Below are 68,884 nucleotides of genomic sequence, written 5' to 3'. Positions count from 1 at the left end.
TGTGTGGGCTTGTGTGAATCTTTTAGTCCTTGATCCTGTGTGGGTCTCTGTGCCTGTGTGGGTCTCTGTGAGCTGTTTGAGGCTGTGTTGTTAGCCTGTGAGCTTGTATGAGCTTGTGTGAGTCTGTGAGCCTATGTGAGCCTGTGTGAGCCTGTGTGAACCTTTGTGCCTGTATGAGTCTGTGTGAATCTGTGTGTGTGTTTGAGCTTGTGTGAGTCTGTGTTAGTCCTTGACACTGTGTGAGCCTCTCTGCCTGTGTGAATCTCTGTGAGTCTGCGAGTCTCTGTAAGTCTGTGTGAGACTGTGTGAGCCTGTGTGAGCCTGTGTCAGACTGTGTGTCTGTGTGAGCTTGTGTGAGTCTGTGAGCCTGTGTCAGACTGTGTGTCTGTGTGAGCCTGTGTGAGTCTGTATGAGTCTGTGTGAGTCTGTGTGAATCAGGTGCCTTTGAAAGCCTGTGAGCCTGTTGAAGTCAGTGCGCTTGTGAGTCTGTGAGTCTCTGTGCCTGTGTGAACCTGTGTGAGTCTGTGAGCCTATGTGAGCCTGTGTCAGACTGTGAGCCTGTGTGAGTCTTGTTAGTCCTTGATCCTGTGTGGGTCCCTGTGCCTGTGTGGGTCTCTGTGAGACTGTTTGAGGCTGTGTTGTTAGCCTGTGAGCTTGTATGAGCTTGTGTGAGTCTGTGAGCCTATGTGAGCCTGTGTGAGCCTGTGTGAACCTTTGTGCCTGTATGAGTCTGTGTGAATCTGTGTGTGTGTTTGAGCTTGTGTGAGTCTGTGTTAGTCCTTGAGACTGTGTGAGTCTCTGCCTGTGTGAATCTCTGTGAGCTTGTGAGTCTCTGTAGGTCTGTGGGAGTCTGTGGGAGTCTGTGATTCTGTGTGAACCTGTGAGCCTGTGTAATTCTCTGTGAGCTTTTGTGAGCCTGTGTGTCCATGTTCCTGTGTGAGTGTGTGTGTGCCTGTGTGTAAGTTGTGAGTCTGTGTGAGTCCGTGTTCCTGTGTCAGTCTGTGGGCCTGTGTGGGCCTGTGTGGGCCTGTATGAGTCTGTGTGAGTCCGTGTTCCTGTGTCAGTCTGTGGGCCTGTGTGGGCCTTCTGACTCGAGGGGCTGAGCCTGTTCTTCCAGCCCTTTGATTCTCTGAAACCTCTGTGTGTGTGAGGTTGTGTGAGTGCATATGTCTATGTGACTCTGAGTGTGACCCTCTGAGAGTGTGCCAGTGGTTGGCAGGGTGCCTTTGTGTGTGTGTCTGTGTGTCAGGGTGTCTGTGTGTTCATGTGAACGCATGTTTACCTGAGAGGCCCCATGTGCCTGTGTGTGTTTGTGCCCATGGGGTCTGTGGGTGTATCTCTGTGTCAACACCTCTGTGTGTACCCTGTAGTTTGTCTGAGTTTCTGAGTGTGTTTACGTTTCTGTGTGTCTCTGTGCCTGCCTGTGTCTGTCTCTCTACGTGTCTCTCTGTACCTCTGTGTCTCTGTGGGTCTCTGTTTGTCCCTGTGTCTCTGTGTGTGTCACTGTGTGTCTCTGTGCATTCTGTGTCCCTGTGTGTGTCCATTTGTGTGTCTGTGTGTCTGTGTGAGTCTGCATGGCCATGTTTGTTGGAGACTGTGTGTGTAAGGAGGGGCCGCCCGGTGACCCCGTCACTCAGGCCACACCCTGGGGGCCTGGGCCTGGCTGGGGAGGTGGGTGCAGGCACAGGCCTGGGCCCTGGCAGATGTGGGCACCCCCAGGTGCTCCTAGCCATGGTCACCACACGCTCGCTGGCCCTCTGGGGGTCTCAGTCTGCAGGACGATGGGACCAGAGGCCTCTTGTGTGTGGGGTCTCATGGGGCTTCCATGAGGCAGAGTGTGCAGGTTGACCGTGGAGTGGGCAGCCCCTGTTCTGGGCACAGCAGGGACAAAGGTTTGGTGGCAGGATGGGCCATGAGGGGCCGTGAGGCCGGAGCTGTGGGCTGGGTGGGACCAGGTCCTGGGCCAGGGGCTTCGTCCCTGGCTGGCCTGCAAAGCCTACTTCCCCAGGTGCTGGGCCTGTGGGGCTGTGCCTGGTCCCTCCTGTCCATGGGGCCCCCTCCACCAGGCAGGCCTCTGGGAAGCGGCCTGGGTGCCTGGTCACTCTGGCCCGGCCATGGCACAGGCTTGGCCACCTGGGGGGAGGGGTGCCCAGGACGTGGCGGGAGGATGGTCAGGAACCCTCCCCACCAGCTGGCCCAGCTGGGCCCCCTCCCCGCCATCCACGATGCAAATGCCCTGGGGCCCTGGCTCTGCTGTTTCAGTCTCAGGGCAGTGGGGCTTTCCACCCTGGGCCCCACCTGCTCTGTGGCCTGTCCTTGGCCCGTTTTTAGAAACATTTGCAAGTGTGTTTGTGCTGTGTGTGGGGCGGGGGTGGGGCACAGCCAGCACCCTTGGGGCTTGTTTCTCAGACTGGGCTGGGGGAGGGGAGCCCACATCCAGCCTCCCCAGGGGGGCAGTGAGGGTCCCGGCAGGACCCCAGGCAGTGTGTGGAGCCCAGGCATGGGTCAAGGCCTTGGTGGGGAAGCCTCTGTGGCTGGTATTCCCACCTGGGTGTGGCCCACGGCTCTGCCAGAGGGAACCTTCCAGAACCACAGTCTCCCTGGGCCAAGGGGACAGATAGAAAGTGAAGCTCAGTGACAACAGGCCCCGGCTGCACACTCACATCCCACGCGTGTGCACCCACACACACCAACACACATGTGCGCACACACCTGCTGTGGCCCCAGCACTGACTGCCCAGGGGTCCTCACCTGGGCTCCGGGTGGCAGTGCAGTCCCCTCACCACGGCCTCATGCCTCTGACCTTGGTGCTGACCAGGGAGGCTGGAGAGGCCAAGGTGCCCGCTCGGCCAGCTTTCTCTGACCCCAAGTGCAAACCTCAGGGCCCACAATCCACTTGTGTGCGTGTGAGTGTAAACATGTTGGTGAGCACGCAAGTGTGTGAAGGCGCATGGCGTGAGCATGACCTGCAAGTGTCGTGTGTAGGTGTGTGTAGGTCTGTGTAGTATGTAGGTGTGCACAGGCGTGTGGGTGTGCAAGGCGTGTGTAGATGGGTGTGGGTGTGCACAGGCGTGTGTAGATGGGTGTAGCTGTGCACAGGTGTGCAGTGGAGGCTCCTGGCCAGCTCCCCTCACCTTCCAGGCCTGGCTCATTGTCACCCCCAGGACAAGACCTCTGGCTCTCCTCCGGGTCCCTGCGCGCCCCTCAGCCCCCTGGGGGCAGTGACAGGGCTGGGTCGGGGGCCAGGCAGGGTGTGGCCTGTGCCACAGAGGAGACTTGCATTTACGATGTGAGCACCGTGCTGAACAATGGTTGGGGTGTCCTGGGGCAGGTGTGGCGCACAGCCCTGTGCTAGGGCCTGTGTGTCTGTGCACATGTGTGTCAGAAGGCTGGGGCTTGTGGGATTGCCCAGCTCCAAGCTGGCCTGGGCAGAGCCCCCAGACTCCCGGCCCCCAACAGAGGCTCCCACCCGAGGAGGGAGGGGTGGCGATTGGGGAGCCAAGGAGACCCTCGGGGTCAGGGCCTGGCTGGGACTGGGTGGGGGCCCCATGACTCGGCCTTGGGGGGAAGTGGGGGCCTCAGGGCAGGTGGCCTGTGAATACACGCTCACCCCATTCACATACACACAGAGAAGCACACTGAGAGACACACACACTGAACACAACACCCACACCCACTACACACCCACAAACAAAATACACACAACACCCAAGCTCTCCCTCCCCCTCTCCCCACACACCCAGAGCACACGGACAGACTCACACACACAGGATGAACATATAGACACCCACACACTCACACCCACACACCTACACCCACACTCACACATTCACACCCACACACACTCACACCCACATTCACACACTCACACCCACACTCACACACTCACACCCACACACTCACACCCACACACCTACACCCACACTCACACATTCACACCCACACTCACACATTCACACCCACACACACTCACACCCACATTCACACACTCACACCCACACTCACACACTCACACCCACACACTCACACCCACACACCCACACCCACATTCACACACTCACACCCACACTCACACTAACACACTCACACTCCTCCCTCCAGGCCCTTGGGGCTCAGGGAGCCCCACTGAGGCTCTCTCAGGCCCGGCCACTTCCTTTGGGGCCGAGAACCTGCCCAGGTGTCTGCATCCACCAGCCCCACCGCTCACCCGCCATGTGCGCCCGTCCTGCCTCGGGGGTCCCATCTGGGAGGTGGGCACGTGCCCTCCGCTTGGGGAAGGCCCCCACACACACGGTGCAGGAGCCCAGGGGCACAGGTCAGCTGGCAGCTGGGAACGGCCGAGTGAGCCCTGGGTCAGAGCCGGGGGCCTGAGTGCAGGTGGGGGCAGAGCGGCTCGGGGACCCACCTGCGCCTCCGGGGTCTGACCCCCGAGGTCTCTGGGATCCCCTCGGCCCTCCGCCCTGTGTGCTGGCGCCGTGATTGCCAGGGCAGGCCTCCAGGCCTCGGCGAGAAACCCGCAGGCCTGTCTGGGCCCTGAGCACGGGGCTGGCAGAAGGGCCAGCGCCCAGGGGAGCCGGGAGGTGCTGGGACTCTGGGGCACTGGGACCCCAGCCCCGGGGCTCAGGCCTGGGGCTGGTGCAGGGTCCCCCTTGAGGGGCTGACAGCCAGGGGCTCTGGGCCGGCTGCCCTTGGAGCCGGTGCTCAGAAGCCAGCAGAGCACGGCAGCCAGCACAGCTCAGCCTGAGGACAACGGTGGTGCTGCGAGGCCAACAGGACGGGGGCTGGGGGCAACTTCCAGGTGGCGGGGGTGCCCTGGAGGGGCCTGTGCAGGGCCGGTGTCCGTGGGAGGCTCTGGCTGAGGCTCATCCTGCCCTGGCCCGGGAGCAGCCGGGCGGGATGGGGAATGAGGGCAGAGGAGCAGTGAGGTGGGGGCGACAGGGCCGGGTGGGGGGCTGGGGGGTGATGGTTTGCTCTGACTGAACCCAGCTGCAGGGTGTGACCTGCTGGGACCCTGTCCCTCTGGCTGCATGGAGAAGGGACCCAGGTCCAGGCGGAGGCAGGGACATGGGATGGGGTCCTCATTTCACTGAGAGCTCAAGGAGGTCTCCCCCTTCTCCAACCCGTCATGTGTCAGCTGGGAACCCTCTGGAAGGAGCGGCGCCCTCAGCTGCTGTCTGGCTGTTGCAGAGCTGGGAGCCCTCTGGAAGGAGCGGCGCCCTCAGCTGCTGTCTGGCTGTTGCAGAGCATAAGGCGCCCTTGAGTTATTCACTGGTTTTCAGAGCAGCCAGTCAGTCCCTGGAGCCAGAGGTCCCGTGTGGAGCCTGCACTGCGGCCCGTGTGCCCACATGAGCGCGGCCTCCAGCTTCTCCCCCAGCCACGCGGCCTCCTCGGCCACCACCCAAGATGCCAGCCAGGCCGCCAAGGCCAGGAGGCCCCTTGCTCCCGCCACCCTTGCCAAGGCAGCAGGCACCCAGGCCTCCACAGGCACCTCCCTCCAGTGGGCCAGTGACACCGTGGCCACCCAGGCACGGGCCCTGGTCGCTGTCCTTCAAACACCAGTGGTGGGGTCTGTGCTTCCTCCCACCATCCTGGGCCCCTGGGTGCTGCGTCCTAGCTGGCCAAGGGCACAAGGGGCCGAGCAGGACTCTGAGCCTCACATTTTCCTCTGGGGAGGGACCTGCCTGGGGGGCTGCTGGGGGCTTCCGTGGGGGCCCAGCCTGTGCACTCAGCGCTGTGCTGGCAGGGCTGTTGGCGGCCTGGGGGCTGCCTCGTCAGGGTCTCTGGGCCCCGAGGCCAGGCCATGACCTGGGCCTGCTTCCCCACCCCCCACCCCCTCGCTCCCCACAGGCAGGTGCGAGGCCTGCTCAGTTTCTCCCCAGGTTACTCATTTGGGGCAAACTTGGCCCCGGAGGGCACATGCAAATGGCTGTTTGCTCCACACCGAAAAACAAGTCTCTCAGCCTCTGAGGATGTTTCCCGAAATAGCTTGTGCCGACCACCCACCTGCAGCTCCCCGGGTGTGGCGGGTTGGCCTAGGCCTCGGGGATCGGGGGGCCGAGCCGCCGGGCCCACCTGGGCCAGTGGCCGCCCTGCGCACGGCGATCGAGTGAAATACAATTGCTCTCAGCTTGCCTACACCTCTGTGACCCGGTCCCCCACGGGGCGACCCTCAGGCCCCAGCACTGGGGGCGGGAGCGTGCAGAGGAGAGCGGCCCTGTGGCCCAGACTCTGGCCACCCCCCTGGCCGGGCAGCCCCCCCCGAGAGCCCGTGGGACCCCAGGGTGGCCACAGCCGCCGAGCCCCATCGACCTGCCCCTCCCGTGACCCTGCCCTGCCCCGTCCTCATCCTACTGTCCACACGCGTCTCCCCTGCAGCCTCTGTGTCCACCGCTCTCAGACTCGCCCCCGTCCCCTTTTCCTGACACCCAGGTCTCTCCCTGTCTCTGTCTCTCTCTGGTTCTCTCTCTGTTCCTCTGTGTTTCTCTTTGTTTCTGTCTCTCTCTTTCTCTCAGTGTGTCTCTCTGTCTCTGTCTCTCTCTGTTTTTATGTCCTATGTCTATTTATTTCTCTCTGTCTGTCTCTCTGTGTCTGTCTGTCTATCTCTACCTCTCTGTCTCTGTCTCTCTCTGTGTATCTCTTTGTCTCTGTTTCTGTCTCTTGTTTTCTCTCTGTCTCTCTGTATCTTTCTGTCTCTGTGTCTCTCTGTCTCTGTGTGTGTGTCTCTCTCTCCCACTGCCTCTCTCTGTGTGTCTGTTTCTGTGTCTCTTTGTCTCTCTCTCTCTATGTCTTTATGTCTGTCTCTCTCCCCCTCTGTTCATCTCTGTCTCTCCCTCTCTGTCTCTCTCTCTGTGTCTCTCTATCTCTCTGTGTCTCTGTCTTTCTGTATCTCTATCTCTTTCTCTCCTGTCTCTTGTTCTCTCTCTATCTCTATGTTTCTGTGTCTCTCTGTCCCTCTCCGCCTGTGTCTCTGTCTGTCTATCTCTCTGTCTCTCTGTGTCTCTATGTCTCTTTCTCTCTCTGTTTCTGTCTCTTGTCCCCTATCTCTCCATCTCTGTGTCCCCTATCCCTCTGTCTCTGTCTCTCCCCCTCTGTCCATCTCTTTCTCCCCGTCTGCGTTTCTCCCTGTCTTGAGCTGGTGCATAAGGGGAGGACGTGAGAACCTGCACCCACTCCTCAGTGATCTGTGCTCCACGATCTTCAGGCAGTAGATGAGGGAGCTTCTCCTTTTGGAAGGTTCCAGCTGACCCATGAAGAAGGGAAAGAAGGGGTGGGAGCCCCCACCTGTGATCCCTAATGAGACACAGTCCTGAGGCCAGTGGCGGACAGGGCTACCCTCTGGAGTTTGCGGCTCTGGTGGGTGAGGCTGGGGCCGGGCTGGGCAGGGACGGTCACGGTCCTGACGCCCACACCCGTGGCTCCAGAGCGTCCCCCAGAGGGCCCGAGGGTCCGAGGAGCTGGAGTGGCCCTGACACCCGGAGCCACAGGGCAGTGGCAAGGGTCCGAGTGGGACCACCAAGGATGCAGGACTCAGCGTGGGAGATTTTGAGTGGCCGGGGTGACACTGAGTAGTTAGGAGCCGCCAGAACCTCCGGGCCTTGGAGACTCGGGTTGAGGTTTACAGGTGAGACGTGGGGTGTCAGGGCCTGCGTTCAGGTGGAAAAGCCTAACGCACCGCGACCCAGGCCCCTCGCCTTCTTCAGCAAGGGTTTTCAGATGGACCCTGGAAAGTGCTGAGCGACACGGGGCGCGGGCGGAGGGACACAGGCACGTGTGCGATGTTGACACACGTGCAATGGGAGGCCTGCCGAGACAGCTCTCCCGGCTGCCGTGTGTGTTTGAAATACCTCTAGTCAGCAGGGTGGAAGTGCTCCTCTCTGCCAACAAACTCCCTCCCAGCCCTGCCACCCCTCACCCCAGGGCTCCCGCCTCCACCTGGACCCTCATCTGGACCCCCACCCCGAGCCCCTGAGGCTCCCACCTGGACACGCAGCCTTCACCCTGGTGTCCCTGCCCCGACTCAGACCCCAGGTCTGTTCCCCACGCAGCAGCCACCCTGCAGCTGGGTTCAGTCAGAGCAAACCATCACCCCCCAGCCCCCCACCCGGCCCTGTCGCCCCCACCTCACTGCTCCTCTGCCCTCATTCCCCATCCCGCCCGGCTGCTCCCGGGCCAGGGCAGGATGAGCCTCAGCCAGAGCCTCCCACGGACACCGGCCCTGCACAGGCCCCTCCAGGGCACCCCCGCCACCTGGAAGTTGCCCCCAGCCCCCGTCCTGTTGGCCTCGCAGCACCACCGTTGTCCTCAGGCTGAGCTGTGCTGGCTGCCGTGCTCTGCTGGCTTCTGAGCACCGGCTCCAAGGGCAGCCGGCCCAGAGCCCCTGGCTGTCAGCCCCTCAAGGGGGACCCTGCACCAGCCCCAGGCCTGAGCCCCGGGGCTGGGGTCCCAGTGCCCCAGAGTCCCAGCACCTCCCGGCTCCCCTGGGCGCTGGCCCTTCTGCCAGCCCCGTGCTCAGGGCCCAGACAGGCCTGCGGGTTTCTCGCCGAGGCCTGGAGGCCTGCCCTGGCAATCACGGCGCCAGCACACAGGGCGGAGGGCCGAGGGGATCCCAGAGACCTCGGGGGTCAGACCCCGGAGGCGCAGGTGGGTCCCCGAGCCGCTCTGCCCCCACCTGCACTCAGGCCCCCGGCTCTGACCCAGGGCTCACTCGGCCGTTCCCAGCTGCCAGCTGACCTGTGCCCCTGGGCTCCTGCACCGTGTGTGTGGGGGCCTTCCCCGAGCAGAGGGCACGTGCCCACCTCCCAGATGGGACCCCCGAGGCAGGACGGGGGCACATGGCGGGTGAGCGGTGGGGCTGGTGGATGCAGACACCTGGGCAGGTTCTCGGCCCCAAAGGAAGTGGCCGGGCCTGAGAGAGCCTCAGTGGGGCTCCCTGAGCCCCAAGGGCCTGGAGGGAGGAGTGTGGGTGTGTGAGTGTGAGTGTGGGTGTGAGTGTGTGAATGTGGGTGTGAGTGTGTGGGTGTGAGTGTGTGAGTGTGAGTGTAGGTGTGTGGGTGTGAGGGTAGGAGTGTGGGTGTGAGTGTGTGAGAGTGGGTGTGAGTGTGTGTAGGTGTGTGGGTGTGAGTGTGGGTGTGAGTGCGAGTGTGAGTGTGGATGTGACTGTGAGTGTGGGTGTGAGTGTGGGTGTAGGTGTGTGGGTGTGAGTGTGAGTGTGAGTATGGGGTGAGGAGGTCTGTGTGGTCAGGGGCTCTCCTGTATACGTGTCTCTGTCGGGAGCAGGGTGTGAGTGTGTGAGGGGCTTGCACAGATGCCTGTGCCCAGCTCACGGCCCTTTCTTTCTCTCTGCATCACTTTATCTCCTTGATCTGTCCTCTCTGCACCTCTGTGTCTCCCTGTCCAGGTCTCATGTCTCCCCTTGTCTCTCCCTGCCCCATCTCTCCCTGTCTCTGTCTCTCCCAACCCTGTCCCTGTCGCTGACCCTGGTGCTGTCTCCCCTTGCTAATCCCTCCGTGTCCCTGTGTGTGGGACGTGGGTCCAGCCGTGAGACCTGTAGGCTGTTCCTGTCCTGGCCCGTGGCCCAGGGGGAAGCTGCTGGGGTCCCAGGGCAGTGCCTGCAGCCTGCCCCCGGCTGTGGGGCCTGGCATAGGGGAAGAGGAGGGACAGGGTGCATGGGGTCAGGGCCATGCGAAGTCATTGCTGGACCCTATGACGCCAGCTCCCCACCTGGGCCTGGCTCTGTCGCGGGCACAGCCAACATGGAAGCAGCACCCTGAAGGGTCCTGTAGCTGGCAAGAGCCCTGCTGGCCCAACCTGGGTGGATGCCAGGATAACCTGTGCAGACCCTGGTAGAACCTAGGCTGACCCTGGCCTGACCCTGGCTGACTCTGAGCTGACCCTGTTGACACTGCTCACCCTGGCAGAGCCAGGTTGAACTTTGCCTAATCCTGGCTGACCTTGGGCTCTCTAAAGCCTGACCTTGGTTGACCCTGGCTGATCCTGGGTGACCCTGGACTGATGCTAGTTACACTGGCTGATCCTAGGCTGACGTTGGCTATTCAGGGTGATCCCAGCTGACCTTGGGAAGATCCTGGCTGACCTAGGCTGCTGTGGGCTGGTACGGCGTGGGGGCTAGGGCCCTCTGCAGGTCTCGGGGAACTTACTGCCCCCAAAGGGCTCTCCTGGGCCTTGGCCACTTGCCAGGCCCCAGGGCCAAGTGGCTAGGTCTCTGTTTTGGGACACGGTTCTCAGAACAGCAGTCTGGCTGGGACACCTGGGCTAGCCTGTGCTCGCAATGACTCAGCCTCCCGTAGGGCTATTTTGGGTGTTTCAGCAGGTGACGAGGTGCAGGAGGCTTGAGAAGAAAGAGAAAAACAAGAGAACACAAACACCATTGCGTCCCCCATCCTGCCTACACTCCGGCACCCAAGGCCTCCCCTTCTGGTAACCATGTGACTGGTGACCCCAATGTACTGGGGTCTGGCTCATGCAGCCTGGGCCCTGGGCCAATTTTCTTGCCATGAAGTTGGCCTGGCTTCTACAAGCAGCTATGGGTACTGGAAGGGAGGAAGCCAGGTGATGAGGCATCACCTCATTCTCCATCCAGTGCTCAGACCAAGAGGGTCTTGGGGCCCCTGGGAGGCTCTCCTTCCTCTGTGTGTAACTTCTCATGAGGGTCAGGACTCAGGACTAATGGGGTGGGAACAGGACTCAGGATCTAAGATAAAGTGATGAAGCCAAAGAATGAGGGCTCCAGGATGAATGCACAGAATATGAGGGCCTGGCTGAGAGAGGAGAGGACACAGTTTTTAGTACCAGGGCCCAGTGATCAGGCCCAGGGCTCCGTGATCAGGACCAGGGCCCAGTGATCAGGACCAGGGCCCAGTTGTCAGGCCCAGGGCTCAGTGATCAGGACCAGGACTCAGTGATCAGGACCAGGACTCAGTGATCAGGACCAGGGCCCAGTGGTCAGGACCAGGATCCAGTGAGCAGGCCCAGGGCCCAGTGATCAGAACCAGGGCCCAGTGATCAGGACCAGGGCCCAGTGATCAGAACCAGGGCCCAGTGATCAGGACCAGGACCCAGTGATCAGGACCACGACTCAGTGATCAGGACCAGGGCCCAGTGATCAGGACCAGGACTCAGTGATCAGGACCAGGATCCAGTGATCAGAACCAGGGCCCATTGATCAGGACCAGGACTCAGTGATCAGAACCAGGGCCCAGTGATCAGGACCAGGACTCAGTGATCAGGACCAGGACTCAGTGATCAGGACCAGGGCCCAGTGATCAGGACCAGGACTCAGTGATCAGGACCAGGGCCCAGTGATCAGGACCAGGACCCAGTGATCAGGACCAGGACTCAGTGATCAGGACCAGGGCCCAGTGATCAGGACCAGGACCCAGTGATCAGCACCAGGACTCAGTGATCAGGACCAGGGCCCAGTGATCAGGACCAGGACCCAGTGATCAGGACCAGGACCCAGTGATCAGAACCAGGACTCAGTGATCAGGACCAGGGACCAGTTGTCAGGACCAGGACTCAGTGATCAGGACCAGGACCCAGTGATCAGGACCAGGGCCCAGTGATCGGGACCATGGCTCAGTGGTCGGGACCGGGGCACAGTGATCAGGACCAGGACCCGGTGATTTGGACCAGGACTCGGTGATCAGGACCAGGACTGAGTGATCAGGACCAGGACCCAGTGGTCAGGACCAGGGCCCCGTGGTCAGGACCAGGGCCCCGTGATCAGGCCCAGGGCCCAGTGGTCAGGACCAGGGCCCAGTGATCAGGACCAGGGCCCAGTGATCAGGACCAGGGCCCAGTGATCAGGACCAGGACTCCGTGATCAGGACCAGGGCCCAGTGATCAGGACCAGGGCCCAGTTGTCAGGCCCAGGGCTCAGTGATCAGGACCAGGACTCAGTGATCAGGACCAGGACTCAGTGATCAGGACCAGGGCCCAGTGGTCAGGACCAGGATCCAGTGAGCAGGCCCAGGGCCCAGTGATCAGAACCAGGGCCCAGTGATCAGGACCAGGGCCCAGTGATCAGAACCAGGGCCCAGTGATCAGGACCAGGACCCAGTGATCAGGACCACGACTCAGTGATCAGGACCAGGGCCCAGTGATCAGGACCAGGACTCAGTGATCAGGACCAGGATCCAGTGATCAGAACCAGGGCCCATTGATCAGGACCAGGACTCAGTGATCAGAACCAGGGCCCAGTGATCAGGACCAGGACTCAGTGATCAGGACCAGGACTCAGTGATCAGGACCAGGGCCCAGTGATCAGGACCAGGACTCAGTGATCAGGACCAGGGCCCAGTGATCAGGACCAGGACCCAGTGATCAGGACCAGGACTCAGTGATCAGGACCAGGGCCCAGTGATCAGGACCAGGACCCAGTGATCAGCACCAGGACTCAGTGATCAGGACCAGGGCCCAGTGATCAGGACCAGGACCCAGTGATCAGGACCAGGACCCAGTGATCAGAACCAGGACTCAGTGATCAGGACCAGGGACCAGTTGTCAGGACCAGGACTCAGTGATCAGGACCAGGACCCAGTGATCAGGACCAGGGCCCAGTGATCGGGACCATGGCTCAGTGGTCGGGACCGGGGCACAGTGATCAGGACCAGGACCCGGTGATTTGGACCAGGACTCGGTGATCAGGACCAGGACTGAGTGATCAGGACCAGGACCCAGTGGTCAGGACCAGGGCCCTGTGGTCAGGACCAGGGCCCCGTAGTCAGGACCAGGGCCCAGTGGTCAGGACCAGGGCCCCGTGATCAGGCCCAGGGCCCAGTGGTCAGGACCAGGGCCCAGTGATCAGGACCAGGGCCCAGTGATCAGGACCAGGGCCCAGTGATCAGGACCAGGACTCCGTGATCAGGACCAGGGCCCAGTGATCAGGACCAGGGCCCAGTTGTCAGGCCCAGGGCTCAGTGATCAGGACCAGGACTCAGTGATCAGGACCAGGACTCAGTGATCAGGACCAGGGCCCAGTTGTCAGGCCCAGGGCTCAGTGATCAGGACCAGGGCCCAGTGATCAGGACCAGGGCCCAGTGGTCAGGGCCAGGGCCCAGTGAGCAGGGCCAGGGCCCAGTGGTCAGGCCCAGGACCCAGTGATCAGGACCAGGACCCAGTGATCAGGACCAGGGCTCAGTGGTCAGGACCAGGATCCAGTGATCAGGCCCAGGGCCCAGTGGTCAGGACCAGGGCCCCGTGATCAGGCCCAGGGCCCAGTGGTCAGGACCAGGGCCCAGTGGTCAGGCCCAGCGCTCTGGGTGTCGTTACTGTGAGAGGACTTGCTTCACTTTCTCTTTTTTGAAACCCAGCACTTGCCGTAAGCCTGCAAGACCACAGGACCAGCTGATGAGTTCTAGGCAAGGGGCCCGCATCCAGACCCCTGAGACCCTGCCGTGGGCTATGGGGCCGGCATCCTTGTCTTCAGAGCCTCTGCCCCTCTCCTCCCCCTCCCCTCATTCAGAGTTTGAGAACTTCTGCCTTTGGGATCATTTATTGCACCAGGAGGGCCTTTGTGGGTGCGCGCATGGCTTCTGAGCAGCTCTGAGTTCTGGCATCCAGCTGGGCTCTCAGGAGGCTCCTCATGTTTCCTCCCTGCAAACACGAGAGGTGTCAGGCCTGGGGGCCTCCAGAGGTGGGTAGCGTCCTTGCCAGTGGTCCTTCCCCACCATGGCCTGGCTACCATAGACTGGGTGGAATCCCGTGGCAGCCGCACCCAGGGAATCTGATGCCCTGACACATCCGTGCTCTGCCCCCAGGCCTGCCCAAGCCCTCAGGGTCTGTGGGGGGGCCGCCTCTCTGTAGGCCAGACCCTCATCAGGAGGGACAGGGGAGCTGTGTTGGAGCCGGGCCCTCCTGCCCCCCTCAGCCAGCTGCTGGACCTTTTCCTTCATCCATCCACCCCCGTCTGTCCATCTCCCACCTGTGCCCGGCTGGCTCCTGGTCAGTACTGGGCACCCCCTCGGCTGCCAGGCGGGCCCCGGATGCTAGTCACAGTCAGTGCCGTGCTGTAGAAGAGGCTTAACAGGAAGAGGGCGAGCAGGGTGATGGTGGCGGGCCACAGGCTGGCTTCCGGGCCGTCCTCCTCGGGGCCCTCCCACGGCAGGTCCAGCACCAGCCAGGGCAGCGGGTCCCGGTGATCTGTAAGACACAGCAGGCCTGCGAGGCTCGGGTCTGCGTGAGTGCGGGTCGAGCCGGTGCCCTCCCCGCCGGGAGCTCTCAGGGTGGGGACGCTGGCAGTGCGGGTGCCCTGTCTCAGGTCTGAGGCTGCCTCCTGGAAGGTGAGAGAGCAGGTGCCCAGGGAAGGGGCTGGACTTTGCATCTCTTGAGGCACCCTCAGGGCTCCTATCTCTGGGGGTCTCAGGGCACCTCAGAGAGAGAGAGGGACATGGCAGGGCAGGAGGGTGGGCACCGTCTCTGCTGCTGCAAGGAGAGCTCAAGCCCAAGGCCTCCTGGATCCCAGCCCTACTTGTGAACTCAGCAAGCCCTTGCTCTTGGACCTTCTTGGCCTGGGCCCTGGATGGGACCAGAGAAGATCAGACATGCCCACCCTCAGGGTGCTCCAGGTCGAGACATAGGTCTGGGTCTGTGGTTCCTTGTGCCAAGGGCCAGATGGACAAGACCAAGGGGCTCTGTTGCTGTCCCAGGAAGTGGCTGATAAGCTACAAGGAGCATGAGAAAGGCCCAGGTGAGAGCCACCAACACAGGCAACCTTGCTGTCTTCAGGGTCCCAGGGCATAGACCTCCCATGTTAAATGGGGTTTGGACCAGCTTGTTATATGCTGACACATCCAATCATTCGTCCATCCATCCATCCATCCATGTAACCATTCAATCACCTACCAATCTATCCATCCGTCCATCTACTCATTCATCCATCCACCTGTTCACTCACCCATCCTTCCATTCATTCATCCATCCACCCCCCATCTGTCCTTCGGTCCATCCATCCACTTCTCTGTCCTTCCATCTGTCCATCTGTTCATCCATCTATCTGTCTCTTCGACCATCCGTTCATCCATCCATCCATCCATCCATCCATCCATCCATCCACCTGTCCATCCATCCGTCCATCCATCCATCCACCCATCCACCTGTCCATCTGTTTGCCCATTTGTCCATCCATCCATCCATCATCCATCCATCCATCCATCCACCCACCCATCCACCTGTCTGTCCATCTTTCCATCCATCATATGTCCTGTGACCCATCCACCTGTCTGTGCTGTCCGTCTGCTGGCTCCACCCTCATCTACTGTCTCTTCCGCCTCCCCCTCTCTTTAGAAAGCTCCTCCTGTGGGCAGGTCCTGGTCCCTTGGTGGCTGGACCACCTTCTCTGTGGCAGCACTTCCCCAATTAATCCATTGCTCCCCCCATTGCCCTTTGGTGACTGGACCCTTAAGAGGGGAGCAGTGGCCAGGGTGGGCAGGGGTGTCCACCCCACCTTGGCCCTGGAAGCAGAGAGAGGCAGCCAGAAGGCTAGGTCCCCTGGGAAGGCCCAGAAGGTGTCTAAACAAGAGCAGGGGCCCCGCTGCCCCCTTGTGGGAGCCCTTGTGCAGGTGTCCCATGGTGGTCACGGGACTGTCCTTCTAGGTTCGGTCTCCCTGACCTTCCCTCCTGCCAGGAGCTCCAAGCAGAAGCTGTCTAGGGGCCCTGGGTGATAGCTGTCTCTAACCCCTCTCCACCCCAGCCCCCCACCCCGTCTATGGTTTGGGGCTCAGGAATGCATGGGAGACTTGAATTTGCAGACCAAGTGGGGAGCAGGTGATGCCTGAGAGGGGTCTCTCCAATCGATCCCTGAACTGTGCCCAGCTGGGTACACAGGGAGGCCTGAGGCCTGGAGGGACCTGAGGCAGCAGGTCTGGGCCTGGGGAAAACCCTCTGGGAGCTTGGGTGAGGACTCCTCTTGCCTTCCTGGAGCTGGTTCTGGGCTGTCAACTTCCTGCACCTGCAGGGCTCAGACTGTGAGTATGTGTGTGTGTGTGTGTGTGTGTACGTGTGCCCGCGTGCATGACCACGAACACATATGAGAGTACGTGTGCATGTGTGTGTGCACCCCTGTGTACATGTGCAGAGCAGTGGGATGTGGGGTGGGGAAGGCTGTACCCAGGTGGGGGGGCCCTCTTTCCGTGTGGTCAGTGGGGCCGTCCTGCACTTCTGTGCGCTGTGCCCACAGAGGGCCCCTGGAATCCAGCCCTCTGCCCTCGCCACTCCTCCTGTGCCCCCCTCTGCGTGATGGCACCAGCCCGTTTTCTGGCCGCCAGGCTCCCCTCTCCCTCGCTCACGCCTCCCGGCTGCCCCTAGAGGCAGTTTCCTGAAATACAAGTGACCAAGTCACCTGCCCCTGGGAACCATCGTGGGGCCACTCTTCTCAGGACCCAGGAGGCTGTGCCTGTCTCGCACATCTCAGCCCCAGTTCGACGCTCACTCCTGTGCTCACACTTGCGCACAGCCATGAAGGCATGTCCGGCGTCAGGCTGAGGGGAAACCAAGGCCTAGAGAAAGTCGGGGCAGCAGCTGCTCTTTCCTCCTGGGTCCTGCCCCCTCCTGGCGTGTGCAGACCCCGAGCACGGACAGATAGGCAGCCGGAGGGAAGCGCAGAGCTGCTTCAGGCGAGCATGGAGTTTATTCAAGGGGCGGGTGGGGCGGGGGCACGGCTCAGTAGCAGACGCCGTCCACCTCCGACATGACCACGGACACGTTCACGTGGGTGGGTTTACCCGCCAGGCGGTCGATGGTCTTCTGGGTGAAGGCCAGGGGCAGGGCCTCATGGCCCACCATGCAGGAGAAGGACTCCCCCTGCTTCCAGGCCTCGGCATCCACGCGCAGCACGCTGGTCACGGCGAAGGTGGGGACACTCTGGTTGGGCTCAGGCAGGGACCTCCAGGTCAGGTACTTCTCGCGGGGCAGCTCCTGGTTGCCCTGCAGCCACCGCACCAGCACATCCTTGGGGCTGAAACCTCGCACCAGGCACGTCAGCGTCACCATCTCATTGAGGGCCAGCTCCTCCGACGGCGGCGGCAGCAGGTGGACCTCTGGCCGGAATGTGTTCACTGGAGGGCAGAGAGCAGGGTCAGGGGTCTGGGCAGGGAGGAGAGTGCGCCCTGCCCCCTGGGCAACCCGTGTGGGGGGTTGGCGGGAGCTGGAGGGTGGAGTGGGCTCAGGAGTGCACCTCGCGCACTGTGTAGTGCCCAGCCGCCCACTCGCGGGTCAGGGCCCACCTGAGGGTTTCGTGATGGTGGCGGTTAGCGAGCCCTTGGACTCGGGGTGGGTGGCGGTGCACGAGAAGGACTGTCTGTTCTTCCAGGGATCGGCGCAGCCCGGCAGGACACTGGACACACTGAAGCAGCCGCAGGAGTCAGGCTTGGGCAGCTCCTGGATGGCGTTCTTCCCACCTGTCGGGTTCCAGGTGAAGGTGGCGCCCTTGGGGTCTCTCAGGCCACTCAGCGTACATGTGAGGCTGGCATTGGAGCCCAGGAGCAAGTCCTCAAGGGCCGGTGGGTGCAGGGACAGGCTGGCCTTTCCGCACGAACACTGCACAGCTAGAACCGAGAGAGAAGCCAGAGCAGGTCAGCGAGCCCCTCCGTCCGCCTCCCTGGCCTCCACCCCCAGCCCAGGCCCCTCTTGGCCACCCGCCGGGCCTCAGCCACCTCTCGTCTGAGGGGAGTGCCCACAGGGATGCAGTCAGGGAGCTGGGTCAGGGTGACACCATGGGGGACCCGCCCCAGCCTGCCCTCTGACCTTGGCAGGGACCTGGGCAGGAAACTGGGCAGGGCACGTCCACGGTCTGGATGGATTTGGAGAGGTGCTGCACTTGGCATTTCACAGACTTGCCCTCTGGGCACTGGTTGGCTGGCAAGGTCAGCTGGCTGCTCATGGTGTACAGGCCCCCGGCCTGAGCAGGGGGGAAGTTCCTGATGGACACGCCCTCGCCGCTCTGGCTCCAGGTCACCTTCGGTGGCGCTGACGGGAAGAAGCCCTGGACCAGGCAGGCAATGACCACCTGCCCGGCTGAGTTTTCGCTCCTTAGGCTCAGTGGGAAGAGTCTGGGGCTGGTTTCAGGCACTGAAACACATGGTGTGTTGTGAGATGGCAGCCTTCACGCTGACCAGACGCCTGACATGGCCCCATGAGGGCAGGACGACGCCTGCGTTTCCTTAACACACAGAGAGTCAGTGACTGCCCCAAGGTCACGCAGCTTGCACGTGGCGCACCCGGGGTCGGCAGTGGCCACCTGAGTCCAGCTGAGCCATTTCTGAACGCGCTCCTTGGGACTCTGAGCATGTGGACCACACACGCTCCTCAGACGTGAGGTCTGGCTGCTGCACACGGCTCTCCCACTGACCAGCTGAGTCTGTGTGTACTGTCGGAGCCTCAGCTGCCCTCTGTGCAGTGGGCACGGTCATGCCCTTCCCCAGGGTGTGGGGTATCGTGAGAAATGGGCCCAGAGAGAGGGCAGAGAAAAGACAGAGAAGGCTGGGCTTGAAGCTGAGTCTGCATGGGGGCCAGTTTGTCTGTCCTGGGGCTCAAGCAGGGGAGGAGAGGGGGCCTGAGAATTCTATGTCCCCCCTCCCACTTCCTGGGTAAAAGTCCCAGTCCAAGCATCTCCCCCCACAAAGCACCCCCCGCCCCCGCCCCCATCCTCCTAAACTAGCAGTTGACTCCCATGGACTATGGGGAACTTTAGGCTGGAGGCCCAGTTCCAAATCAGTCCTTCTGGGATGCCCCCTGGACAGCTGGGCTACAGAGGGCACGGTCTGCCCTTGACCTTTCACAGTTCCCTTCCGGTCAACTGGTGAGGGGAGAGGGGAGCACCACATTTGCACCCTGAGGCTGCATGGCCCTGTGTGCCCCCGAGAAACAGAGGGGGCTGTCTGGCTGGAAACCAGGGCTCTGGGGGTGACCATGCTCAACCCACTGTCCCCTGTTCACCTCAGGCACTAACCCAGTCCACCACAGTTCAGCCCAGCCCGGCCCAGCCCAGCTCATTTCAACCAAGCTCAGCCTAGTTCAACTGAGCTCGGCCCAGCTCAACTCAGTTCAAGCCATTTCAACCCAGTCCAGCCCAGCTCAGCCCAGTCCAGCCCAGCTCAGCCCAGCCCAGCTCAGCCCAGTTCAGCCCAGTTCAGCCCAGCCCAGCCCAGTTCAGCCCAGCCCAGCTCACCTCAGCCCAGCTCAGCCCAGCTCAGCCGAGTTCAGCCCAGCCAAGCCCAGTTCAGCCCAGTTCAGCCCATCTCAGCTCAGCTCAGCCCAGCCCAGCCCAGCTCAGCCCAGCTCAGCCCAGTTCAGCCCAGCCCAGCCCAGTTCAGCCCAGCCCAGCTCAGCCCAGCCCAGCCCAGCTCAGCCCAGCTCAGCCCAGTTCAGCCCAGCTCAGCTCAGCCCAGCCCAGCCCAGCTCAGCTCAGCTCAGCTCAGCCCAGCCCAGCCCAGTTCAGCCCAGCCAGCCCAGTTCAGCCCAGCTCAGCTCAACACAGCCCAGCTCAGCCCAGCCCAGCTCAGCTCAGTCCAGCTCAGCTCAGCCCAGCCCAGCCCAGCTCACCTCAGCCCAGCTCAGCCCAGCTCAGCCGAGTTCAGCCCAGCCCAGCCCAGTTCAGCCCAGTTCAGCCCATCTCAGCTCAGCTCAGCCCAGCCCAGCCCAGTTCAGCCCAGCCCAGCCCAGTTCAGCCCAGCTCAGCTCAACACAGCCCAGCTCAGCCCAGCCCAGCTCAGCTCAGTCCAGCTCAGCTCAGCCCAGCCCAGCCCAGCTCAGCTCAGCCCAGCCCAGCCCAGTTCAGCCCAGCTCAGCTCAGCACAGCCCAGCTCAGCCCAGCCCAGCTCAGCTCAGTCCAGCTCAGCTCAGCCCAGCCCAGCCCAGCTCAGCCCAGCCCAGCCCAGCCCAGTTCAGCCCAGCACAGCCCAGTTCAGCCCAGCTCAGCTCAGCTCAGCTCAGCACAGCCCAGCTCAGCTCAGCCCAGCACAGCCCAGCCCGGGCCAGCCCAGTTCAGTCCAGCTCAGCCCAGTTCAACCCAGCTCAGCTCAGCCCAGCCCAGCTCAGTCCAGCTCAGCCCAGCTCAGCTCAGCCCAACCCAGCCCAGCTCAGCTCAGCCCAGCTCAGCTCAGCCCAGCCCAGCTCAGCTCAGCCCAGCTCAGCTCAGCCCAGCCCAGCTCAGCCCAGCCCAGGCCAGCCCAGTTCAGTCCAGCTCAGCCCAGTTCAACCCAGCTCAGCTCAGCCCAGCCCAGCTCAGTCCAGCTCAGCCCAGCTCAGCTCAGCCCAGCTCAGCCCAGCTCAGCCCAGCTCAGCTCAGCCCAGCTCAGCCCAGCTCAGCCCAGCTCAGCTCAGCCCAGTCCAGCTCAGCTCAGCCCAGTCCAGCCCAGCTCAGCCCAGCCCAGCTCAGCTCAGCCCAGCCCATCCCAGCTCAGCCCAGCCCAGTTCAGCCCAGCTCAGCTCAGCCCAGCCCAGCTCAGCCCAGTCCAGTTCAGCCCAGCTCAGCTCAGCCCAGCCCAGCTCAGCCCAGCTCACCTCAGCCCAGCCCAGCCCAGCTCAGCTCAGCCCAGCCCAGCCCAGCTCAGCTCAGCTCAGCTCAGCTCAGCCCAGCCCAGCTCAGCCCAGCTCACCTCAGCCCAGCCCAGCCCAGCCCAGCTCAGCTCAGCCCAGCTCAGCCCAGCTCAGCCCAGCCCAGCCCAGTTCAGCCCAGCTCAGCTCAGCCCAGCTCAGCAGAGCCCAGCTCAGCTCAGCCCAGCTCAGCAGAGCCCAGCTCAGCTCAGCTCAGCCCAGCCCAGCTCAGCCCAACCCAGGCCAGCCCAGTTCAGTCCAGCTCAGGCCAGTTCTGCCCAGCTCAGCTCAGCCCAGCCCAGCTCAGTCCAGCTCAGCCCAGCTCAGCTCAGCCCAGCTCAGCCCAGCTCAGCCCAGCTCAGCTCAGCCCAGTCCAGGCCAGCTCAGCCCAGCCCAGCTCAGCTCAGCTCAGCCCAGTTCAGCCCAGCCCATCCCAGCTCAGCTCAGCCCAGCCCAGCTCAGCCCAGCTCACCTCAGCCCAGCCCAGCTCAGCCCAGTCCAGCCCAGCTCAGCCCAGCCCAGCCCAGCCCAGTTCAGCCCAGCTCAGCTCAACACAGCCCAGCTCAGCCCAGCCCAGCTCAGCTCAGTCCAGCTCAGCTCAGCCCAGCCCAGCCCAGCTCAGCTCAGCCCAGCCCAGCCCAGTTCAGCCCAGCTCAGCCCAGCTCAGCCCAGCTCAGCACAGCCCAGCCCAGCTCAGCCCAGCCCAGCTCAGCCCAGCTCAGCCCAGCTCAGGCCAGTTCAGCCCAGCTCAGCTCAGCCCTGCTCAGCCCAGTCCAGCCCAGCCCAGCTCAGCCCAGCCCAGCCCAGCTCAGCTCAGCCCAGCTCAGCCCAGTCCAGCCCAGCTCAGCTCAGCTCAGCCCAGCTCAGCCCAGCTCACCTCAGCCCAGCCCAGCCCAGCTCAGCCCAGTCCAGCCCAGCTCAGCTCAGCTCAGCCCAGTCCAGCCCAGCTCAGCCCAGCTCACCTCAGCCCAGCCCAGCTCAGCCCAGTCCAGCCCAGCCCAGCTCACCTCAGCCCAGCCCAGCTCAGCCCAGTCCAGCCCAGCTCAGCTCAGCCCAGCTCAGCCCAGCTCAGCTCAGCTCAGCTCAGCCCAGCCCAGCCCAGCTCAGCCCAGCCCAGCCCAGCCCAGTCCAGCCCAGCTCAGCTCAGCTCAGCTCAGCCCAGCCCAGCCCAGCTCAGCCCAGCCCAGCTCAGCCCAGCTCAGCCCAGCTCAGGCCAGTTCAGCCCAGCTCAGCTCAGCCCTGCTCAGCTCAGTCCAGCCCAGCCCAGCCCAGCCCAGCTCAGCTCAGTTCAGCCCAGCTCAGCCCAGCTCAGCCCAGCTCAGCCCAGCTCAGCCCAGCTCAACCCAGCCCAGCTCAGCTCAGCCCAGCTCAGGCCAGTTCAGCCCAGCTCAGCCCAGTTCATCCCAGTTCAACCCAGCTCAGCTCAGCTAAGCCCAGTTCAGCTCAGCTCAGCCCAGCCCGGCCCAGTTCAGCCCAGTTCAACCCAGCCCAGCTCAGCCCAGCTCAGCTCAGCTCAGCCCAGCTCAGCCCAGCTCAGCACAGCCCAGCCCAGCTCAGCCCAGCCCAGCTCAGCTCAGCCCAGCTCAGCCCAGCTCACCTCAGCTCAGCCCAGCCCATCCCAGCTCAGCCCAGCCCAGCTCAGCCCAGCTCAGCCCAGCTCAGCCCAGCTCAGCCCAGCCCAGCTCAGCCCAGCTCAGCTAAGCCCAGTTCAGCCCAGTTCAACCCAGCTCAGCCCAGTTCAACCCAGCTCAGCCCAGTTCAGTGCAGCTCAGCCCAGTTCAGCCCATTCTATCCAGCCCAGCTCAGCACAGCCGAGCTCAGCTCAGCCCAGCCCAGCCCAGCCCAGTCCATGTGTACAGTACCCTGATCTGTGTCTTCTGGGTCAATGGCCATCTGCCTTTCTCCTTCTTGTCTCTGTATTGGTACCTCTCCTCCATCCTCCCGCCCCAGGAGTCTGTAGTATGGCCTGGCTGTGGAGGAGATGAGGCCTGATCAGCTTCTGGGACCCACCTGCTCAAGGCTGCCGGCGGGTCCAACACAGCTGGGAGAGGCCCACGCCTTTTGGCCGTGTGGCCATGCCCTGCTGGTCCCTGTGCCCACCTGCCCAGAGGCGCTGGAGTGGGGAGGGAGAACGAGGCCTCGTCCAGTCCGCTGATGGCCGTATGGTCTTAGCCGACCCCTGCCCCGCTCTGGGCCATTTGCGCTGTGAGGTGAGGCCAATGCTGGGAAGGGGCTGCGTGACGGTGTCTGGCCCACAGCTGGGGGTCACTCACCCACTTCCTGTCCCGCCAGTTGCGGCCGCGTGCCTCCACGTCATGTCTGGTCTGTGGTCTGGCTGTGGTGGTACCAGGTGTGTGTGGCCTGGGCTGTGGGACCCCCAGGAGCCTGGCCCTGGCCTGAGGCCCTGTGTGTGCAGGTGGGTGCCGTGGTGGCGTGTGTCTCCACGGGGCGCCCACGGGGCTGGGCTGGTGGCCGAGGTGCAGAGAAGCAGAGGCCGAAGTAGACAGAGTCAGGGGCTTAGGGTTCCTGAGGGAGAAATAGTCCCCGAGGTGCGGGTGAAGTGAGGGCCGCAGGGGACGCTTCACAGGCCGGCAGGGCGGAAGCCCCAAGGGACAGCCTCGCCAGAGTGACCGCAGTGAGCAGGCCCCATAGACCTTCAGGCCACAGGGCGGCTGTGAGGGTGGGGGAGCCACCCCTCCTCCACCAGCCTCAGCAGCAGTGGGGCCCTCGACTGAAGCTGGACAGGGGTGTGGGCCCCCCCGCGTGGAGCCTGGAGTCCTGTGGTCGGGGTGGCTGAGGGCCTGCCCCCGCCTGCATCCACCCAATTCCCTGCCCGGGGTTCTCCCACCCACGGGCCCTGCCGGCTGCCCAGCTGCTCGGCCCTCCCTGGTGCCCCTCAGGAGGTGGTCCCTGCCCGGGCACACGAGGGGCCGTGGGGCCTGCACCTGCTTTTACATGTTCATTCATTTCTTCACACCCAGAAGGTTCTGGAGCTACACACAGGCACCTATGGTCCCCTCCCGGGAAGGACACCATTGCGGGGAGAGTTGCAGGCAGGTGGAGGGGGGAGATCAGCATTTCCCTGGGGGTGGGGTGGGCCCAGGAAGGGAGTTGGGGCAGGTGGGCTGGGAGGGGGAGATGGAGGGAGGAAGGGGGGCCTGGGGCAGGGTACCAGGTGGGCAGACACACCTGGTCGGTCAAGGGACTTCTGGGGTTTTATCACAGACCCTGGCACACTCACAGCATCGGCCACGAGGGGCACTTCCTCCTGGGCTGCTGGACTCCGGGCCACCCCACGCCCACCGCTCTCACGAGCACCAGCGGCTCCTGCATCGTGGTTGATTGGCCCTGAGGATCCCTCCTCTTGCCAGCCCGTGAGGTCCCGGGGCCCTGCCCCTTCCTGGGGTCTGAAGCCCCGGTGTCCCCTGGAGCCGCCCCGAGGGAGCTGGAGGCGTGGGACTCGGGGTGAGTGCTGGGGCAGTGCCTGGCGGGAGTGGAGGAAGCAGAGGGTGGTGTGGGGCCGGAGGCCGCTCTCTCCTGAGGCCGGTGTCCCCCACGCAGACAGCAATGCCCTGCTGTGGGCACAGACGGGTGCGGAATGTGGGGCAGAAAGAAGAGCTAGGACTTGAGGTGGACGGATGTGGGGTCTTGCATGACCTGACGGTCGCAGCGGTTGGGGGAAGGGCCTGAGCCCGAGTGGACACTCTTGTTAAGACCGATGAGCACCTCTGGGAGTCAGTGCCTTGCTGAGCACGGGGTCCAGTTGGGAGGGAAGAGCCGGGATGGGGCGAGTCCTCCCCGGGCTTCTTCGGAAGGAGGAGGGGCCTCGGCTTGGCCAAGGCCGACTGGCTGGTGGTGAGTGTCCTGGGGCCGCGACGAAGGACCTCACACTGAGGGGCTTGAACCAACAGAAATTCAGTCTCGCACTCTGTAGCCAGACGGCCGAGATCCAGGTGTCCCAGGGCCCTGCTCCCGTCAGCAGCTTCAGGGGAGGGTCCTTCCTGCCCCCAGCCTCTGGTGGCCCCAGGTGTCCCAGGCATCACCCAATCTCTGCCTCTGCCCTCATATGACCTCCTGCCCTGAGTCTGATCTCTCCTCCTCTGTCCCTTGTAAGGACGCTTCTCACTGGATTTAGGGCCACCTGGACAATCTCATCTTAAGATCCTTAACTTCAATCGCATATGCAAAGACCCTTTGTCCGAACAGGATCACCTTCACGGGTTCCAGGGCTTAGGACGTGGACATAACTTCTGGGCCTGGGGGCACCATTCCGCCCTCTGTGGTGGGTTGATGAAGAAGAAAGAGGAGGAGGGGTGGAGGGGAGCCCGAGAAGGTGGGGCCCTGCTGCTGGGAGGGCGCATGCGGCAGGGCTGCTGGGAGCCCGGCTGGCTGGCTGGGATGCGTCCTGCTTTTCTCTGCGGGCCTGCTCTTGGGCTGTGCTCCCACTGTGCCAGCCCCTGTTCTCAGAGAGACAGAAGTGAGCGATCCTGAAGTGGGATCTTAGTTCCCTGCCCAGGAATCGAACCCGGGTATCCTGGATGAAAGCCAGGAATCCTAGCTGCTAGACCACCAGGGGCCGGGGGCTAGAAGGAAAGTTGCCCTGGCTCTTGCCCTGTTTGAAAGCAAGAATGTTTCAAGGAGGCAAAAACTACAAAGCAGGTATAAAGTTTCTTTTTTTTTTTAACATCTTTATTGGGGTATAATTGCTTTACAATGGTGTGTTAGTTTCTGCTGCATAACAAGGTGAATCAATTATACATATACACATGTTCCCATATCTCTTCCCTCTTGCGTCTCCCTCCCTCCCACCCTCTCTATCCCACCCCTCCAGGCGGTCACAAAGCACCGAGCTGATCTCCCTGTGCTATGCGGCTGCTTCCCACTAGCTATAGAAGCACAGCACAACATGTGGGCTAGAGAAGTAGCTTATTGAAGACAGGAGGAGGCAGAAATACTCACCTGGAGAGAGAGAGTGTGGGCGTCCTCCCTGATGAGAAGTGAAGGGGTGCTCGGCTCGTCTGTACAGCACGGCTCTCCTGGATCTCTGTCTTCCTCTGGCCCATTACCTCGCCTCTTTTCCCACATCTGACCTGCCCTAGGGCCCTCCTGACAAGTTTGTATCTTTTTGACAAGAAAGATTCCAACGCAGGCTTCGCTGGTGGCGCAGTGGTTGAGAGTCCGCCTGCCGATGCAGGGGACACGGGTTCGTGCCCCGGTCCGGGAAGATACCACATGCCGCGGAGCGGCTGGGCCCGTGAGCCATGGCCGCTGAGCCTGCGCGTCCGGAGCCTGTGCTCCACAACGGGAGAGGCCACAGCAGTGAGAGGCCCGCGTACCGCAAAAAAAAAAAAAAAAAAAGATTCCAACACAAAGGCTAGCGGGAAGTTTGACAACACATTATGGGCTGGCACGCCCTCCCTTTTTGACCCCCGAGGAGGCTTCCTGCGCATGTGCAGTCGGGGAGCTTTCCCTGACCTCAGGAGCGATAGACGTGGTCGTCTTATCTCTTTACTCCAGCAGGGCTCAGCTCCTGCCACTGACTTTGTCCTTGGAGTGTCAGGGAAAACAGAGCTCCAGTTTCCTCTGCTGGTACGCTCCAGCGGCTCAGCCCAGGGGCCCATCTGTCTCCTGCTTCACCACCTTTCTTCCCGACTTGGGGAAGATGCGCGTTGTCCGTGTGTGACGACGCCCAGCTTTCAGGGGCCCGCGTGGGCTGAGCCCTTGTTGCCCTCGCTCTGGATTCCATGGGTGGTCTCATGATCCGGGGTGCAAGTCAGAGAAAGGGGACACTCAGCTCTGCCCCCGGGGGCTCCCAGCTCAGGAGATGGGAGGAAGGCCCCTGGACCTCGGCTTGAGAGAGCCATGCAGGTGGGGGCCGGTCTTGGGGCCTGGTTTCTGGAAACTGTGTGCGAGTCTGTGCGGTATGAGTGTGTGAGTGTCAGTGTGAGGGGGCAGAGCAGAGCAGGGCTGTGCCCTTGACCTTGTGTGAAGTGCTCTACTGCTCCTCTCATGTTCTATTTGAACCAAACACTTGGGCTCTCTGGACAAGCCTCAGAATTGCCCAGTTCTGGGTTTTCTATGCCCGACCTCCGCAGGCTGCACGGTCCGTGTCGGAGTCCGCAGGATGCCTGGTCTCCCAGTGCAGATGGAAGCTCTCTGAAGGGCCTTCGCCACAAGTGGACTCTCCTGTCAACAGAGTCTGGGCACTTGTATGCTGGGAAGGAGGCCACTGGGCCCTGAAGAATGGTCTTAACTGCTCACAGGCCCTCAGAGGCCAAGAAGGTCACTCACTGCCCCTAGTTTCCTCCTTATTTTACCTTTCCTAATAATTGAAACCTTTTCTTCCTGTTACTGGCCACCCGGTTTTTCCTTACAGTGCAGGACCCACTGCTCACATTTCTTTCTTGTCATTGGTTGCCGAGTGCTCTTTGTATATGAAGGAGTCCTGCCCTGTGTCACATGTGCTCATGTGCTCTGCCCCGTTTCCATGGGACTTCAGAGCCCCTTGTGGGTGGGCTTCTCCAGCTCTTTACCCTCAGGAGGAGGCTCAGCCCATGCCCACCACTGTGCTTGGCCAGCCGGCCCTCTCCCTGGTGCCTGTGGCTCCTGCCTGCGCGGCTCCCAGCTTTCTTCTCGAGGACGGTGGCGACCAGCCCCAGACAGCTATCGCTTGTTCATCAGGACGTCTGGGCAGGCTGGCGGGATGGGGCCTGAGGACTGGCCTGTCTGTGTGAGCTCAGTGGGTGGACGGCTGGGTGGTGACTGGGGCCCCAGGAGGCTGATGCCGGCCTCCACCCTGATGATTGTGCCGCTGTGCTCTTGCGGCCTCCTGCACTGACCACTGAATGAGCCCCTCAGGGTTTGCCCACGGGGAGTGGGACTGTTGCCTTTACCTTCGTGTGGGGAGGGGCGGTGAGTCTGGGTTGGAGGCCAGTGGTGCAGGCGTGGTGGAGCCTGAACCAGGGTCTCAGTGGGCATTGAAGGACTCTTGAGGCGGAGCCTGGCTGGACACTTGGGTCCTCGGGGCCCAGAGCGGGCCTCTGCCCCCTTCCCTCTGGCCCCTTGTCCACGTCCTCGGCGGGGGGCACCTCCTGCTCCCCAGGGACCACAGGCACTTCCCCAAGGTGTGCTCAGGTGGCAAGGGATTCTTTTTTTTTTTTGCGGTACGCGGTCCTCTCACTGTTCTGGCCTCTCCTGTTGTGGGGCACAGGCTCTGGACGCGCAGGCTCAGCGGCCATGGCTCACGGGTCCAGCCGCTCCGCGGCATGTGGGATCTTCCTGGACCGGGGCATGAACCCGTGTCCCGTGCCTTGGCAGGCGGACTCTTAACCACTGTGCCACCAGGAAAGCCCTGGCATGGGATTTTTTTTTCTTTTGCGGTACGTGGGCCTCTCTCTGCTGCATCCTCTCCCGCTGTGGAGCACAGACTCTGGACGAGCAGGCCCAGTGGCCATGGCTCACGGGCCCAGTCGCTCCGCGGTGTGTGGGATCCTCCCGGACCGGGGCACGAACCTGTATCCCCCGCATTGGCAGGCGGACTCTCAACGACTGCGCCACCAGGGAAGCCCCTGGCATGGGATTCTTTATTGAACTTTACTAGGAAAAGTTAGGAGAGAGGTCGAACGAGGGCATGGGGGATGTGGGTGGGTGCTGCAGGGCTGATTTGGCCACACTGCGGACCCCTTGGGAAGCGCCTTCTGCTGTGGGACCCTGCCTCACAGCCTAGGGCCCTGCCTGCAGCCCTGGAAACTCCCCTGGACCTTCCCCAGAAGGTCTTCTCTGCATCCTCATTCTGCACGAACGGGGCCTGGGGGTGGACAGCAGGGAGGGTGGGCAGGGGACAGGAGCAGGGCATGGGGGGCAGCGCACTTGGCCCTGGGGGCACTGAGGGCGGGACTGAGCCTGGGGAGTGAGCCCTTGGCTCGGCTGGGCTGGACTCAGACGCTGGATCGGGCTGGTGGGGACTCTGAGTCCTAGATCTGGCTCTGGGCTCCAGCGTGGGCTGGGCCATGGGCTCAAGGCCGTCGCTGTGTTTCAGGGGTTGTTCAGTCAGAACCGGTGTGGGCCCGAGCCCAGGGGCCTGGGAGAAGCCTGAGGTGGTCAGCACCCACGCCCAGCCCAGGTCTCTCTGTGGAGGGAACAGATGCTCTTCTGGGACTTGCCCCAAAGTGGGGTGGTGTGGGGCTGTGTAAGGCGGGCCCCCTGTTGCCTTCGACCTTGGGGCTGAGCTGGGGCCTCTCGGCGCCCGTGTGCTGGACGCTGGGCCCCTGGCTCTGGCCCCTTGGGGGCTGGTCTGCTCCTTCCTCTGGCCCAGGGTCGAGCTGGCAGCCTCGGGGACGCTCACACGAGGGAAAAGGCAGGGCTGTGCGGCGTTCCTGTAGTCGCCGGAAGCCTGCGGCTGCTTCTGCAGGACAGCAGCCAGGACCCACTTCACCTGGAGGACGGCGTGCGTGAGAGACTCTGTGCCCAGCCGAGGCTCTCCCTCTGTTGGGCGCCCCGCCCTGGAACGGGGCGTCCGTGCCCACCTTGCAGAGGGTGACGGCAGCGCCATAGCTCACGCTAAGCAGGAAGAGCGCCACGAAGGTTAGGAGGCTGGTCTGCGTCCCCTCCAGCTCGTCACTCTCGGCCTCCTCTGTGCACAGGTCCTCCAGGGCCAGCTCTGCGGGTGCCAGCCGGTCAGCCCCCTGGCCTCGGGGTCCGACGGGGGACAGGCCTGGCCAGCCTTAGGGAGTTGAGGGGACTGGGCCTGGCGCCCTGGTCCTGGGCAGTCCCTCCGTCTGGCCCCTCTGCGACTGCCCAGAGCCACCAGCCGGACCTGGAGGGTGGGGGGTTGGAAGCCCCCGAGCTGGCCGGCGGCTGTGTGGGGCGGCGCTGCTCCCCTGCCCTCTGCTGTCCCTCCACTCTCGGGTGGCTGGTGTTATCTCTGCCACCGTTTCTCCGCCACCGTTTCTCCGGCTTTTCTCCTGACGGCTGGTCGCCCCTCTCAGCCCCGCGGGCCCCTCACCTCAGCTCCAGCTCTGCCCCACCCCGCTCCCTGCCCCGTGGCAGGCGGGGGCCCCCGGCCTGGGGAGCACCCACGTCCACCCACTGCATGGCCTGTGGCCGCCCAGTCTGGCCCCCTGGGCCCCGTTCCTGCTCGGCTCCATTCTCGCCAACCAGAGGGGTCCTTGAAGAGCAGAGGCTGGCCTCCCTGCCTGGAGCCCTCAGGAGGGGGTCTGGACCCGGGAGGGCCCCTAGGGTCATCAGATCATTGCAGTGGGTGCCCCGAGGGCTGGGCCCGGCTGCACGGATCTTGCCCAGTGTGCAGGAGCCCAGAGCTGCCCCTGGCCCCTTGCTCCTCCTGTCCTGGGGCTGGCCCCCTTCCTTCCCCAGCACGGCCTCTGCTCTGGGTTCGTGTTCAGGGTGTGGGCTGTGCATGTGCTGCTTTCTGTGTGGATGTGGTGGGTGCCTGTGTGCTGTCCATGAGTGTGTCTGTCCGTGTGTGTCCACGTGTGTGTCCACGTGTGTCAGTATGTGTATGTGTATTCATGTGTGTGGGTTCATGTCTGTGTCCCCGTGTGTCTGTGTCCATACGTGTCTGTGTATATCCATGTCTGTGTGTGTCAGAGTGTCTGTCCATGTGTATCAGTATGTGTCCATGCGTGTGTCTGTGTGTGTCCACGCGCATGTGTCTCTTTGCGCCTGTGTCCATATGTCTGTGGGTATCCATGCGTGTGTCCATGTGTCTGTGTGTGTCTGTGTGTTCATGTCTATGTGTCCATGTGTCTGTCCATGTGTATCAGTGTCTGTGTCCATATGTGTTCGTGTATATCTGTGTCCATATGTGTCAGTGTGTCTGTCCATGTGTGTCTGTTCATTGTATCAGCATGTGTATCTGTGTGTGTTCATGTCTCTGTCCTCATGTGTCTGTGTCCATGTGCGTCAGTGTGTGTCTGCGTGTCCAACTGTCCATCTGTGGGGTGCAGCTGACGGGGAGGGCTTGGCTGCACGAGGAAGCCATGTGGGGCGATGGGTGGGTCCAGGGGCCCCGGTATGACGGCGAAGGGTTTGGGAGTGGCCTGGGAGCTAGGGCGGGCCTCAGGAGGCCACCTGTGAATGTGTGTGAGATGCTACCAGCGGTTGGCAGTGCCGTGTGACTTGGGTGCGTGCGGAGCCCTGGCACCAGTGGGCATGACAGTGTGAGGGTGCGTGCGAGGGCTGGGTGCTTCCCTGGACCGATTCAGGGTGGAGTGAGCCTGAGCGGCAAGATGGGGACCCTGGGCGCTGACCCTGGCCCGACCCTGCGTGTGGCCACGCAGGTAGGCTGGGGGTCGTCAGAAGGCAGGGGTCAGAGGAGTGGGCTCCGCACGGGCCCCTGTGCAGGGTTGGCCCATCTGTGCCCAGGAGGTGACAGTGGAGGGACCTGCGTGTTGGTGCCAGTGTGGGGGTCTGACTCGGCCCATTTCTCTACCTGGAGGGTCTGTGTGTGCAGCTGGACTTGGGAGCCTGGGGGCTTGTCTGTGTCCAGAGGGGCTGGCAGGAGGCTGGGGGTGGAGGCTGAGGCCTCCGGAAGCTCCAGGAGAGGCTGGGGTCTCTGTGGTCCCTCCCCTAGGACTACTCTCGGGCTCTTAGAGCTCCTTTGACTGGGTAGAGTCCACAGTGGGGTGGCGGGGAGGCCCTCTGACACAGACGGCGATGCTGGATGGAGACGCGCCTCAGCCCTGGCCCCCACCCCGTGCCTCCCTTTCCTCTGTGCCAAGACACCGCTCCCTTCCCCACAGCTCCCCAAGGATGGGCACACCCAGGGCTCTGAGCAGGCACTGGAGTGTTTATTGACAATGGACGGGAGGTCTGGCTGGCCCCCTCCCCTGCCCCAGCAGGATGGAGCCCTGGGATGAGGAGAGGGGGGAGGTCAGGCATCATTTACCAAGGTTGATGGACGTCGATATCTTGAGCGTCCTTGAGTCGGGCAGCGCCTCGTGCGCCACTTGGCAGGTGAATTTGCTCTTCTGCTCCCAGTCGGCCCGCCTGACCACCAGGTGGCTGTAGATGAAGTAGGCAGAGAAGTCGGGGGTGGGGCTGCGGACCTTGTGGGGCCTCGTGATGGTGTGCTGGTCCGCCTGCATCAGGGCGTCGTTCCGCAGCCACTGCACGGAGATGTCCGCAGGGAAGAAGTTCTGGATCAGGCAGGTGAGGGTGACCTCGCCCTTGGTCTTGAGCTCCTCCTCGGGTGGCGGGAACACGTAGACCTCGGGAACCATGCGCCTGCCTGCAGACAGGTGTGCGGTCAGCCAGGCTCCACCTGGGGGGCCGCCCACCTCCCCTCAGCCTGCGGCTCACCAGGGCCCTTGGAGATGGAGCGCAGGATCTCCTTGGGTAGGTGTGGGTGGGTCACTTTGCAGTAGTAGGTGTCGCCCTTGAGCCAGTCACTGACGTCCACCAGCAGGGTGGACGTGACGGTGACCGTCCCGTTGAACTCATCCTTGAAGACGAGCGAGTCTGAAGGCACTAGATCTTTGTTCTCCCTGGACCAGGTCAGTACAACGTCCTTTTTGCTGGCCAGGTCCACCACCAGGCAGGTGATCTTGGGTGACTTGTTGATGTACAGGTCGAGGGGCGTGGGTGGGCTCAGGTAGGCGCTCACGCCACGGGGCTCGGACTCGGCTGTGTGTGGGAAGGGGCTGAGTGAGGCTGAGTCTGCCCTCCTCTCTGAATCCCCAGCGGCTGGGTGTTGGCATGGGCGAGGGCCATACCTGTGCACCTGCGGGCGTGGTTGTCATAGTTGAAGCCATAATAGGTGACTCGGCAGGTGTAGGTGAGTTGGGACACCCACTGGCCCTGCGTGATGTTGAGCTCGCTGTAGGTGGAGGCCAGTTTGCCCTCCACCTTTTCGGGGCCGGTGTGTGGGAACACGTCTGTGGCCTCACGCCCGTCCACCAACCAGGTGACCTTGATTTTGCCTGGGGTGTAGCCGGAGATGAGGCACAGGAGCTGGATGGTGGTATGGGTGTCGCCACGGGGGTCGCAGGAGGAGTAAAAGAGCTTCACGGTGGGGTCGGTGAAGCTCTTGGTGCACCCTGGCGGCAGAGGCAGCAGGAGTGGGGCTGGCCTCTCTGAGCCCCCAGCCCTTCCTCCCTGTCCCTCCCGCCCAGCCTCCCCTCCCCCTCTGGCTGTCTCGCGGGCTGCCCAGGCCTGGCTCACCAGTGACGGCCTTGGTGGTGGTGGTGTTGGACGCAACGTGGGCCACGCTGCAGGTGAGCTTCTGCTTGGACCACTCGCCCGAGAGTGTCACCTGGCTGCTGGTGGTGTAGAGGCTGGAGTTCAAGTTTTGGATGGCAGGGAAGGTCAGCGTGCTCCTGTTCAGGGATGCTGTGTCCCAGGTCATGGTCACTGGGCCCGGGAAGTAGCCCGTGGCCAGGCAGCCCAGCGTCACAGAGGTGGCATTGGTAGCACTTTTGCAACAGGAACGCAAGGGGTAGACAGTTGGGCCGTGGATGGAGGCTGTGGGGACAGAAGAGTGGTCAATGCTGGCCTCGGGACTGTCACCTGTATGTGCCAGGCTAACTGCTGGCTTTGGAGGGTGGGCTGTGGGGTGGAGGTGGGGAGGTCCAGTGCAGGGAACACCGGGACTGTGTTCCAGCTTTGGGGGACAGATGGCTCCTCCTGGGTCTTTTCCTCATCTCCTGATTCTACTAGGGACGCCCTCCAGTGAATCCTTGTGCCCCTGCAGGAGCAGTGGCTGTCACTGCCCTTGGCCAGGACTCCTGCCCTCAGCCTCAAGTGGGTGGACACGGGGCTCCTGAGTGGAGGCGCTAACCCACTCCCTGAGGTGGAGGTTCAGAGCCCATAGCCCTCTGTTGGCACCCGGGGACCCAGGGAGAAACCCCCCAGGCCCAGGAGTTACCAGGCTACTCTTCTGCCCCCACTCATAGACTCCCATTGGAGATCAGGGACCCTGAGAACCTCAGTAGCCACCAGTCTGTCCCCTCTGCCCCACCCATAGCCCTGGGAACACAGGCCTGGGACACAGAGACCCCCAGGATCACCAAGCTGCTTTCCCACTCCTGACCCTAACTCAGACCCCCATCGGGGATCAGGGAGACCCCCAGGAACCATCGAGCTTGCCCTTCTGCTCCAAACCAAAGACCTCATAAGGGCCTGGACCCACAGGACCCCACTTCCCAGGAATCGCCTTGTGTCTCTGCCCCACTCCAAAGTCCCTGTGGGCCTGCTGTAGGCGGGTCCACCTGCCACCCACTGGACCCCTGCTGCCTGCAGCCGTGGGTCAGCCTTCAGGTCCCTGAGCTGCTTTGCCATGGCTGCCCCTTCACCCCATCCTTCGGCTGACCAGCCCAGGCCCGCTGGTGCTCTACCTGCCCTGCTGACCCCCCAGGGGAGCCCAATTCCAGGCCCCATGGAGAGAGGACAGAGGCCCCTCAGAGCCCTCCTCAGTCCCCCTCCTCAGCCCTTCTCAGGCTCCTCTGGCTGCCAGGCCGGTCTGCACGTCCCCTGGCCTTGGAGCTCCAGCCCCCAGCCCATCCCAGCCCTGCATCCCAGCTCGGCTCTTCCACCTTCCTCTATTCTGCTGGCTAGCCCAGCTGAGCACAGCCCAGATGACCGTGTGTCAGGACAGCTGAGACCAGCTGAGACAAAGCAGCTCGCGCGTACAGCCCAGCACCCCTAACGGGTCCTGCACATTTCAAGCCAGCTCAGCCCAGTTCATCCCAGTTCACCCCAGCTCAGCCCAGAGCAGCCTGTCTTGATCCAGCCTGGCCTGCTTCAGCCCCTGACGTCCCATCTCAAGCAAAACAGCTCATCTGAGCTGCGTCCACGTGGTTCATTTTAGTTCAGTTTAGCTGACTGAGCAAAGGTGGACAGGATGACCCCACATCCCACTCCACCCAGTTAATCCAGCTCAGCCCAGCCCAGTCCAGCCCAGCTCAGCCCAATGTAGCCCTACTCAGCTCAGTCCAGCCCAGCTCAGCTCAGCCCAGCCCAGCTCAGCCCAGCTCAGCCCAGCCATGCCTAACCCAGTTCAGCCCAGCCCAGCTCAGCTCAGCCCCGCCCAGCTCAGCCCAGCTCAGCGCAGCCCAGCCCAGCTCAGCCCAGCCCATCCCAGCTCAGCCCAGCTCAGCCCAGCTCAGCCCAGCTCACCTCAGCTCAGCCCAGCTCAGCCCAGCCCAGCTCAGCCCAGCTCAGCCCATCTCAGCCCAGCTCAGCCCAGCCCAGCTCAGCCCAGCTCAGCCCAGCTCAGCCCAGCCCAGCTCAGCCCAGCTCAGCCCAGCTCAGCTCAGCCCAGCTCAGCCCAGCCATGCCTAACCCAGTTCAGCCCAGCCCAGCTCAGCTCAGCCCAGCCCAGCCCAGCCCAGCCCAGCCCAGCTCAGCCCAGCTCAGCCCAGCCATGCCTAACCCAGGTCAGCCCAGCTCAGCACAGCCCAGCTCAGCCCAGCCCAGCCCAGCCCAGCTCAGCCCAGCTCAGCCCAGCCATGCCTAACCCAGGTCAGCCCAGCTCAGCACAGCCCAGCTCAGCCCAGCTCAGCCCAGCCCAGCTCAGCCCAGCTCAGCCCAGCCCAGCCCAGCTCAGCCCAGCTCAGCTCAGCTCAGCCCAGCCCAGCTCAGCTCAGCCCAGCCCAGCCCAGCCATGCCTAACCCAGTTCAGCCCAGCTCAGCCCAACTCCACCCAGTTCAGCTCAGCTCAGCCCAGTTCACCCCAGCTCAGCATAGTTCAGCTCAGCTCAGTCCAGTTCAACCCACCTTAGCCCAGTTCAGCCCAGCCCAGCTCAGCCCAGCCCAGCTCAGCCCAGCCCAGCCCAGCTCAACCCGGCTCAGCCCAGCCATGCCTAACCCAGTTCAGCCCAGTTCAGCTCAGTTCAGCCCAGTTCAGCCCAGCTCAGCCCAGTTCAGCTCAGCTCAGCCCAGTTCCACCCAGTTCAGCCCAGCTCAACCAACCCCAGTTCAACCCAGTTCATCCCTGCTCATCCCAGTTAATCTCAGTTCAGACCAGCTCAGCCCAGTTCAGCCCAGTTTAACCCAGCTCAGCCCATCTCAGCCTAGTTCAGCCCAGCTCAGCTCAGCCAACCTTAGCTCTGCCCCACCCCTCTGGGGTGGGCAAGCTCAGCAGAGAAGAGCCCAGCCCAGTGCATTCAGCCCAGGTGAGCCCAGGTTGCCCCTTTTATCCCACCCAAGTACGCAAGTCGGGCCCCACTCAGCTAAGCCCAGTTTCTTCTGACAGCCCAGCTCAGTCCAGCAGAGTCCAGGCCTGCCTAGTTCACCTGAGGACAGCCCAGCTGAGCCAGGCTAGGAAGGCTGAGTCCTGAGCTCTGCTCAGCTGGGGCAGCCTGCTCCCTCCCTGTCTATCCGCAGCAGCCTGGCCCACGACAGCCCAGCTCACTTTAGCTCAGTGCACGGTCCCACATGGCTGGGGACAGCCCTTCTGGCCAGTGTGGCCCAGCTGAGGCTGGGATAGCTCATCTGCCTCCACATAACTCCATCCACTCAAGCCAAACTTGGCCCAGCCCAGCCCTGCCTGGCCTACCCTAGTCAGGCTGGCTCAGGCCAGCCCAGCTCAGGCCAGACGATGTGGGCCCAGGCCTGCCTGCCATGTTGGCCGGCCTAGGGACTGAGACCCGCTGCTTCCCCCGACCCTGGGCTGGCCATCACCGTTTTTACTGGTTGTAGGCAGACCCACGCTCAGCCCGAGGTCCATGCCCTGTGTGTGATTCTTGCCCTGGCCCTGACCTGTCTGAGATTCTCGGCTCCTTGGTCTTCTCCAGGTCGGCTTTGAGCGTTCTCTTACTTCCCTGTGTCCCCATGCAGGGAAGGGACAGCTGCAAGGCAAGCAGTGACTCAGAAGCTTGGTCCCCGCCGGGTGGGCAGTCCAGGTGTCTTCTCCCAGCAGTGGTCTGGGCAGCTCCAGCAGCGGGGTGCCTGAGGGGCTGGGGTCTTCTGTCAGGTGCCCGTGGCTGGTGTGGCCCATCTGGCCAGTGGTGGCCGTCTGCAGGCTCCCAGGGTAGGCTCCCAGATGAGGTGAATCGTTAGGAAGCATTGCTGTTATTTTTATGCCCAGACGATAGAGCCTGGGGCAGGGCGGGGCAGGGGGGCGAGCTCTGCCTCAGTGCTCTCAGCTAAAAATGGGGTGGGAACCCCCAGGGGCCTCGACAGCCCTGGAAGTTCCCTTCTCTCTCTCTGTTCTCGGGAAGTCGACCCAGTGACGGCCGGTCTCAGGTGAGGCTCCTCTCTGTGGCCTCTTCCCGGCCTCTGCCACCCGGCTCGTGACCTCTCCCTCGATGCCACGGGCTGACTTGGTGAGCAGCCGGCACACACTGTGGTCACTACGATGGCCCGGGAAGGGAGAGGGCACCAGGCACCACCACCACTGCCCCCGAGGCAGCCCACGAGGGACGGTCCTGGCCGTTTTGTGCTTGAGAAGTTGAGGCCCGCGTGGCCTAGGTGCCTGCGGCGGAGTGCGGGGCTTTCTGAGCAGCGGTCTGGGGGCCGGCCTGGTGGGGCGGCCCTGGGTACGAGTGTGAGAGGCTGTGGGTCCAGCTGGGTGTAGGCAGGTGCTGGTCCTCTGGTGGCTTCCTGGGCACCCTGCTGGCCGACAGTCTCACCCGCTGTCTGCGAGCCAGCCTCCCGATCGCTGTCCTGCAGCTGGGCTCCCATCGGGGCTGCGACTGGGCTGCGTGGCCGGCAAGGGCTGGCAGGGGCCTGTCGGGAGGTGGGACATGGCTGTGAGCTTGGCCAGTGGCTCGGCGAGACCTCTGCAGCCACCGGACCCTGGGGGGTACCATGCCACCCTGTGCTGCTGCTGTCCATCAAGGTGTGGGGACCACAGAGCGGCCTTCGTAGAGGTGCCCACGGCATTCGACTCTGGTCTGTCGGGGCAGCCAGTCTACCATCGACGCTCCACTGACATGTGCTGAGCCAGATGATGTGCTGAGTCTTGGCCTTGCCTCCATGCTGTGGACGTGTCCTGCAGGCCGGTGTGTCTCTGGAACCCCCCAAAGGCCCCGATGCACACACAGGGGAGGCCACGAGAACTTGCAAGCTAGCTCATCAGCATGGACTCCTGGGAGGTGACATGCAGTCTTTGTGGAGAGGGAGACAGCAGGACCACGTCCCCTGGGCCCAGGACACCCAGGGCCGCTGGTCTGCATGCAGGGAGGCTGTGCAGAGATGAGCTGTCAGGCCTGCACACTCAGAGGAGTGTCCGGGCCTCTTGGAAGACCCAAGAGGGGCTGCTGGATGGCTGGGGAGGGGCCCCGTGTGCAGAGCCAGGGCCCCGAGGCCCCCAGGACAGATTGTCCTGGTCTGTCCCGCCCCACCCTTGGCCCCAGGGACAGATGCTGCATGGCAGGTGCAGGGGGAACGCCGAGTTCCCTGGAAGCACTCAAGGTTCTGAGAGAAACCACAAGGCAGGCAGAGCCCCACCGGGGAGCCTTCTGCCAGGTGGTGCCTGGCCCTGCGGCCTGTACGGTGTGAGTGTGTGGGGCTGGGGGCTTGGCCCGGCACCCCTGCGCTTCCTGCCCAGCTGTGGGCGTTCAAGGCTGAGGCCTCGTGCCCAGCCGGCCCCTCCCCCAGCTCTACCCCAGCACCCCAGGAGCCACTGGGCTGCCGGCGCAGGGGCAGGGAGGGTAGGGGGGTGTGTCCCTCGGTGCTGGAGGAGACTCGCTCCTGCACCTGCTCAGCTGCAGGAAGTTAGATGGGACCTGGCCAGACAGCCTGGGATAGGTGGGCCTTCAGCCAAGGCAGTGTGAGGTCCCTCTGAGGCTGGGCCTCCGTGTAAGGGCCTGTGGGGTAGCCGGGGGCCAATGCTGGCTCCGGCCAGTGGATTGCTTGGAGGGAAGGCCAAGCTGCAGATGGTTTCTTTGACATTTCCTGACCAGGACACCAAATGGGCGGCAGCACTAGCCTCCAGATCCCTCAGACTCAACCAGGGGCTCACTGCCCTCGGCACCCATGGTGGGGGCCAGGCCCCAGAGTTCTCCTGGGCAGTGAGACCAGCTGACCCCCTTGTTGCCCTTGGTTGTGGCCCCAACATGGGCCCAAAGATGCTTCAATGCCCCCTCCCTGGCTTCCTTCCCCCAGGCCAGGCCTGGCTCCACTGCTGCCCGCTCCCTCTTGGGGCTGGCCCACCACCACCCAGGCCTCCAGACGTCCTCCACCCCAGGGAGGCCCCGCTTCTCCAGCTCCGTGCCTGCCTTTCCAGCAAGGATGCTGTCATTACACTCTCTGAAGTGTGCAGTGCGTTGTCTCCTAATTTAAATGCTCCCATTACTAATGAGCTGGAGTATCTCTTCAGAGACTTGGGAGACATTTGGACGTCTGTCTCTGATCTCATCCTGCTTTCTGAAGATTTTCTTGGTGATTTCCTGGGAATTTGCAAGGCAGTCATCTCTAGGGGCTTGCCCCTTGCTAGTTTTAACCTTGGGATAAACTTCTCCTGGTCAATGCCCTGGTTGCTAATGCTGCTTGTTGAGTCCTCCTTTAACAGAAATTCTTCATTTCCACGTGGCAGGTTCATCAGCTCTTTACCCTGCAGCTTGCACGTTTGGAGGCTGCCATGTGAGCTTCCTGCGGCTGCAGTCACAAAGGCCCACAAACTTAGTGGCTTAAAACCACAGAAATGGACTCTCACATTCTGGAAGGCAAGAAATCCAAAAACAAGGTGTTGGCAGTGCCAAGCTGCCCTGAAGGCTCCAGGGCAGGGTCCTTCCTGCCTCTTCCAGCCCCTGCTGGCTATTGACATCACTCCAATCCTTCCTCCATCTTCACATGGCCATCTGCCCTGTGTGTCATCTTCTCCTGTTATAAGTCACTGGACTTACAATGCTTCTGAAATCTAGTGTGATCTAATCCCAAGGTCCTTAACCTAATTACATTTTCAGAGACCCTATATCCAGACAAGGTCACATTCTGAAGTTCTGGGTGGACATACATCCCACCAGGCTGTTGCTGTTCCTGTGCTCCGCCAGCCTTGCTGGTCCATTTCCTTTCAGCTATATTTAAAGTTAGCCTTTCAGATGTAAGTGTTTGATCCCAGCAGGCTCCATCACCACTCACTGTGCATATGGTGTGGAGTAGAAACCCAGGTTGAAGTTCTCCACAGAAGAAGCCAGTTTCCCACCCATCTCAGAAGCTTTCCCGCTGCCTGAAGGCACCACACTCATTGCAGTCCAAGTTCCTAGGAACGACCAGGCTGTTTCTGAGTGCTCTCCTATTCCTTGGGTCTGGTAGTCTGTGCATGAGTACCGTCATTTTCAGTGATGGTTTTGTGTATGTGTTAACATTCAGGGGGACAGTCCCCCTGAAACCCCTCATCCTGTGCTTTTATTTTTCAAAATGGGCTAAGCTGTAAATGGATCTCACAAACAAACAAAGAAACGAACAAAACCAACCCAGCTGGAATTTTGGTTGGGAGTACACTGTATTTCTTAGTCTGGGAGATAGATGACACTTTAATCTAACATGTCATTCCTTCCTTGACCAGTGTCTCTCTCCAGCCATTCAGATTTCTTTTATGTCCTTGAATAGTGTTCAATTTTTTTCTCAGAGGTCTTGGGCGTTCTTTCCCAGGTTATTCCTCCCATTGCTGTGACTTGTGCCCGGCTTTCTGTTACATTTTCTAGTAGGTTTTTGCTGACATAGAGGAACACAGCTGCTTTCGGTAAGTTGGTCTTGCATGGAAATTGCCCCAATTTTCTTGTTAGTTCTAACAGTTTGTCTGCTGATTGTGTTGGCTTTTCCTTGGAAATGATCACATCATCTACAAATAATACCTCCTTCACATCTTTCCTTTCAATCTTAACAGCCCTGTTTCTTTTTCTTGTCACGTAGCATTGGCCAGGACCCCCAATAATCTATTAAATAAACATTTTCCAAACTGTTTTGACCACAATCCTTGTAAAAAAGGTGTCTTATATTATAATCTAATTCACATACACACATTATTTATATGTAACATATATTATGTATATTTATTTATGTAACTGAAACAAAATTTTCATGAAAATATTTACCCTTGTTATGTACAATGCATAGACTTTTTTTCTTTGTTTATTAAAAAGAGCTGGCTGTAACTGTCTGATTTGATTTCACAATCCACAAATAGTTAAGCACATATCTGTAAAGCACTGCAAAATAGTGTGACAGAAGTGACAGGCGTCCTTGCTGTGTCCCTAATCTTATGGGAACACCTCTTAAAGTTTGGCTATCAAGTGTGTTCACTGTAGCTTTATTCCTTCTTTCCTACATTCTTTTGGGTTAATAAGTACTTCTTAGTACTTATTAGTTAATACTTAGTACTTAGTAAGTACTTTAAGTACTTATTCCATTCTAACTTCTCTGGCGACTTCCCTGGTGGCTCAGTGGTTAAGAATCGGCCTGTCAATGCAGGGGACGTGGGTTCAATCCCTGGTCTGGGACGATCCCTCATGCCACAGTGCAACTAAGCCCATGTGCCACAGCTACTGAGACTGCACTCTAGGGTCCATGCACCATAACTACTGAAGTCTGCTCACCTAGAGCCTGTGCTCCGCAACAAGAGAAGCCACCGCAATGAGACACCCGTGCACCACAATGAAGAGTAGACCCTTCTCGAGAAAGCCCACACGTAGCAATGAAGAGAAGGCCCATGCGTAGCAACGAAGACCCAACGCAGCCAAATATAAGTAAATAAATAAATGTATAAAAAAAATAAAGGAAACGAAAGAGGCATGACAACTGAAACAACGTGTGATCTAGGATTTCCTTTTTCTTTTCTTTCGTTTTTTTTTTTTTTTTTTTTTTTTTTGCGGTACGTGGGCCTGTCACTGTTGTGGCTTCTCCCGTCGCGGAGCACAGGCTCCGGACGCGCAGGCTCAGTGGCCGTGGCTCACGGGCCCAGCTGCTCCATGGCATGTGGGATCTTCCCGGACCAGGGCACAAACCTGTGTCCCCTGCATCAGCAGACGGACTCTCAACCACTGGGAAGCCCTAGGATTTCCTTTTTAAAAAAAATTTCTCTGTCAACTTTTTATAAATTTATTTATTTTTATTTATTTATTTTTGGCTGTGCTGGGTCTTCGTTTCTGTGTGAGGGCTTTCTCTAGTTGTGGCGAGCAGGGGCCACTCTTCATCGCGGTGCGTGGGCCTCTCACTGTCGTGGCCTGTCTTGGTGTGGAGCACAGTCTCCAGACGAGCAGGCTCAGTAGTTGTGGCTCACGGGCCCAATTGCCCCGTGGCATGTGGGATCTTCCCAGACCAGGTCTCGAACCTGTGTCCCCTTCATTGGCAGGCAGATTCTCAACCACTGCGCCACCAGGGAAGCCCCTCTGTCGACTTTTTAGATAAGCCTCTTTGCATATGGATTCAGTGAATATAATGTGCATCCTGAAGTCATCACAATGAACTTAGATTCAATATTTGACTACCTCACATAAGTCATTAGAGCCTTGAGAAAGTAGAGTTTCATTTATTAACTCATCTTTTGTGCTACTGTCATATATGTTGCATCTGTACCTATGATAAACCCCACAACACACTGTTAATGATTTTTACTTTAAACAGTCGATTATCTTTTTAAGAAACTAAGAGAAAAAAGATTAGTTTTTGCACTTGCGCATTTGCCATCTCTGATGCTCGCCTTTCCATCCTGTAAATCAGAGTTTCCATTTGGTGTCATTTCCTTTCAGCACAAAGATTCTCTGTTAGCTTTTCCTTTGCTGCAGGTCTCTTGGAAATGCACTCCCTCGTTGTTTGTGTGTCTAAAAATGTCTATTACATATTCATGTTGGAGCGACATTTTCTCTGGATGTAGAATTCTGGGTTGAAACTCCCCCCTTCTATTGCTTCCTGGTCACCATTTTTCCCGATGAGAAGCCAGATGTAGTTTGTTCCCTGTATGTCCGTGTTCTTTCTCTGGCTGCTATCAAGACACCTCCTTCACCTTTGGTCTTCATCAGTTTGCACAGTGTGTCTCAGCATGGCACATCATGTTGTATTTATGGTTAGGAACTGGCTGAGCTTCTTAAATCTGTAAATTGATATTTTCATCACATTGGGAAATTTTGCTTTTTATCTCTTCAGAGACTTTTCCTGCCCTATTCTATCTCTTGTCCCTTTCTGGGACTCCAAAATTTTACGTATTTTCAAATGTTTCATAGTGTCTCATAGGACATTGAGTCTCTTTTCTTTTTTTTCAATATTTTTCTTTCTGTTCTTTGGATTGGATTAAAAGAACATTTTATTGATATATAAAATATATAGATATTATATATAATCTATATATTATATATAAATATATTTTACACACATAATACATTAGAATATCTATAATAAATATAGAATGTCTCTATATTGAAATGTAGTTTTCCGACCTTTCTTATGCCTTCTCCAATCTGCTGTTAAGCTCATCAAGTGACTTAAAAAACTCAGAATTGTACTTTCTAGTTCTAGAATTTTTATTTGGTTCTTGTAGATAGTTTAAAATTTTCTGTAGAGGTTATCTAGTCACTCATTATGAGCATATTTTCCTTTAAGATCTCTGAACATATTTATAATAGCTGCTTTAAAGTCCTTGTCATAATTGGGTCTGTGTCTGGGTCATCCTTGGATCATTCTCCATTGACTATTTTGTATTTTGACCATGGGTCACATTTTCTTATTTCTTTGCACATTTAGTAATTTTTGAATGTGCGCTGGGTGTGGTGGATGAAGTATGATCCAGACTATGGATTTTGTACTCTTCCTCAGAGAAGTATTGATTTTTTTGTCAGGAGGCAGTCTGCTTGACTGGATTCCAAAATCTGTCTGCCATGGTATTATTTCTGTGGTTGGCAGTAGCTAACGTCTCCTCAGTTCTTTCAACCTCCTGCTTGTGGTTTTTCCCCGGCCCTCTGGAGTTTCCCCTACACATGCACAGGTAAGGGGACAGTCAAGGATTTGAGCAGAGTGTACATACAGAATTTGGGGGTTCCCCTTCTGTGGCTCCCTCCTTTTATGGACATCTCCCCTTAATTTCCAGCTGCCCTTGCAATGTAGCCCTGCATCCCATGATCTGACCCCTCGAGCCAGTGTGACTGCTATTCTTGTTCATATTCTAGCTGCACCTGGTGCCTGGTAGGGGTACATCCTCAGAGAAATCTTTCAAGGGGATCATTTTCTCCAGTGTCTGCTTGCTTTCGGTCATTCCCCAGTGCCTTCAACTCCTCTTTTAAAACAGCTCCCCCCCACCCCCCAGGGCTTATAATTGCTATTTGCAAGGGATTAGTCTGGCCCAAGCTGCCTCACCTGTGGTGGAGTCAGAACTACTTTCTCTGATGTGGTTTTTCATTTTCATTTCCCTCGTAACCAGTCTGGTTCCTTTCAAATATTTGAGGGCTCTTTGGACATCTTTTGTGAAACATCTGTTCAATTCTCTTTACCACTTCTCTACCGAATTGTTTGATTTTTCTGATTGATTTGCAGGAGTTTGCTATATATTCTGGATCTGTTTCTGTGAGTTGTATATGTTAATAGGAGAAATTGTGAAAGACTTGGAAATGGACCAAAGGGTTACTTCTTGTGTCTTCGGTGGAGAGCAAGGCATTGTCTTACACACCCTTCAGGGTTATCTGATTCTACGGGTTCTATGATTTTCATTATCTTTGAGCTACTTCACAACTCTGTAAGCCATGGATAATTGATGGCAATGCAAATTCTCTTTTTTTGGAACGACGATTGATTCTTCTCCGCCTCCCATGTATAAACTCACTTCAGTATCCTTGATTCAACTATATACATGTAGTACTTTGAATTCTACTTTGAAGTGGGTGTAAACCATTAATTGAGTTAAATAAAATTGTGAGATGTGTTCTTTATGTATCTGTGTGAGCGTCATCATCAGACCATGTTTTGAAACCTATCATGTCACTGACATCTGCTCCCACCTGGTCCCACGTATCCTGGGTCCAGAAGTTCTGTGGCCAGGAGGGCAGGAGACCAGGTGTTGACAAGCAGGCCCGAGGCAGCCACGCCACTCCTCCAGGGATCCGCTTCAGGGTGCTCCCCCCGGGGAGTTCACCCTGGCCCCGAGACTGGGCTGTTGCTTCTGTTGTAGGGCCTCGTGCTCCAGCTTTCCATTCATAGCACTTATCATGATGGTCCGTACATCATCGTTTGTGGGATGACTTACTGGAGACCTGCTTTTGCCCTGCTCCCTACTGTCCTTGAGGCCAGAGGCCACATCTGTGTTACTCATCACGGGGTGCTCAGTGTCCAGCGATGATGACAGAGTTGCCATCGGGTGAGTAGTTGTCTGGTAGGTCAATGGATGCCCCTTCACAGGACTTCCAGGGCTTCTGTCTCTCCAAACATCTCCAGGCGGAGGGATGTCGTCAGACAGCCTGTCCCCGAGGGCAGGAATCAGATGAGGAGGGTGTTGTCGAGTCTCTCTAAGAGGTAGTGTGGGCAGTGGAAAGAACATCAGAAGACATAGATGAAGCCCTGGCATCCTCCCCAGAGGCAGGGTGTCCTCTCAGACAGGGGCTTCAATGGTAAGATTGTGACAGTGACCCCCGCCTCTTGGGGCATTGTGAGTACGAAAGGAGAGGAGGTCTCTGCGAGGGTCAGAGTCATAGACCCACTCAGCTGGGCCGTGTGTTCGGACATTAGTCCGGGCGTTGCTGTGAAGGTATTTTGTAGATGTGGTTAACATCGACAGCCAGTGGGCTCCAAGTAAATGAGATGACCCTGCATGATGCGGGCGGGCCCCATCCAACCAGGGAAGGACTTAACAAAACTGAGACTTCCTGGAGAGGAAGGAATTCTGCCTCAAGACAGCAGCACCTACTCCCGCCTGAGCTTCCAGCGCGCTGGGCTGCCCCACAGATTCCAGAAGTGCCAGGCAGCCCCGCACAAACATGAGAGCCAGTTCCTTGAAAGAAATCTTGTTGTCTCTATATGTCGATATATGTATGTCCTCTATATCCATGTCTATCTTTAGCTGAATTTTAGCTCTATCTATAGATGTGCATATATAGCTATATCATATGTCTGTATGTATTATCTATCATCTATCTATCTATCTATCTATCCATCATCTATCTATCATCTATCTATCTATATCTATCTGTCATCTATGTTCTATTGGTTCTGTTTCTCTTGAGAACCCTGACTAATAGTCTCTGAAAACCCTGTAAAAGTCAGGACACCGTGTGCACATCACATGTGGTTATTACATTTGTGCTTGTTGTTGAGTTTACTTCACTCAGTGGCATTTGAGGGTGGCTGTATCAGCCAGATTTCACTCGGGTGCACTGTGACCACAGCCCCCAGGTGAACAGGCTGCGACATCAGGGTCTATTTCTCTCTCGCTGCCGCGTTGGCTGCAGTTTGTCTGGGCTTCTCTGTTCCAGGATCCAGGACAAAGGAGCAGGTGCCTTCTGGAACTTGCCAACGTCAGGGCAGAGGGACGGAGCAGTGGTGGTCTGCACAGTGGACAGAAGCACAGAGGGTGGGCCGTGAGTGGTGGGGACAGTCATCGACGTACCCCCAGGATGAAGACACACTTGGGGAGCCCAGAGCCAGCTGCCTGACAGCTGGTACGCCACCTCGTCCTGTGCACTGTGCCCTCCTGGGTCTGTCTGTATCACTCACGCTGCCGGCCCCTTGCCTGGTCTCGCTCTCCCCACACCTGGCTGTGGGCAAGCTCTACAGCCCCCACTGGCCTCTCCCCGGGCCTGGCCCTCTGCAGCCTGCATTTGAAAAGACCCTAGGGGTGGCAGTGGGGGGTTGTCACCCAGCCCCAAGTCAGGCTGATGCTGTGACCAACCCCTCCACCTATGGCCCCCAGCCCCGGCCCCAGCCCCTGCCCACATCCGTGCCGGGTGGGGCCGGGGCCGGGCAGGCCCTGGCTGTGACTTTGCAATGGTGATCCCAGCCTGGAGAGCAGCCTGACGGATCCACAGGGATGACAGCGAGACGGGTGCCCAGGCTGGTCCCTCCCTCGTGCTGCGACTCAGCCACGTCTGGGGGTGCCCGTAAGAGCCTCTTTGGGGAGGCCAGGCTGCTCTCGCCATGCCCTCCCCCACCGGCTGACTGTCCCTGTGACTCTGGGCGGGCCTGGTGACGTGGCAGCAGCAGTGCCAGGAGCCCGTGGACTGGGACAGAGCCCAGCAGAGTTCCACACGACCCCCAGCCCTGGCCTGGCCCGTCCCCAGGCCCGTCCCCAGGCCCGCCCCATGCAAGCTGAGAACACGTGGGGGCTTCAGCAGCACGCGCGCGCCAGGGGTCTCACGTGCCTACGCCCCACGGTGGCGGGTACTTCCCGCATCTCACCAGCCCTGCCGCTGCTCTGCCAGCCCACCTGGGTCCTGGGGTGGGGGGCACCTGGCCAGGGGTTTCCTCTCTCAGTTCGTCCGGCTGCTACAACGAGGCACCACACACGTATGGAGGGCAGACACTTGTCCTCACTGCTCTGGGGGCTTGAAGTCCAAGGCCACGGAGCCGGCAGATTCGGTGTCTGGTGAGGGCCGCTTCCTGGTTCACAGATGGCGTCTCCCTGCTGTGTCCTACCATAGAGAAGGACTGAAGCTCTATAGGGTCCCTACAGGGACACTAATCCCACTCACAAGGGATCACCCTGATGACCTCATCAACTCCCCAAAGCCCACTCCTAATGGCATCATATTAGAGGCTTAGGGCTTCAGTGTATGAATTTTGGGGGAGATATTCAGTCCATTGCATTGCCTTCTCTTCCCCTCCTCCACTCATACCAACCATTCTGTCTTGGACCCCACAGACACCACACCATGGACATCACACCACAGATGTCACAACGGGATTCAGAGTTCAGACTGACAATGTCTCCCTTGGTGAGGGAGGCGTCTGGGACCGGGTGGTGGCCCAGGGGTGCAGGCGTGTGTGTGTGTGTGTAAGACACAGATGGAGGTGTGTGGTGGTGAGGTGAGGCACTGACAGGTGTGTGCGGAGCTCGTGGTCTGGGGGGCGCTAGGGGTCAGGACGCAGTGGGAGGCTGATCTCAGGCGCACACAGGGGCAGCCCGAGGGGCTCAAGGGCAGGCGTCGGCCACTGTCTTCGGGGTGCTAGGGGGGCGTGGAGAGGTGAGGGATGCCGTGTGGTGTGGCACTGCTGGGGGGGGAGGGTGGGAGCCCTGGGGCCCAGTGTGGGGCAGTTCTCCAGGGGCCCAGAGGCAGCCGTGCCAGGGACGGGGTTCAGCTAGGAGGCCGTGGGGCCGGCCCTCGTGTGACCACCCTGGTGTTCGTGCGGGGCGGGCGGCTAGCGGCTGCTCGTTGGTCTGGGGGATGGAAGCGAGGGGCAGGGCCCAGGGCTGGGCAGGCGGTGCTGCCCTCAGGCAACTTCAGCTTCTCGGTCACATGTTTCGGGGGAGGGAAACGCAGGGTGTGGGCTGACCCCCAGGTCCGTCACCGGGAGCCCCCATGGAGCCCAGCAGGCAGAGGGGGTCCTGTGCCGGCGTGCCCAGCGTGCTGGCAGGGTCCCCGAGGGCCAGGTGTTCTCCCGGACACTGCTGTGCACCCCTCGGCCATCCTGTTTGCCGCCCCTCCCGGCCTCCCCGTTTGGTGCAGGGACCGCTGAGCGATGCAGTCCCTTCCCTGCATACCATTCTCTCTGTCTCTGCCTCTGTCTGTCTCTGTGCCCCCACAGGAAGCTGCACCGGCACATCGGACGGCCTTGGGGTGCAGCGTCCCTGCTGAGCAGACTCCGGCTGCCGGTCTGGGGGGCTGTCCTGCTAGTCCCCTCGCCCTGAAAGGCTGCAACAAACACAAGCGTGGCTTCTGGCAGCCCAAGGCCGCGTCCCCGGGATGAGCCAGCCCCCCTGAAACGCCGGCCTGAGGGAGCCCAGCACGGCCAGCACCCGACCCAGACCCCGGCCCACTGTTTTGGAGGTTTTACTGAGAAGGGCTGACAGCTGTGGATCCCGACTCTGCCCTCTGGGAGGGGTGTGTCTCCTCTGAGGTGGAATCACCAGGAGGGATGGGTCCCTGGTCTTCGTGAGGGTGGAGTCCTGACCCATCCCTGCATCCTTGTCGGCCGGCGGGCACAGCGGCCTCATCGCCTCTGCACGGCCACCCTTCCTGGTCCCTCACCAGAGCCCCTGGAGCCCCACTCCTGCTTCTCCTGTGACACACTGGTCACCTCTGTGCAGCCAGCTGAGCTCAGTGCCACCCGACCCCCTCCCCTCCTGCGGTCCTTCTCACTGCCGTCTGTCCTGAGCGGTGAGCCGGGTCTGGCTCTGCTCCTCTTTGGCAGCCCCTCCCCACCGCTGCCCCTCCTGGCCTGGGGTCCTGGCGTCCCCCCGGTCCTTCTTTCTCGCACCCAGCTCGGCTGTTTTGGGCTGAATTGTGTCCCCAAATTCCAGCTTTGAAGCCCGGACTCCCAGGACCTCAGAATGTAACTGTATTTGGAGATGGGGTCTGTAAAGATGTGGTGATGTAAACTGGGGTCTCTAGGGTGGGTCCTAATCCAGTCTGCCCGGCGTCCTTAAAAGAGGAGGACATTAGGACAGAGACACGCACAGAGGGACGACCACGTGAGGACACGGAGAAGACGGCGTCTACGCGGCACGGAGCCAGGCCTCGGGAGAAGCCAGCCCTGCACCTCCAGGATCTGGGATTCCAGCCTCCAGGGTGTCAGACAGTGACGTCTGTGGTCAAAGGCCCCCTGTGGTGTCTGTTACAGCCGCCTGTGCAGACACACCCAACACGTGCGGCTTCCCCATGGCTCCCCCAGGCCCCTGGCTCGCCCCTGCACCCACAGGCCAGGTGGGAACCCCAGGCTTGGGTGGTGGCATAGGGGAGACTGGCTGTGGATTTCCCGAGGGTAGGCGGCGTGCTAACCTAGGGAGACTTCTCAGCGAGCTAGGCGACTGTAAAGAACGCTTTATTGTCGTAACAAAATGAAGACACAGCGAAGAGCATCGACGGGCCCCACGTTCAGAAGGAGAAAAGCCTCCCGAGCTGCGACCACGGGGCCCTTCTCTCCAGTCCGGGAGCAGCTCCACCACACGCGCATGCTGACTGCGCTTTTCCGCAGAGACCGGAGAGCTGGTACCGGGCCCTGAGGCGGGGGCCCGGGGTCCGAGGCTGGCCCTACGCGGGTCGCGTCTCTCACCCCCACCCCGGTGCAGGCGGAGCTCCTGCTGTACGTGCCTCAGGCCTTTGGCTGCAGGATGGGCTCGCCGCGCCTTCTGCCCTCTTGTCCGGGAGCCCCTCCAGCTCAGCCCGCGGGGCACCAGGTCAACAGCGTGCTCCCCGGGAGGCCGGTCTGGCTGGACCTCACCGCCTCCCGCGCTGGGGCTCCTGCAGCGGCCTCGGGCCCAGGCCTTGCTCTGAGCAGCGTCCTCGGTGGAGGTGACCTGAGGGACCGTTAGCGGCACCTGCAGAAGCTCTCCTGCTGGGAGAGGCGGGCGGCTCCCCTCCAGCATCTGGCACAGGCCCTCCTCCCGGGGACCCTGCGTCTGGAGCTCGGCCGGGACAAGATGCAGGGGCCAGGCCCTGTGCAGAGGCCCAGACGCCGGCCTCCTCCTCCTGTTCGAGGGGGACCCCCACGCCGACCCGGGCGTTCCCGGTGGTCCCTGGGGTCCCGGAGGTGTCCTGCGGGGACATCAGCTCAGGCTGGGCATCACCTGCGGTCCCCTCGGGTCTGTGAGTGGGGTGGGGGGCAGGTTGTGGTGGCCACGAGGCCAGAGGCCGGGGGTGCAGGTGAGGGTGCTCGTGAGCTCAGAGGCTGGCGAGGTCAGCGGGCGGAGGAGAGGCCTGGCGCAGGCTGAGCGGCACAGGGGGATAGACGTGGTCCTATAGGTCAGGGGCGGCCCAGGACGCAGCCCGTAGTGAGCGCTAGGCACCCTGTCCGATCATGTTCCTGTAGTCGGGGACAATCGTCTGCTTCAGCTCCACCACCGACGAGAAGATCCACTTCACCTGAGGGGCAGCGGGAGTGAGCGCAGGCTGGAAACCACCCAGGCCGCCCCCTAGGGCCTGTCCCCATTCCCCGGGCCGACGGACAGCGAGGAGTTCCGGGGGGACAGGAGGCCATGATGGGGACAGTGTGGGAGAGTGAGGGACAGTGAGGGACAGTAGGGGACAGTGATGGACAGTGAAGGACAGTGAGGGGACAGTGAGGGACAGTGAGGGAGAGTGAGGGCCCGTGAGGGAGAGTGAGGGAGAGTGAGGGCCCGTTAGGGACAGTGAGGGACAGTGAGGGGACAGTGAAGAACAGTGAGGGACAGTGAGGGACAGTGAGGGGCAGTGAAGGACAGTGAGGGACTGTGAGGAGACAGTGAGGGACAGCGAGGGACTGTGAGGGGCCAGTGAGGGACCGTTAGGGACCGTGAGGGACAGTGAAGGACAGTGAGGGGACAGTGAGGGATAGTGAGGGACAGTGAGGGGCCGTGAGGGACAGTGAGGGACAGTGAGGGACAGTCAGGGAAGGTGAAGGGTCTGTGAGGGGACAGTGAGGGGACTTGAGGGACAGTGAGGGGCCGGGGGCCAGGAGGAGACACAGCGGGGACAGCGAGGGTGCCGCGGGGCCGGCCCGCCCACCTTGAAGAGCGTCACGGTGGCGCTGTAGCACACGCTGAGCAGGAAGAGGGTGATGAAGATGGAGATGGTCGTCCACAGCCCGTCCAGCTCCCCGTCTTGGGCATCAGCACAGGTCTCCTCCTCTAGCAGCAGCTCTGCACAGGGAGGGTGGGGTCAGTGCTGTGCCTGCCCCCGGGGGCAGGGCTGGGCTCATGGGGCCTCGCAGCGCGGCTCCCAGTGTGGCGCGGTGGTGGCGGGATGCCCCGGTGGGCCGGGCCAGAGGCACCTGAGGACAGCCGCTGAGCACCGGCCCCAGCCCCCCATTCCTCCAGCCTGGGCCCCCGTCTCGGCCTGGCCAGTGGGTCCTGCTCCCTCCCCTGTGCTGTGCGCTGAGCTGGGGCGCTTGCGGGGAGGGTGCCCGGACCCCCCGCAGGACAGTGGCTCAGGCCCCGGCCGCCTCTCCCGCTGGGGGCCAGACCCGGAGGGCGGGAGTGTCAGCAGAGCGTGTGGGCTGTGGGCCCTGGCCCAGGGAAGGGGCAGCACAGTGCTGGTCTCTGTCCCGTGGGCGTTGGAGGGTGGGGACCAGCCTGGGGTCTACGGTGAGGGCTCATGAGACCCAGCTCTGTGGTCGGGTGTGCGTCTGTGCGGCTGCCCTGTGGGAGGGCCCGTGTGCAAGGCCCGCGTGTGTGCACGCATGTGGGTGTTGTGGCGGGTGCACTGCACACGTGTGTACGCGGGCAGGTGAGTGCATGTGGATGAAGGCGGTGGTGCGCCGGCTGGTGTGGCTCAGTGGGGGGCTTGTTTTCAATGGCTCTGGGCTCAGTGTCCACGGGTGCGTATGGAGGGTCCCTCCCTGGGCACTCAGGGCTGCTTGCCTCTGCCCCTTGTGGGCACAGGGATGAGTGTCCCCACGAGTGCACAGGCCTGGCCCTGGCAGGGACAAGCAGGGCAGAGCCACCTGGCCTGAGGGGCGGGGGTCCTGATCTCCCGTGCCTGACAGTGCAGCAGGGCCGTCCCCCCACCCCGGGCTGTGTGTGGCCCCCGTGAGGGCAGAGAGCCGGCACGCGGACTCTGGAGCCGGGGACAGGAATGTGGGGACGAGGACGGCCAGTGTCCCACAGCTTGGGCTGGAACAGGGGCGGGAAGAAGTGGGCACTCATTCTCCTGAGGGTCTCTGGTGGGCTTCTCCCATTCCGGGCACACACTCCAGCCCCAGCAGCTGCGGGGTGGAGGGCGGCCGGAGCAGCTGTCCCCTCCGGGAGGGGCCCTCCCCGGCCTCGGGCAGCCCCCAAGCGGCCTGCGCAGGCCCGCACACTTGGGTCCGGCCCTGAGGGGGTCAGCTCTCCCGCACTGGTGGTGACAAACTGTGACCCAGAGCCGGGCCCCCCCTGCCCCACGCAGGCCCGCGTGCCCCAGGGCTCTGCTCGGAAAGAACCATGACAGCGTTGCGGGTCCCAGGGCGGCGCTGGGCGCTTTATTTCATGGCGCCCGGGAGGCATGTACACAGGGCTGGGGCTCAGGCGTCCTCGCTGGACCCTGAGAGCCCAAGGGGAGGGAGGGCTCGCTGGGGCAACAATGCCGTGGGGCTCATTTACCCGAAGACTGGGTGATGGACTTCTGCGTGTTGTGATTGCGTAGAGCCTCGTGCAACACTACACACGTGTAGGTGTCTCCCCGCTGCCAGCTCCTCTTGTCCGCCCTGAGCTTGCTGTACAGGAAGAAGGACCCGTCGGCCTCCAGCTGGGGTGGGGTCGTGCCATAGTTGCCCTGTGGCTCTGGCTGCCCGTTTCTCTGCCACTCCACGTCGATGTCGCTCGGGTAGAAGGCGGTGACCATGCAGGTTATGCTGACGCTGACCGAGTTCTTGGCCAGCTCTTCCTGCGCTGGGCCCAGTACGTACACCTGCGGCTCCCGGGGCTGCCCTGTGGGGAGAGGTATGGCTGTTAGCACGATGGTCACTGCTCTTGGCCCCCAGGGACCCTCCTGCGCCCGTCCACCTGACCCACCTTTGGCCTTGGAGATGGGCCTCACGATGGGGGCCGGGAGGCCTTTGTTGGTGACCTTGCACTTGAACTCCTTTCCCTTCAGCCAGTCCTGGTGCTGGATGGGCAGGGCGCTGACCACACGGTAGGTGCTGTTGAACTGCTCCTCCCTTGGCTTTGTCTTGGCCGTGTGCACCTCTACATCGTCCACATACCAGGAGAACTGGACATCGGTGTCCTCCTTGCTCACATCCACCACCATGCAGGAGACTTCCGGTTTTCGGGACATTGTGAGGATGTCCCTGGGTTTCGGGGGGAAGATGAAGACGGACGGTCCTTCTCGGATCTCACAGGCTGGTCGGGGAGACATGGTGGGGGGTCAGCCCCTGGGTGGACCTCCTCTTGGGCACCCATCCATCCCTCCCCCCCAGTGCCACGGCTGGTCAAGGTCCACCTCCAAGGGGTGGAGGGTGAGGCCGGTTGACTTACGTGGACATTTGGGACACCTGGAACAGGGGTTTGGGCCGTTGATTTCTGCAGAGAACAGACTGGAGGTTACCGGGGTTGGGGACGGCCTGGGGCTGGGCTTAGGGCAGGGGCAGGTTTTGGCAGGTGAGACCTGTGCCCACTCTGTGGCTCCAGGGGCTGGGGGAGGCGTCCAGCCTGTGCCCACCCTGGACCTGGTGGAAATGCCCAGAGGACCCCCTCCCTGAGCCTGGGAGGCCTTCAGGTGAGGGAGAGAGACAGGCCTCCCGTGACACCCTGGGTGGGATTCACCATCCCTGGTGTGTGGTCCGTTCAGGTGGGAGGGCTGACCCCGGGCCTGTCTCGTAGTGGACACCCTCCCTGCGGCCCGTCCTCTCACCGATGTGCTTGTCCACCTTGGTGCTGCTGGCCGGGTGGGCTACGTTGCAGGTGAAGGTCTTGCCGGACGAGGTGCTGGCAGGCACGGTCACAGTGCTGCTGAGAGAGTACAGCCCCGAGGACCCTCGGACGGATGGGAAGGTGTGCACGCTGCTGGGTAGGATGCCCGAGTTCCAGGTCACGGTCACTGGCTCAGGGATGTAGCGCGAGACCAGGCAGCCCACGACCACTGTGGCACTAGGTGTGTCCCCACAGCTGGGAGACAGAGCGTAGACTTCCGGGGCCGTGGCGGAAGCTGTGAGAGAGGAGGCCGTGTGACTGCCAGGGCCTCACCCCTGCGAGGGTCCAGGCAGGGCATCAGGTGTCCAGGCCTGGGGCACCGTTGAGCCCAGAGACTATGTTCTTCCAGAGAGTCTGAAGAGATGCGGCCTGGCATGGTCTCTGCCACTGCGGTTCTCTGCCTTCGCAGCTGTGGGTCCTGGACTCAGCAGCCCAGTCAGGGCTGGGTGACCACCTGGATTAAAGTCCCAGGGGCCCCAGTCCTCCTGTGGGTGTCTGGCCTGATCAGGCCCTCGGTCTGAGCCCTGACCAGTGGCTACTGCTCCCTGAGCCCACTGCCCTGCTCTGCTCCTGTCCCCTTGTCCTGGCCTGCTCTTTGCCACCCAGGGCCTGTGTGTTCTGGATCACTCTGCCCATTGGCATCCCCGGGAGCCTTGCACTGCCCCTTGCCATTTTCTCCTGCAGGGTGCTAGCACCCCAAGCAGCATTCCCTGGCTGGACCTGTCCCATCTGCACCTGGTCTGATCAGCCCAGACCTGCAGCCCCTTCGGAGCCCTGAAAGGGCCCTTCCTATGCCCTCAGCCAGATCCACTGCCCTGTCAACCCCACCTCGCTTTGGCACGTCGTACCCTCCTGTCTCAAGCCCCGACAGGCGCCTGGAAAACTGGGGACCTTGGGCCCATGAATTGCAGCCCATCAGGTCCCCGCAGTCATGCCCCTGCCCCTTCAGCCTCAGAGACCTTCCCTCCCATGGTCCTCTCTCCACCCGGCCTTGCCGTCCGCCTGGCCCCTCCCACCAGACCAAAGCACCTTTAGCTCAGGCCCTCGTCCCCTGACCCCAGGGCTCGTGGGCAGCCCCTGCCCTCGCAGCCCCCTGCTGCCCTGCACAACCCCGCCTGCTCCCCTGAGTTCTTGGGGTAGCCCCCTGCGCCCGTCCTTACCAGCCCCCTTAGCTCCAGCGGAAAGGCTGCTCTCCTTTCTCAGGGCACTCAGGTTCCCCTCATCTAGATGCTCCCTCACCTGCCTCCACCCCTCATCCTGGCCCCTCAGCTGAGCCTGGGCTTCCTGTCCATCGAGTGTCTAGCCTCTGCCCATCTGAGCTCCGGTTCACCGTCTCAGGCCTGAGTCGTCCCTGCCCTTGTGTCCCTTCTCTCCTGCCCTGGGCCCTCCGCACACCCCAGGGGGGCCCCCAGCCCGCTCTCCTGTAGGACTCCCTGCTCTGCCCCCACTGCCAGCTGCCCTGCGTCCTGCCCTGCCAGTCCCCTAGGCTCAGGTCTCTGGGCTCAGCTCAGGGATGCTGTACCCTCATGTCATCTGCTCAACTGGCGTCGGACTGCCTACTGTCCCTGGAGCGCTGGGCCCACAGCACCAACGGTCCCTGCACCCTATGACACTTGCCTACTCACCTGCTCACCCCAGTACCTGGTCTGCTGAGGTCCTGGGCAGGTCCCTGTCCTCCCAAACCCCTGCTCACCTGCACAAGCTCTGCTGCTCCCCCAAAAGTCCCGGGACAGCCCCCCACACTCCCAACTCTGTGCTCACCTGCACAGTGCCACCTGCTCCCTCTAAGCTCCCAGGCAGCACCCTGCCATCACAGCCCTCTGCTCACCTGCCCAAGCTCTACCTGCTCCCCAAAGCTCCCAGGGCAGTCCCATCCCCTCCCAGTCTCCTGTTCACCTGCACAAGGCGTACCTGCTACCCCAAAGCTCCTGGGGCAGCCCCTTACCCTTCCACCCACCATGCTCAGCTGCAGAAACTCTACCTGCTCCCTCATGCTCTCGGGCAGCCCACTGCCCTCCCAGACCCAGGCTCACCTGCATTAGCGTTACCTGCTCCGCCAAGGCTCCTGGGAAGCCCCCTACACTCCCAGCCCCGTGTTCACCTGCACAAGCTCTACCTGCTCCCCAGAACCCCGGAGGCAGCCCCTGGCGCCCTGCCCTCCAGCCCCAGGCTCACCTACACTAGCTCTACCTGGTTCCCCAAAGCTCCCAGGCAGCCCCCTGTGCTCCAAGGCCCAGGCTCACCTGCACAAGCTCCACCTGCTCCCCCAACGTTCCCAGGGAGCCCCCAGATATCCCAGCCCCAGGCTCACCTGCACAAGCTCTACCTGCTCCCCAAAAGTTCCCAGGCGGCCCCCTGCCCTCCCAGCCCCAGGCTCACCTGCACAAGCTCTACCTGCTCCCCCAAAGCTCCCAGGCAGCCCCCTGCCCTCCCAGCCCCAGGCTCACCTGCATTAGCTCTACCTGCTCCCCCAACGTTCCCAGGGAGCCCCCAGCCCTCCCAGCCCCAGGCTCACCTGCACAAGCTCTACCTGCTCCCCCAAAGTTCCAAGGCGGCCCCCTGCCCTCCCAGCCCCAGGCTCACCTGCACAAGCTCTACCTGCTCCCCCAACGTTCCCAGGGAGCCCCCAGCCCTCCCAGCTCCAGGCTCACCTGCACAAGCTCTATCTGCTCCCCCAAAACTCCCTGGCAGCCCCCTGCCCTTCCAGCTCCAGGCTCACCTGCACAAGCTCAACCTGCTCCCCAGAACCCCTGAGGCAGCCCCTGGCGCCCTGCCCTCCAGCCCCAGGCTCACCTACACTAGCTCTACCTGGTTCCCCAAAGCTCCCAGGCAGCCCCCTGCACTCCCAGCCCCAGGCTCACCTGCACAAGCTCTACCTGCTCCCCCAAAACTCCCAGGCAGCCCCCTGTCCTCCCTGCCCCAGGTCACCTACACTAGCTCTAGCTGCTCCCCCAAAGCTCCCAGGCAACCCCCTGCCCTCCCTGCCCCAGGTTCACCTACACTAGCTCTACCTGCTCCCCAAAAGCTCCCAGGCAGGGCGCTGCCCTCCCAGGCCCAGGTCACCTACACTAGCTCTACCTGCTCCCCCAAAGCTCCCGGGCAGCCCCCTGCCCTCCCAGCCCCCTGCTCACCTGCACAAGCTCTACCTGCTCCCCCAAAGCTCCCAGGCAGCCCCCTGCCCTCCCAGCCCCAGGTCACTTACACTAGCTCTACCTGCTCCCCCAAAGCTCCCAGGCAGCCCCCTGCCCTCCCAGCCCCCTGCTCACCTGCTGCCTCCCTGCCACTTGTCCCTGGAGCTCTGGCCCTCAGCACCCCTGCCCCTCTGGCCCATCCCCGAGCCCTCACCCTAGTGCAGCTTCCCTCCTGCCTCCTTTCGTTCCCAGGGCTGAGCTCTGTTCCCTGGAGTCGCTAGTTGCCCACCCTGTGTCCGACCCCTCTCCCCTGGCAGAGCCCCTGTCGCACCGTGGGCCCCTCCCAGAGGAGCTCCTGGCCTTCCGAGCTTCACCCTCTTTCTCCCACCACCCCGGCATCCTGCTCTGGTCGTTTCTCCCTCCAGTTGCCGGGTCACCTGCCCTCTGCCTCCCCGCTCCCGGCCCCCAGCCCCTGCTCCCGGCCCTCAGGCCCTGGCTCCCCCCGCCCCTTGTGTAGCCTGTGCAGCTGCGTGCTCAGCCCCTCCCCTGTGCGGCCAGCTCGGGGCACACAGGAGCCCAGGCCAGCCCTGCCTGCTGTGCTCCCGGCGCTCCCGCTGTCCTGGGTCCCGGCCCCAGCCCAGAGCCCACCGCCACCCCGCCTGCCACTGCCCTGGGACTCCAGCAGGCCCCACTGTCCTGGACCAGACCCTCAGCCCCCCGCCATGGGGGGGGCTTTCCTTCCCCTGTGCTAGCCAGCGTCCTCCCTCTGTCCTCGCTCAGACCCACCTGTCCATCCTGGCCTCGTCCTCAGCCCCAGCCCAGCCCTGTGCCTGCAGCACATCTGGCTGAGCGAAGCCCTGAGGCTCCCGTCCCCCAGCCCATCACGGTCCTCGAAGGCCAAGCAGCCCCACCGAGCTCTGCCGCCCCTGTGTTTCCAGCTCTGTTGGTGTGGACACGCCCCTGCCTGGGCTCCCTAGTCCCTGCCCTGGGCAGCACGTGAGCCCTGGGCAGCCCGCCTTCCCCGTGCCCGCTGGGCTGCTCCCGCCGCTCTGTGGGTCCCCGAGGCCAGTCTTCCCTCCGTGGCTCCATTCCACTGCCTGCCCTGGTCCTCTCAGACCCCACTCACCAAGGCTTGGGTTGCTGGCCTCGCTCCCCTGCAGCCCAGGGCTCCACGCCCCCTCCCTGCTCTGGCCCCAGGTACATGTGGCTCTTCAGGGCTGTGCTCTGTGTCTGCAGCCCTGCTTCCTAGGACTGGTAACCAGTTCCTGGAAGTGTGAACTCCTTGCCCACAACCCTGCAAATATTAAGAAGTGGATTGAAACCGTGTGGCACGACTTGCTTCCTGAAGTTCCCTTTTCTTCTGGGTGGTTTCTGTCTCAGAGGGCCTGGGGGAGTCCAGATGCAGCCGGGGTGTCTCTTGTGGGTGTGTGGGGTGTGGTGGACCCAGGGGACAGGGTGCGCACCCCAGCTGTCGTGGCTTTCCACCTTCTGCAGGGATTGTGCTTGGTTTGCCCACCGCAGCCCTCGCTTGAGCCCTCTGGGTGTCCCTACCCTGGTGGGCACCTCTCCTGACCCTGGAGAGTGTGTGGTTGGGCGCAGCCTGCAGCCCAGCCCCTGCCTCGTCCTGCCTACCTGCCGGGGTGACCTCCCCTCCAGACCTCTGTCTTCCACCTCTTCCCTCCTCCTCTCCGTGGCTCCATCCGTGGCCTTGATATCTGACCAAAGGCCAGTGTAACGTGCACGGTCAGCGGGCAGTTGTTATTCCGGCCACAGCTGTTCCCCAGAGTTCACGATGGTCACTGGGGCCCGAAAATGGCCCTCTAGGTGAGAGAGAGCGTGCAGCCTGTCCACTGCTGTGTGTGGGCTGAGACTGGTCGTCCCATCTTTGGGGGACACTGACCCTCATACCCTGAGGGCGCCCCCTGGGCTGTCCTGTACCTTCAGCATTAGTCAGGGATTGGGGATCCTGAGAGACACTGTAGCCCCCAACCCGGAAGTGCCATGGGTGGAGGTCTTGTTCTCGGAGAGACAGCAGTGAGCGGTCCTGAGGCGGGAACTTAGTTCCCTGCCCAGGAATCGAACCCGGGTATCCTGGATGAAAGCCAGGAATCCTAGCTGCTAGACCACCAGGGGCCGGAGGCTAGAAGGTAAGTTGCCCTGGCTCTTGCCCTGTTTGAAAGCAAGAATGTTTCAAGGAGGCAAAAACTAAAAAGCAGGTATAAAGTTTCTTATTAGAAGCACAGCACAACATGTGGGCTAGAGAAGTAGCTTATTGAAGACAGGAGGAGGCAGAAATACTCACCTGGAGAGAGAGGGTGTGGGCGTCCTCCCTGATGAGAAGTGAATGGGTGCTCGGCTCGTCTGTACAGCGCGGCTCTCCCGGATCTCTGTCTTCCTTTGGCCCATTACCTCGCCTCTTTACCCACATCTGACCTGCCCTAGGGCCCTCCTGACAAGTCTATATCTTTTTGACAAGAAAGATTCCAACGCGGGCTTCCCTGGTGGCGCAGTGGTTGAGAGTCCGCCTGCCGATGCAGGGGACGTGGGTTCGTGCCCCGGTCTGGGAAGATCCCACATTCCGCGGAGCGGCTGGACACGTGAGTCATGGCCGCTGAGCCTGCGCGTCCGGAGCCTGTGCCCCGCAACGGGAGAGGGCACAACAGTGAGAGGCCCGTGTACCGTAAAAAAAAAAAAAATTCCAACGCAAAGGCTAGCGGGAAGTTTGACAACACATTATGGGCTGGCACGCCCTCCCTTTTTGACCCCCGAGGAGGCTTCCTGCGCATGTGCAGTCGGGGAGCTTTCCCTGACCTCAGGAGCGATAGACGTGGTCGTCTTATCTCTTTACTCCAGCAGGGCTCAGCTCCTGCCACTGACTTTGTCCTTGGAGTGTCAGGGAAAACAGAGCTCCAGCTTCCTCTGTTGGCACGCTCCAGCGGCTCAGCCCAGGGGCCCATCTGTCTCTTACCCCAAATCTCCCCTGAGAGACGTGAACCACGTGATATTTTATTGGGAAGATGAAGGGTGAACGTCTGTCTTCTGCAGCTTCTTCAGGCTGGCATGGGGCTCGCAGATGCTACCTAGTTGGGCGTCATGGAGCTCTTGCTCCATTCTTTTTCTTTTTTTTTGCAGGGAAGCCCAGAGCTCCGTTTTGTTAAGGGACCCCAGGGTGACTTCTGTTGTTATTTTGGCAGGACCTGTTCTGAGGAGTGGCTGGAATCTTTGCATTATTGTCATCTTGTCTAGAAGACTGCTGTGTTCTAGGGAGAACACACTAAACAAGTTGGTTAAAAGAAGGCAGGGGTCAAAGATCAGTAAAGGAATTATTGTAACCAGGGGCCCAAGGAGGAGTAAGAACCAGGTTATGCTTCATAGCAGTTTTTGCTGGTGGTCCAGGTACTGTCAGCGCTTGGGTTCCCCTGTCCAAAGGAATGGAGCATTTGGCATGGTTATATACGTTTTTTTAAAAGTTTTTTTTTTCTGATGTGGACTATTTTTAAAGTCTGTATTGAATTTCTTACAATACTGCTTCTGTTTTGGTCTTTTGGCCACAACGTCTTTTTTATTAGCCCATTGTGATTGATGTAGGTGTAACAGACCCAGTTAGAAGTAGTTGGGCCACCTGAATGTTAATAGACAAAATCGATCTCCTTTCTTTTCAGGAGAATAAGTCTGAAAACCAGTCTGGACCTGGCATTTCGAAGATACTTGTAGCCAGGTGGCCACTTATCTGGTTTTATCTAAGTGGGTTTTAAAGCTTAGTGTGGTATTAACACATAATTTGTCATCATACATGTTTTTTCATCTTGTTACCATCTGATCTAAAGCAATTTCATTGTCTAAAATGTAGCAGGTACGAGAGGAGACCTTGCAGACGTAAGGTTGCAGTTACCAGCTGCCAGCTGGTGTTGTCTTGAGAATAGCTGATGGCCTCACATCTGACACAGCTCATAAAACTTAAGTTCTCAGCAATACACGGACTGTCTGAAATCACACCCATAGTGTCACCTAGTATTACCTTGGATGTCTGAACCACAGTTCTTCCATCTCGACCTTTAATTGTAGTTTTTTCCTTAACAGCCCAAACAGTTGTCACCATTAATGACTTTAGTGTTTTTCTAGTATGAGAAGATGCAAGAATTTTGGTTCTTAAAAATCCTTACCTGGGAACATCTATCTGAAGGCCTGTTCCGTCAGTTTCTCCCAGAGCACAGAGTGCCTCTTTCCTGAGCTCCACCTTGAACTACATGCAGGGGCTGTTGACGGTTGGCAGCCGTAATGGCTCATGATTTAATCCTGGCAGAGGCAGGCAACAAGCGCCAGTCTCCAGCTGGCAGGGTCCCTTCATGGTCATGAATCTGACCAAGGTTTGGGGGGCATTTCATGACCATTTCGTCCTACAGCGCTAGGAATGCTCATTCCCAGTTCTGGCAAAGATTTATTTGACAGGCCACTCAATGTGCTGTCACTGGAGTAGGCCTTATTAACAGTAGCCCAAAGTCTCTGGACCACCTGTCTCCCTAGTCTCTTATGGTCCAGGAAACTCTTCCCTCTTTGTGTTTCTTCCCATACCTAGAGTTACACCATTACAATCATTGACCTCATATGAGACTCTATATTATCATCTTATCAGAGGCTCAGTCACACATTTGGTAATGTAAGAAAGAATGATTTTGTAAAACAGGCAATAAAAATAAAATAGCTAGCAGTACTTATTAGTAAGGTCATAAGTAAGAAGGTAGGTCAAGAACTCTCATTAGGTGCAGCCCAGTATATCCCCAGGTTGCCTCACTTAGTCTGTTTTTTCTAGTATTACTAGGCTGGTTCCTTTAAACTTAAATGACCATAGCCTGGTGTTAATCTCCTGTTTGTAGATAGTGGAGATCTTTATCCAAAGACTGATTACAGAAGTTAAGCTTCAGAAACAAACTTAGAGTGTCCTCTTAATAATTTAATTAAATCTTGTAGCAATATAACATAATATCAAGGGACCATCTGGGAAGCGGGTTTTAGTAAACACCTTAGTTAACAAATCTAGAATTTAATATTTAGTGAAACATAATCCTCTTTTTCTTCCCCCCCTAAAGTACCCTCATCTCCACTAAACACAGCCAACTCAAGACTAATTTGTTTTTAAAATAAGTCTGGCCCATTGACCACATAGGCTCCTCCATACTGACTCTGGTGTAATTCCTCAGAAGGAGTCCAGACTAAATTCACAAAAGGCCCCTCAAGGCCAAGGAAGCCATGCCAATGTCCTGCCGTCACATTTTGCCTGGTGGATGTCTCTCTTCTAGAGGTCCCCCAAATATTTGGAGATTCCTGTACACGTCAGGAGACAGTCTTTCTTTAATTTACCTGACAAGTCTGCTCATAACCAAGTGTCTGCAATTTCTGGAGGGACAAGGCAGAGAGAAAAGAAAAACGTTTTCATTTTCCCCACAGGTGTAAATCACCTAATTGCTGTAAACCGTAAGTAGCTTGAGGAGAAGGGTTTCTCTCTATCTGAAAAACAAAGATTAGAAGCCAGTAAGATGTCAGACAAAAGTCATAAAAATTATAATCCTAGTTAGCAGTTCGTTGGATCCCATGTAATTAGTTTTGGTTTTGTTTGAGTCCAGTTTTTCCATTAGTTTTATTGACCTTGCCTGATGGTTGAGGGTGATAGTGACAGTGATAATTTTAAGAAATTTGTAAGGTTTTTGGTTAAGGCTTGTATGATTTGTCCAGTGAAGTGGGTGCCTTGATCACCGGAGATTATAGAAAGTGTACCCCCAGTGGAAAACACATTTTCTAACCATTTCCTTTTTCATTGTGAGGGCATCAGCCTTGCAGCCAGCGAAGGCTTTAACCCATCAAATAAAAAATGAGGCTTGCCAGGGAGCCGGGAAAAGCCAAGCAGCCAGCCATCTTGGATTCCCCATAGCCCTGACTGTTTAACTTACACTTACTGTTGACCCATTTCAATTTCTCTGATTTTGGAGTAGACCACTGCCATGCTACAAGGACATCAGGATGGCAGAAGTCTGACAATGAGGGGTTAATCTTTTTGTAGAAGTGGAATGAACTTTGTCTGCACGTGCCATAATCTTTACAGATTCTGTTATTATTACCTTTTATTTGACAATGTTTCTCCTGTAATTGAATCTGTCAAATAATCCCAGTTAGTTCAATATATATTTTTGGAGATGCTCCAGGGGCCCTCTGAAGCACCTCAAAGTTAGCTGGAGGTCAGAAGAACTTTAATTAGAATTTGACTCTTGGGAAGTTTGTTAAAAATATCAAAAAGTTTTAAAACACTTAGTCAAATAGAATCATAGGTCATTGTGAAATAATTCTTATTTACTCAACCAAAGTGACAAAAGATTTTAAAAGCAAATATAAATCACTTAAAGTCAAATAAATTCATAAAATCTGTCACCAAAGGCAGCTTTCCAAGGAAACTTTGTTCTCTTAACAGAGAGAGAAAACCAAATTCCAGTCTTCATATCTTCTATCACTGACAACATATATTCTACTTGCTTCACACACCGAAATGTTTCCCTTATCCTTTTTTTTTGAATATTTATTTATTTATTTATTTGGTTGTGTGGGGTCTTGGTTGCAGCAGGCAGGCTCCTTAGTTGTGGCATTTGAACTCTTAGTTGTGACATACATGTGGGATCTAGCTCCCTGACCAGGGATCGAACCCAGGCCCCTTGCATTGGGAGCGCAGAGTCTCATCCGCCATGCCACCAGGGAAGTCCCTCCCTTATCCTTTTAGTAGCTTTAATGATGTATTATAATTTTTAACCCCTAAAAACCTTAATCTCTAGTGAAAACCAAGACGAAAGCAATTGTGAACTGTTTGTCATGTTGGCATTTTCTGATTAGCGACCTTAAGAACGTATTCCATAACCTCTAAAAACATGCACTTTCACAATTTCTTTTCTCAGTGTGGTACAAGGCATGTGTCTAATAAAGCGAAACATCTTTAGTTCCCCTCTTGTAAGAAGACAAAAGGTAAATTTAGATTTGTTCAGCAATCAATATTCCAGTATTTTATCTTAAAAATGATTTAGACCTTTAATGAGTTCTTCTCATTTGACCTGATTTAGCAAAGCTCTAAAGTTTCAAGTTGCCAAAAATCTGGAAAAACCGAAACATAATTATTTCCAAAGTGTACAAACGTTGTAAGAGATTCAACACTGAATATTTCCCAGGTCATGTGAACCTGAAATTTATTTAGCTTAGTACCTCTTCTATTTAGAATTGCTTGATTTGTAAGTGCTTACTTTTAAAAAGCCAAGTAGGGCTTCCCTGGTGGCGCAGTGGTTGGGAGTCCGCCTGCCGATGTAGGGGACACGGGTTTGTGCCCCAGTCCGGGAAGATACCACATGTCGCGGAGTGGCTGGGCCTGTGAGCCATGGCCACTGAGCCTGTGCTCCGCGACGGGAGAGGCCACAGCAGTGAGGGCCCGTGTACCGCAAAAAAAAAAAAAAAAAAAAAAAGCCAAGTAAATAGAGCTCATTTACAAATTAACCTCCGCGATATTGTCCAAAGACAAAGACACGTAACTGAGGCATAAATACATCCAGACAGAGATCTCATAGTTTCCACTTGAGGTTTAAATGCCTCTTTGTCTCTCTTTTTCTTTTTCTTGGCTTGAAGTTCTACTAATTAATCCAAGGCCGAAGTCTCAGGCAAAGTGGGCTACGTCTGTATTTCAAGGACAGCATAAGAGTTAATTTCAAGTTTTCCCCTAGGCATATTTTTGTTCTCGCAGGGTCAGAATTCCGAAAAAAAGTGTTTTAACAAGCTAGCTTTCTCTAACTGCACATGCAAAAAGAACCAGTTTTGTAATTTCAAATGAGTTTTACCTTAACCAACTTTCTCCAGAGTCTAAAGAATATTGTGTCCATCCAGTGTCAAAAAAATCGTCTTTCTTTTTCTGTAATCATAGTTTCATAGCTAAAATATAGACCAAATATTGCTCAAATTGGCCCTAATAACAGGGGCAGGCTGGCTGATACACTGTCCCATCAGGGGTTGTCCCTCTGGGGAGGTGGGGGTCTTAGTTTGACCGAAGAATCTGGAGGGAATTTGCATGAGTGGGAGAAGCTTGGTTTCCCCCCTGAGAGCTGGGTGCAGGGTGGTGGTGGTTAAAAGAGGATCGTTTAGAATGTCAGGAGAGTTGTTTTTTTTTTTTGATTTCTCAGGCGTTCGATTATAGGAGCCACATTGAGCAGGGTTATGATAAAGGGCCATAAAGGCCTGAACATAGGGAACCTCAGTACATTTTGCCATCCTGTGGCAAAAAGATCTAACTGTAAGAGACACATTTTAGGCCATTTTCCCAACCCCCAACTTATATAAAGGCCAGGCAGTGTTACAGCAAAACCTAAGCTTCCCCTTTCTCAGCCCATCTGGCTTAGAAAGGGGATCCTCCCATGTTGAATAGCCTGCAACCGAGAACAGTGCTCCTAGAAATGAAGTCCAGCATCCTGGAAACATTAGTAGGAGGCGCCGGAAGGGGACTCAGAGTGTCTGGATTTCCTTTGACCTCAGCGCTAATGGGATGTGAAGTGTCCTCTACTCCCCCACTGATTTCTGTTCTGTTTTTTTTTTTTTAAATAGACCTTTACTGGAGTATAATTACTTCACAACACTGTGTTAGTTTCTGTCGCACAACAAAGTGAATCAGCCATATGCATACACACGTCCCCATATCCCCTCCCTCTTAAGCCTCCCTCCCACCCTCCCTATCCCACCCCTCTAGGTCATCGCAGAGCAACGAGTTGATCTCCGTGTGCTATGCTTCTGCTTCCCACCAGCTAACTGTTTTACACTCGGTAGTGTATACATGTCGATGCTACTCTCACTTCGCCCCAGCTTCGCCCTCCCACCCCATGTCCTCAAGTCCATTCTCTACATCTACCTCTTTATTCATGCCCTGAAACTGTGTCCATCAGTACCATTTTTTTTTTTAGATTCTCTATATATGTGTTAGCATATGGTATTTGCTTTTCTCTTGCTGACTTACTTCACTCTGTATGACAGACTCTAGGTCCATCCACCTCGCTACAAATACCTCAATTTCGTTTCTTTTTATGGCTGAGTAATATTCCATTGTATACATGTGCAACTTCTTCTTTATCCATTCAGCTGTCGATGGACGTTTAGGTTGTCCTGTGTCCTGGCTATTGTAAATAGTGCTGCGATGAACATTGTGGTACATGACTCTTTTGAATTATGGGTTTCTCAGGGTATATGCCCAGTAGTGGGATTGCTGGGTCATATGGCAGTTCTATTTTTAGTTTTTTAAGGAACCTCCATACTGTTTTCCACAGTGGTTGTATCAATGTACATTCCCACCAACAGTGCAGGAGGGTTCCCTTTTCTCCACACCCTCTGCAGCATTTATTGTTTCTAGATTTTTTTGATAATGGCCAGTCTGATTGGCATCAGGTGACACCTCATTGTAGTTTTGATTTGCGTTTCTCGAATAATTAGTGATGTTGAGCATCTTTTCATGTGCCTTTTGGCCATCTGTATGTCTTCCTTGGTGAAATGTCTATTTAGGTCTTCTGCCCATTTTTTAACTGGATTGTTTGATTTTTTGATATTGAGCTCCATGAGCTGTTTGTATATTTTGGAGATTAATCCTTTTTTATTTCATTTGCAAATATTTTTTCCCATTCTGAGTGTTGTCTTGTCTTGTTTATGGTTTCCTTTGCTGTGCAAAAGCTTTTAAGCTTCATTAGGTCCCATGTGTTTATTTTTGTTTTTATTTCCATTACTCTAGGAGGTGGGTCAAAAAAGATCTTGCTGTGATTTATGTCAAAGGGTGTTTTTCCTATGTTTTCCTCTAAGAGTTTTATAGTGTCTGGTCTTACATTTAGGTCTTTAATCCATTTTGAGTTTATGTTTGTGTACAGTATTAGGGAGTGTTCTAATTTCATTCTTTTGCATGTACCTGTCCAGTTTTCCAGCCCCACTTAGTGAAGAGGCTGCCTTTTCTCCACTGTATATGCTTGCCTCCTTTGTCGTAAATTAGGTGCCCATATGTGCATGGGTTTATCTCTGGACATTCTGTCCTGTGCCATTGATCTATATTTCTGTTTTTGTGTCAGCACCATACTTGTCTTGATTACTGTAGCTTTGTGGTATAGTTTGAAGTTGGGGAGCCTGATTCCTCCAACTCCGGTTTTCCTTCTCAAGGTTGCTTTGGCTATTCGGGGTCTTTTGTGTTTCCATAAAAACTGTAAAATTTTTTGTTCTAATTCTGTGAAGAACGCCATTGGTAGTTTGATATGGATTGCATTGAATTTGTAGATTGCTTTGAGTAGTACAGTCATTTTCACAATGTTGATTGTTCCAATCCAAGAATGTGGTATATTTCTCCATCTGTTTATGCCATCTTTGATTTCTTTCATCAGTGTTTTATAGTTTTCCAAGTACAAGTCTTTCGTCTCTTAGGCAGGCTTATTCCTAGGTATTTTATTCTTTTTGTTGCAGTGGTAAATGGGAGTGTTTCCTTAATTTCTCTTTCTGACTTCTCATTGTTGGTGTATAGGAATGCCAGAGATTTCTGTGCATTAATTTTGTTTCCTGCTACTTTAACAAATTCATTGATTAGTTCTAGTAGTTTTCTGGTGGCATCTTTAGGATTCTCTATGTATAGTATCATGTCATCTGCAAATAGTGACAGTTTTACTTCTTTTTTTCCAATTTGTATTCCTTTTATTTCTTTTTCTTCTCTGATTGCTGTGGCTAGGACTTCTAAAACTATGTTGGATAAGAGTGGTGAGAGTGGACATCCTTGTCTTTTTCCTGATCTTAGAGGAAATGCTTTCAGGTTTTCACCATTGAGATTGGTGTTTGCTGTGGGTTTGTCATATATGGCCTTTATTATGTTGAGGTCGGTTCCCTCTATGCACATTTTCTTGAGAGTTTTTATCATAAATTGGTGTTGAATTTTGTCAAAAGCTTTTTTTGCATCTAATGAGATGATCATGTGGTTTTTATTCCTTAATCTGTTAATATGGTGTATCACATTGATCGATTTGCGTACATTGAAGAATCCTTGCATTCCTGGAATAAAACCCACTTGATCATGGTGTATGATCCTTTTAATGTGCTGTTGGATTCTGTTTGCTAGTATTTTGTCGAGGATTTTTGCATCTATGTTCATCAGTGATATTGGCCTGTAGTTTTCTTTCTTTGTGACATCCTTCTCTGGTTTTGGTATCAGGGTGATGGTGGCCTCATAGAATGAATTTGGGAGTGTTTCTCCCTCTGCAATTTTTTGGAAGAGTTTGAGAAGGATGGCTGTTAGCTCTTCTCTAAATGTTGATAGAATTTGCCTGTGAAGCTATCTGGTCGTGGACTTTTTTTTGTTGGAAGATTTTTTTTGTTGCTGTTGGAAGATTTTTAATTACAGTTTCAATTTCATTACTTGTGATAGGTCTGTTTATATTTTCTAATTCTTTCTGGCTCAGTCTTGGAAAATTGTAACTTTCCAAGAATTTGTCCATTTCTTCGAGGTGGTCCATTTTATTGGCATATAGTTGTTTGTAGTAGTCTCTTATAATCCTTTGTACTTCTGCAGTGTCAGTTGTGATTTCTCCTTTTTCATTTCTAATTTTATTGATTTGCATCCTCTCCCTTTTTTTCTTGATGAGTCTGGCTAAGGGTTTATCAATTTTGTTTATCTTCTCAAAGAACCAGCTTTTAGTTTTATTGATCTTTGCTATTGTCTTCTTCATTTCTGCTCTGATCTTTATGATTCCTTTCCTTCTACTGACTTTGGGTTTTCTTT

At 58.5% G+C, this 68,884-nt stretch overlaps 1 long non-coding RNA gene and 2 gene segments (V, D, J or C); all 3 read right to left on the bottom strand.

The window, feature by feature from the left end:
- Window positions 1-16,677: 16,677 nt before the first annotated feature.
- Window positions 16,678-37,191, bottom strand: LOC137207149 (immunoglobulin heavy constant epsilon-like). The segment is given in 11 exon segments: window positions 16,678-17,072; window positions 17,241-17,561; window positions 17,761-17,998; window positions 23,792-24,034; window positions 28,895-28,984; window positions 29,076-29,209; window positions 31,457-31,798; window positions 31,870-32,193; window positions 32,283-32,606; window positions 32,731-33,114; window positions 37,140-37,191. Coding segments are annotated over 11 exon segments (2,847 nt in total).
- A 12,201-nt stretch (window positions 37,192-49,392) lies between these two features.
- On the bottom strand, window positions 49,393-51,186 carry LOC137229489 (uncharacterized). Its single transcript, XR_010945840.1, has 2 exons — window positions 51,069-51,186; window positions 49,393-50,447 (listed from the first exon to the last, which is right to left on the bottom strand). It is a non-coding gene; the product is annotated as an uncharacterized lncRNA (long non-coding RNA).
- A 1,306-nt stretch (window positions 51,187-52,492) lies between these two features.
- On the bottom strand, window positions 52,493-58,287 carry LOC137207143 (Ig gamma chain C region-like). The segment is given in 5 exon segments: window positions 52,493-52,969; window positions 53,054-53,383; window positions 53,519-53,563; window positions 53,895-54,211; window positions 58,211-58,287. Coding segments are annotated over 5 exon segments (1,104 nt in total).
- Between the last annotated feature and the right edge of the window lie 10,597 nt (window positions 58,288-68,884).

This window comes from Pseudorca crassidens, chromosome 1, assembly GCF_039906515.1.
Source record: "Pseudorca crassidens isolate mPseCra1 chromosome 1, mPseCra1.hap1, whole genome shotgun sequence".
Classification (NCBI taxonomy): domain Eukaryota; kingdom Metazoa; phylum Chordata; class Mammalia; order Artiodactyla; family Delphinidae; genus Pseudorca; species Pseudorca crassidens.
This window is presented reverse-complemented; position numbering and strand designations above follow the sequence as displayed.